This window comes from Heterocephalus glaber, unplaced genomic scaffold, assembly GCF_053883595.1.
Source record: "Heterocephalus glaber isolate CG9 unplaced genomic scaffold, H.glaber_assembly_v1.0 deba00001666, whole genome shotgun sequence".
NCBI classification, from domain to species: Eukaryota; Metazoa; Chordata; class Mammalia; order Rodentia; family Bathyergidae; genus Heterocephalus; species Heterocephalus glaber.
The window spans coordinates 8,185,363-8,257,451 of NW_028258406.1; the positions used below are offsets into that span (position 1 = coordinate 8,185,363).

At 33.6% G+C, this 72,089-nt stretch overlaps 1 long non-coding RNA gene across 1 annotated transcript; it reads right to left on the reverse strand.

The window, feature by feature from the left end:
- Positions 1-10,538: 10,538 nt before the first annotated feature.
- LOC147822248 (uncharacterized) lies at positions 10,539-50,542 on the reverse strand. Its single transcript, XR_015445923.1, has 6 exons — positions 50,400-50,542; positions 30,848-31,037; positions 29,761-29,984; positions 24,310-24,628; positions 21,400-21,529; positions 10,539-13,880 (listed from the first exon to the last, which is right to left on the reverse strand). It is a non-coding gene; the product is annotated as an uncharacterized LOC147822248 (long non-coding RNA).
- Between the last annotated feature and the right edge of the window lie 21,547 nt (positions 50,543-72,089).

The following is a 72,089-nucleotide window of genomic DNA, read 5'->3' on the forward strand; positions in this document are numbered from 1 at the left end:
ATAACCTAATGCTGAACATAAAGCTCCAAGAAAAAGAAGAGGATGACAAAGCTAAAGCTCGTACAAGAGAGGAAATTATAGAGATCAGAGCAGAAATCAATGCAGTGGAAACTAAGAGAATGATACAAAAATAAGTGAATTGAAGAGTTAGTTTTTTGAAAATAAATAAAATTGATAAACCCTTAGCCAACCTTATCAAACAAAGAAAAAAAAGGTTCAAATTCATGCAATTAGGAAAGAAAAAGGTGAAGTAGCAATAGAGCCAGCAGAAATCCAGAGGATCATCAATACCTACTTCAAGAACCTGTACTTTATTAATCCTTCCTACCCAGGAACAGGGGATGTCTGCCCATTTTCTGATGTCGTCTTCAATCTCTCTTTTCAGAATGCCATAGTTTTCAGAGAAGAGGTCTTTGATTTCTTTCATTAGGTTGATTCCTAGGTATTTCAATTTTTTGGATGCTATTGTGAAAGGAATTATTTGCCTTATTTCTCTCTCAGTGAGTCTGCCATTCGTGTAGAGGAAAGCTATTGATTTTTGTGTGTTGACCTTGTAACCAGCTACTTGACTGAATTTGGTTATTAAGTCTAGAAGACTTTTGGTGGAGTTCTTGGGGTCTTCTATATAGAGTATCATGTCATCTGCAAATAATGACAATTTGACTTCTTCATTACCTATCTTTATTCTTTTTATTTCTTTCTCTTGTCTAATTCCCGTGGCTAATGTTTCCAGATCTGTGTTGAATGAGAGTGCTGATAGTGGACATCCTTGTCTTGTTAATGATTTTAGTGTGAAGGATTTCAGTTTTTGACTATTTAGTATGATATTGGCTGTTGGTTTTTCATAGATGGGTTCTATCAGTTTGAGGTAGAGACCATCTATTCCATTTTTTTGTAGGGTTTTTATCATAAATGCATGTTGGATTTTGTCAAATGCTTTATCTGCATCTATGGAGATAATCATATAATCATATGGTTTTTGTCCTTGGCGCTATAGATATATTGTATTACATTGATTGATTTTCATATATTGAACCATCCCTGCATCCCTGGGATGAATCCCACTTGATCAGGGTGTATGATCTTCTTGATGATCTTCTGCATTCTGTTTGCCATTATTTTATTAAGGATTTTTGCATTGATATTCATTAGTGAGATTGGCCTATAGTTCACTTTTTCAGTCCAAATGTCCAACAACTGGAGACTGGATAAAGAAAATGTAGGGTTTTTTTTTTAATAAAATGGAGTACTACTCAGCCATAAAAAATGAAAGTTAGAGACATTTATAGCTAAGTGGATGCACATTGAGGCAATACTCTTAAGTGAAATAAATAGGACACACATGAATAAATACCGAATAGTTTCTCTGGTGTGAGAAACTGAAAGTGTAAATAAAGACTAAATGTATAATAGGTAATGTGAAATAGGAAGAAAAGGGGCAAAGGGGAAGGAAGTGGGAGGGCTAGGGGAAAGGATAAAAGGGAATGGGATTAATATGAGAAAATGTAAAAATAGGAACAAAATCTTTGTAAATAGGGAGGAATGGAGGGGTTGAAGGGAGGGCTGGGCAAGGGTGACAAATAAGAACCAAGACAGACTATGTAAAGGTGCAAATTTCCAATGATGAATGTCATTATATTGTATACCTAAAATGTACCAATGATTAGAATGAATAATTGATAATGTAAAATAGGAAGAAAAGGTCTAAAGAGGTAGGGGTAGTGGGAGGGGCAGGGGAAAGGAAAAATGATGAGAAATGGAAAAAAATGGAAATAAAGTCTTTGTAAATAGGGAAGGGTGCAGGGGGTGAAGGGAGGGCTAGGAATGGGGAAAAAATAAGAACCAAGATGCATTATGTAAAGGTACAATTCCTAATGAGAATTGTAATTGTGTTGTATACCTACAATGTACCAATAAAAGAAGTTAACAACAACAAAAAAAGAGCCTGTACTTTAATAAAATGGGAAACACAGAAGAATTGGACAGATTCCTTGATACAAATGAATTACCAAAGTTGAATGAAGAAGATATTAAAAGTCTAAACACCCCAATTACAATCAGTGAAATTGAAAATGTAATTAAAACTTTACCAACAAATAAAAGTCCAGGTCCTGATGGCTTCACTGCAGAATTCTACAAGACATTTAGAGACGATCTACTCCCACTATTCTCTAAACTCTTCAGTGAAATTGAAAGGGAAGCAATACTTCTGAATTTGTTCCTGGAACCAATGTTACTTTGATTCCAAAACCAGGGAACGACCCAACCAAAAAGAGAACTGCAGGTCAATCTCCCTAATGAACATAGAGGCAAAAATCCTCAGTAAAATACTGGCTAACTGAATACAGAGGGCCATCAAAAAGATCATACACCGTGACCAAGTTGGATTTATCCCAGGGATGCAAGGATGGTTCAACATTCGTAAATCAATAAATGCAATACACTACATTAACAGAATCAAGGACAAAAACCATGGGATCATCTCAGTAGATGCAGAAAAAGCATCCAACAAAATCCCACACCCATTCATGATAAAAACCCTACAAAAAATTGGAATAGATGGTCTATATATCAAGCTAATAAAGGTGATGAAAAACCAACAGCCATCATCATACTAAATGGCCAAAAACTGAAAACCTTCATGCTAAAATCACCACTCCTGTTCAATATAGTTCTGGAAACATTAGCCACAACTATCAGACAAGAAAAAAAAAAGAAATCAAGATAGGAAAGGAAAACGTTAAACTGTCATTATTTTCTGATGTTACCATACTCTACATAGAAGACTCAAAAAATTGTCAAAAGACTTTTTTAGACTTAATTGACAGATTCAGTAAAGTAGCTGGATACAAGGTCAACACTCAAAAAAAAAAAAAACAATAGCCTTCTTATACACAAATATCAGACTCACTGAGAGATAAATTAGGAAAACAATTCCTTTCACAATAGCATCCAAAAAAATGAAATGTCTAGGAATCAATCTAACAAAGGAAGCAAAAGATCTCTACACTGAAAAGTACAACATTCTGAAACAAGAGATTGAAGAGGATATAAGAAAATGGAAACGCATCCCTTGCTCTTGGGTAGGTAGAACCAATATAGTGAAAATGGGCTTACTTCCAAAACTGCTATATATATTGATTGCAATGCCAATTGAAATTCCAACAATATATTTCACAGAACTAGAGAAAACAATCCAAAAATTCATTTGGAACCAGAAGACACCCATAATAGCAAAAGCAATTCTAGGCAACAGAGACATGGCTGGGGGTATCACAATCCCCAACTTGAAACTATGCTTCAAAGCTACTGTGATAAAAAAAAAAAAAATAGCATGCTACTGGCAAAAAAACAGACCTGAGGAACAGTGGAATAGAAGATGCAGAAACAACTCCAGACATAGTCAGCCACCTCATCTTTGACAAAGGAGCCAAACACCCTCACTGGAGGAAAGATAGCCTATTTTATAAATTGTGTTGGAAAAACTGGATTTCAACCTACCAAAGATTAAAACTAGACCCATACCTATCACCATGCACTAAACTAAGATTGAAGTGGATTAAAGATCTAAATATTAAGATAGAAACACTAAACTTGCTGGAAGATAAGTTAGGTAGAACTCTTGAAGACATTGACATAGGAAAAGACTTTATGAAGATAACTTCAGTAGCACAGGGACTAGCACAATGAATCCACAACTGGGATCTCATCTTATTAAAAAGCTTCTGGACTGCAAAAGAAACCACCAACAGAGCTAACAGACAACCTAAACTGTGGGAAAAAAAATTTATCAGCTGTACCTCAGACAAAGGACTACTATCTAGAATATATAAAAATTGAAAAAAATAAGACCTTCCAAATTTAAAGACCCAATCCAAAAATGGGCATTTGAAATGAACAGACATTTCTCAGACAAAGAAGTAAAAGTAGCAAATAAATATATGAAAAAATGTTCAACATCACTGGTCATTGGAGAGATGCAGATGAAAACAACACTGAGATTCCACCTCACCCCAGAAAGAATGGCTGCTATTATTAAATCAACCAATAACAAATTCTGGCTGGGGTGTGGGGAGAAAGGAATGCTTCTCCATTGTTGGTGGGAGTACAGACTGGAGCAATCACTGTGGAAATCTGTATGAAGATACCTCAAACAAGTAGGATTGGAAGTCCCATTTGACACAGCTATTCTTCTGCTGGGTATCTTCCCAAAATATTAAAAGAATCATACCACAGTGATATATGCACACCCATGTTTATAGTGGCACAGTTTGTAATAGCTAATGCTTGGAAACAGCCCAATTCTCCATCAACTGGAAACTGGATAAAGAAGATCTGTTATTTTTTTTTTTTTTAAATGCAGTAACACTCAGCCATAAAGAATGAGAAACTAGAGACATTTATAGCTAAATGCTTGCGTATTGAGGCCATACTCTGAAGTGAAATAAATAGGACACACATGTGTAAATACCAAATAGTTTCTCTAGTGTGAGAAACTGAAAGTATAAATAAGGATTGAAATGATTAAAATCAATAATTGATAATTTGAAATAGGAAGAAAAGGTCCAAAGGAGTAGGGGAAGTGAGAAGGGAAGGGGAAAGGAAAGAAGGGAAAGGAAAAAATTATGAGAAAAGGAAAAAATGGAAACAAAGCCTTTGTAAATAGGGAGGGGTGGAGGGGGTGGAGGGAGGACAGGAAATGCGGCAAAAATAAGAACCAAGATATATCATGTAAAGATACAAGTACCCAATGATAAATGTAAATGTAATGTATATCTAAAGTGTACCAATAAAAGAATTTAAGGAAATAAAAAAGAAGTAAATTATATATAAACAAATCCACCATAAACCAGAACTTTTATGCAATGATTTTCCCCTTAGTGGAGTGATTTTACTCTATGGGAGGGGAGTATTTTCAAAGAGATAGGGAACCAAACAGATAGGTAACTGAAGGAATATATAATTGAGGCAAGGCTGGAGGACAAAGGAGGATCACTCAAGCTTTGGGAAATTGGAGAAGAGTGCAGGAGAGAAAGGATGAAGTCTAAAACAAAAGAATATTGAAGTGAACTAGAAAGAGACAATTTTCATTCACATGAAAATATCATACAATAAAGAGAGACAGTTGAGGAAAGAAAGAAGATGAATAGAATAAAATAAATTTAAAGGTAAAAACCTAAATAATGGTTAAAAAAGAAAACAATGAGAATGAGAAAAATAAAGAAAAAAGTTCCTCTGGTATCCACAGTTCTGTGGTAGTGACAAAGTAATGCAGTGTTCCCAAACTGTGCTGTGTAACTTGGCAAGTCTACAGTAGGATTAGTGCTTAGTTCAAGATTGATCTTGGCCTCTGGATGTGATCTCTGGGGCCAATCTTCAGCCAGCAACTTTCTGAATGTCCTTTGATGGTCTACCCACATTTGCTGATCTTGATTGTTTCTACATTGCTCTCCCAGGTGCTATGGCACCCTCAGGCCCAGATACCACAAGGATGCTCCCAGTCCTATGTAAAGTGAGCTCCTCCCAGTCTTTGCACAGCCTCCTCCTTTCCACCCCCACTGTCATGTCTCTATCTTGTCATGCTGCTCCTCACAGGGTGGGGAGGTGGTGCTGTCACCAAAGCAAATATATTCCAAGGCTTCTCAGTTCCCCTTCAATCTCCTCTCCAGTGGTTGAGTGCTGACCTCTCAAGGCTGTTGAAATCCTGCATGTCTTTCTCAAGTTAATGGTCACCATGGACTTCTTTTACCACCTCTGCTGCACTGCAGTCCCTACCTTTGTTGTTGTCAGGATTTTCAATTAGCTGCTAAGGTGCATGAGAGATAAAAAAAATAAATAAAAAGTGGGTGGCCTATCCATCAGGAAGGAAGCAGTTCTCTGGTCTCTTGGCCCCGTGTGTACTGGCAAAATTTGCTGCCAGATTGCAAAGACTCTGTGTAGAGGAAGCCAAAAGAGGTAAGAGATCTTACATCCCAAATCTATTATGTGTGGCTTGACTTAGCTGCACTTTATTAGTCCATCAGTTTATTGGAGACTTCACAGTATAGTGAGTCTTGCTCAGCAGAGAGGGCAGTGCACTGGCTGTCCTGTGGGCTCATACACTCTTTTATGAAATCCTGTGTCTGTGTTTTGTTTGATATAAAAGTCTCTTATTTCAGATTGATTTTGAGGTGAGGATATATATTCTTCCTTTTCTTCCAGTTACTTGTGTTTTTAGTTGATTTTCTTGGAATAGCTCCAATATGATTCCTCCTCTATTCAGCCATGTTGAATCACTTTCACTTTATTTGATTTTCTGGCAGTAAAATTTCCACTCTGTATAATTAAATTCCCAATCTTTAGCAAATATTAAGAAAGTAAGGCTACATTAAAGTATAAAAATCATCCATACTCCAAATTTAAAGGCATACATGACCTTCATTCTCCATTTTTTTCTTTCTACAAATTCCTGTATATTTCCTGGTGATTAGAGAAGAGATGCTGATATTTTGGTCAGAAGAAGGATACAGACATCTGAGTCAGTCTTCTGGTGCTTTCACCAGAATATGAGTTGGTATATGGACCCTAATTTTACATTCATGTGGGAAATGTAGATAGTAAATATAAACTATATCAGGTCTTCTGTATATACATGCCTAAAGATTGTCTCTCTTAGCAACTCCTCAATACAATAATAAGGAAAAAATGCAACAGATTTGCACTATAGGTGAATTTTAGATAAGAAATGTTTTACCAGTGAGAATAGTTCATTTTTCTTGCCAGAAGCTTTAACAATACCTATCATTTACTGTATCCCTGCCACTTAAGATAGGTGAATGGCAGACAGAACAAAAATCAAGTAACCATTATCATTACCATCATTCTCATTCATCAGCTGCATATCAGTGCTTTGTATATATGTTGAATACAAAATTTCTCCTATTAAGAGTGGATTGATGGATAATTTCATCTACCTCACAGCTTTGTTACTGGATGACCTTGTAGAAGAGATTATAATTTACCATAAACTCTGTCATTAGCATAATCAGTAGAATTTCATCATACTACCTCTTATTTGTCTTATATGTTCCAACTGAGAGCTGTGAAATGAAAACAAAAGTCTCCTGTGCTTTGTCTCCTGTAGCAGGCATATGCTTTATCTCAGTAAACCATCAGTCACACTATGATTGACAAACCAATGGTGATAAGGTAGAAAGATGCTTGCCCTGAATGTCTTATGTGTTTTGAAGAAAAGTGAGCAGACCCCCATACAAATTAGCATGGGCTTCTGTTGTTGTTCTTGTCTTTGTTGTTGTTGTTGTGTGTGCTGGAATATTTTGAATTTTTTCACAATGCAATTGGATAGAATGATTTTCATGATGAATGTCTATAAAGTATTGCTAAACCTGGAGATTTTATAATATTTTTTTCCACCAGAAGAATTGCCAAAAGACTCTAAATACATCTTTTCTTATTTTCCCATGATCTATATTGGAATATATCTATGTTGTGCATTTATGGTGTTTCCTAAATACCTGCTGTGCACTATGATACCAGTGTTTTTAACCAAAGTCAAATTTATTTCAATATCAAAATCTTTGACCCATTTTGAATTTAGTTTAGTGCATAGTGAGAGATAGGGGTCTAGTTTTAGTCTGTGACATGTGGAAAGTCAGTTTTTATAACACCATTTATTAAAGAGGTCATCTTTCTTCAATTGAAGGTTTTTGGCTCCTTTGTTAAAGATAAAGTGGCTGAAAGTGTTGGAAGTTGTTTCTACATCTTCTATTCTGTTTCATTAATCCTCAGATCTGGGTTTTTTTTTTTTTTTCCAGTTCCATGCTGTTTTTATCACAGTACCTCTGTAGTATAATTTCAAGTCAAGGATTGTGATGCGTCCTGTCTTGCCTTTGGTGTCCAGAATTTTTTTTCTTTTTTTTGCTATTCTAGGTCTCTTCTATTTCCAAATGAATGTTAGGAATGTTTTCCATAGTTCTGTGATGTATTATACTGCCATTTTGATTGGGATTGCATTAAACCTGTATAATAATTTGGGGAATATGGTCACTTTTACTATGTTAGTTCTTCCTACACATGAAGAAGGGACATCTTTCAATTTAATGAGTACCATAATCTCCTTTTTCAGAGTACTGTAATTTTTAATGTTAAGATCTTTTACTTCTTTTGTTAGATTGAATCCTAAGAATTTCATTTTTTGATGCTATTAATTAAGAAAGGTATGGTTTCCATAATTCTCTCTCAGTAAGTTTGTTACTTGTGTACAGGAATGCTATTGATTTTTGAGTATTGACTTTGTATCCAGCTACACTACTGAATTTGGCTATTAAATTTAGAAGTCTTTTAGTGGAGTTTTGGGAGTCTTCTATGTAGAGTATTATATCATTTGAAAATAAAGATAGTTTAAATTTTCTCCTTTTCTATCTTTATTCCTTTTATTTCTTTTTCTCATCTAATTGTTCCAGCTAATGTTTCCAGAACTTTATTGAATAGGAGTGGTGATAGTGCACATCCTTGATGTATTCCTGATTTTAGAATGAAAGCTTTCAGTTTTAGATCATTTAGTATAATGTTGACTATTGGATTGTCATAAATGACTTTTATTAAACTGAGATAAAAGACAAAAGCATTTGTCAAATGCTTGTTGTGCATCTATTGAGATGATCATGTGATTTTTGTCCTTAGACCTGTTAATATGGTATATTACATTTGTTGATTTGCATGTGTTGAACCATCTCTACATCTCTAGAATAAATCCTACTTTGTTATGGTGCATAATCTTCTTGATGATTTGCTGCATTCTACTGGCCAGTATATTATTGGGAATTTTTGCATCTATTGGAAGAGAAAATAGGTAGAACTCTTGAGGATATAGGTGTAGACAAAGACCTTATGAACAAAAATCCAATCACAAGGGAACTAATACAAAGAATCAACAGCTGGGATCACAATCTTATTACAAAGCTTTTGCACAACAAAAGAATTCATGAACAGAGTAAAGAGACAACCAATAAAGTAGGAAAACCATTTGCCTTCTGTTCTTCTGACAAAAGACTGATATCAAGAATATAAAAAGAACTGAAAAAAATCAAATGTTCCAAATTTAAAGAACCAATCCAAAATGAGCATCTGAGATGAATACACACTTGTCAGATGAAGAAGTATAAAAGACAAATATATGAAAAAATGTTCAACATCACTGGTCATTATAGAGATGCAAATTAAAACAAAGCTGGGAATATATCTTACTCCAAAAAGATTGGGCATTATCAAGAAATCAACCAGTAACAAACGTTAGTGGGGCTGTAGAGAAAAAGAAACTATTCTCTACTATTGGTGGGAGTGTGAATTGATACAATCACTGTGGAAATCTGTGTGGAGTTTCCTCTAAAAGTAGGACTAGAGGTTCCATTTGCCCCAACTATTCCCCTTCTTGGTACATTCCCAAAAGAATTAAAAGCATCATCAAACCACAATGATATTTGCACGTCCATGTTCATAGGAGCACAGCTTGTAATAGTTAAATCTTGGAAACAACCCAAATGCCCATCAACTGATAAATGGATAAATATATGTTTTTTTTTTACAGTGGAGTATTCTTCACTATAAAGAAACATAAACTTGAGACATTTTTAGCTAAATTGATGCACCTTGAGACCATAGTCTTAAGTGAAATAAATCAGACAGACATGTGTAAATATCATATTGTTGCACTGATGTGAGAAACTGAAAATGTAAATAAGGACCAAATGGAAAAATATTCATTGGGTAATAGGAAGATAATATTCAAATTGGGAGGAGCACTAGAGAAGGAGGAGGGAAAGAAAGGAAGGGGAAAAAAGAAAAAAGGAGAAAAACTGGAAACAAAGTTTTGTAAATAAGAAGGGGTTGAAGGAAGGAGAATGGGAAAATATGAATGAAGAAATATCATGTACAGGGTCAAATTCCATGTGATGAATGTGTTCATTATCTTTATCTCAATTGCACTGATAAATTTAAGGATAAAAAAATAGTCTAGCTTCAGTAAGCATTCAACTTTACTTCCTATGAATGATATTACTTTAACCTCCACAATAGTTTTCAGGAATACAAAAGAAAAAAGTTCTATGATGCTTACTTTAAATTTTAACACAAGATAGTAAAATTTTAAGCTAAATTCTGTGTGGGCAAATTATATCCAGGTGGAGATAAAATGATACATTAAGCAAGATTTTCCTTCTGTTATTTTATCCCTTTGCCTATTATATTCTGTTTTCTTGCACATAGTGAATGTTCAATGTGCATGCAAATGTAGGTTATTTAAGAGTAATATTAGTAAAGAAGCAAAAGCCTTGGACAGGCCATAATCCTTACTCTCTGTCATGTGCATAAGAGGATAACAAAGCCAGGGACCTTGCTCAAGAGATTGAAATTCCCTGAAAACTAATGAACCATAAGCCCTCTATATTTCTAATGGACTATAAAACCTCTATATTTCTAATATTTATTCAAAATAATGAATTTCATATCTTGATACTTTAGGGAGGAATATTTGTGCTTAAAACAATGTGAACATCAACATTAATCATGTTTTATGATGTATCATCTTTTTATCTAGACTTAAAGATGCATAAGGATAGGAGACACTCATATTTGCTGATAGCTATATGGGTTAGTCATCAGTTCAATTGAATCTGTAATTTCTTCAAATGTGTGGAATACTTCCAAGTAAATACAGTATGAAATGCTTCAGCATCAATTGAATGGAAAACAGAAGTCTTGTGTAATATTTATATAACATTTAAAATCAAAGCTACATTGAGAAGCTCTTCCCTTTAAAGTTGAGTACAACTGAAAAGATGCCCACTAATGTAATACAGTACTGTATTTCTTATCAATAAATGTATACTTTGAGAAATGGATTTTTACAGCTTTGTTTTCCTGTGAACACCATATAATATACTTACATGAACCTAGAAGGTGAAGGTCAATCACTGGATATGGCCTGGTGATGCAATCAAGAGACATTTGATTTATCAATTTGTTTATTCTCTCTTTTTATTTACTTGTTGTTAGCATATATTTGCTGTACATAATGATTATATTTATTATGAAGAGTTTGTATTGTACATAACACATCCTAACTCTTTATGCATCCCCTTCCCCTCTCATTCCTGCTCAATCTAACAGGAGATAAATGAGGTCTCTGTTAGCATAACACAACACAGTCTATTACAATAAATATTATTATAAGTAGGAATACACTCTAAAATAATGATTAAATTATTTCCATAGTAAATAAAACAGTAACACAATCATTTTATTATTACCTAGTGATATATTAGTTGTAGTGCCATATTTTAATATAGTGCAGTAGATTTATTTACAGAAGTATCACCACGAACTTGTGACTCATGCATTGCACTGTGATGTTTTAAGTGCTCTGACATTATTAGGCTATAGGAATTTTTCTGGTCCATTGTAATCTTAAGGAATCATCTTCATATGTGTTGTCCATTATTGATCAAAACATTATTATACCACACATGATTATATTAAAATCAACTGACAAAAATCATATAAATAATAAACATATTAGAACAACAGTGCTGTGTTCCTGAGGTCAATTTGATTCATATATTTTGAATGTTATTTTGTTACCCAGCTCTGTATGAGTTTTACTCTGGGTCTACCCCTTGGCTTTCAAAGAGTGAAGGGTAATAACCCACTAATTAAAAAATGTAACATGTCATCCTCCTTCAATGTGACATCAGAACTCTTGCATTCTTTATGCTGGTATAACCTACTTCATGTGTATGAGGCTAAAGTCTGCTGTGCACAGAAGCATTAGGCAGGTCACCTTGAACTATCGGTGCAACGTATAAGAAAGATATAACTGAATGTTTGGTGAGCTGTTTGGGATCACATAATGACTACTGTCACAATGTATACAAACCAAAAGCAAACAGTCTTCAGCATGTTTTGAAAGGTACAATTATGTATTTTTATGGTTTTAGGCTGTCAAACTAATATAGTTAAAATGAAAAGTACTGGATTGAAAGCTGTTTGAATTTTTTTCTCTGTCATTTTATATTTACTATTCTTTACAGTATTTAAGTCAGACATATTGGCTGAGGGCTCATTCTATGAAGACATACATATTGAAGCATATTATATATTTTCAATAATCAAAGTTCTAGAAGTAATACAATGTTATATCATGTAAAGAGTTGTGAAGACAATGGGATAAAGCCTAAGTTCACTAGAATTTCTATACTCAACAAAAGTATCATTGGACTGAAAAAAATCAAGGCATTCCAGATGGAACATAAACTTGTAACGTATTGTCTTGTTAATCTAATTAGATTTAAATACACTCTATTACCCTTGTTAAGAGAAAGGAAAAAATAAAAAATAAAAAAGTAATTCACAAATTTATAACTTAGGAAAACAGTGAAAAAAAAAAAAAGTCCAGCATAGCAGATGGCTAGCAACTAATCAGATTAGACAAAGATACCTGGAATTTCAAAAACCAGTTTGTCATCAAAATGAAGAATTCAGTAGAAAATAATATATATGAGATAAACAATGGGATGGAAAAATTACTGTAATAGAAATAGAATGTAAAATTTTCACTGCTAGCCTCGCAAATGCAAAGTCTCAAATTCAATCCCTGGTACCAAAAAAAAAAAAAAAAAACCCCAAAACAACAAAAAAATTAAGGAGCTTTTAATGTAGCTCAGTAAACCACTTTCCTAGTCTATGTGGGGTCTTAGGTTCAATCCCTTGACCTTCAAAAAAATCAGGAAAAAAAACTGTATAAAAGCACATATCACCATGTATTAATATTGCAATATTCCTTACTTCCTAGGGATCCTAATACTAGATATTTTAATACTTTTGCTGATTAAACATTCACAAATTAAAAGCATCCTTGGATTATAATAAATCTGAGAGACTTAACTTCTTATCTGTCTGATACATATTTTCAGATTTTTTTTTCTGTGTGGTTGCAGTGTTTTCCCTGTAGTCTCTCAGCATTCTAATAAACTTCTTTCAAAAGTTTGAAGATCCTGAGTTGATATCTAGAAATACATTTTGAGTTTTAAGAAGCTTGTATGTATCAAACACATTTTTCTTTATACTGATTGAATATAAACATTTGAAATCCTGTAATGTATAGCACTAAATTCATCAGCTATCCTTGATTTTAGATGCAGTTCACTTAAATTTTTTTTTAAGTGGAATCTCCCTTGCCTTTTCTTTCTTGATTTATACATTTATGTATTCAGTTACTGGAGTTTAGGTTGAACTGTTGGTGATTGCACATTTCCCAAAGTTAATGAAATATATTAATCTACAAATCTAACCAGTTAAATGAATTCTAGGTCATATAAAGTCAGAGATCTATATTGGTAAATGGTATAATCAAACTGTTGAAAACCTAATACAGAGCATTTTGAAATCATTAAGAGAAAAGTGACACATCACACAAAAGAATTCTCAGTAAGTTCATCATCCAATTGTCACTGGAAACTAGGATGTTAGCAAAGAGTAGGATGTTATATTTCAATAACTAAAAGCAAAGCCTATCAAACTAACATTCTATATGAGCCAAAAACATCCTTTAAAAATGAGAGAAGTGGACATAAGCAAGTACAATGGCTGACATTAGACCTCAACTTCTTGAGAAAGAACAGATTTTAATAACTATCAATGGATAAGGATATCCTAAGGAGGCTAGAGGAGTCCAGCTGTTAGAATCTAGCACACAGGTGGAGCAAAAGTACAAAAGAAGATACATTGAAGAGGCTAAAAATTGTGTTACCTTATCTTTGTCAACTCTCTTCTACATCACAGTTCAGGGCCAATGGATGTCCTGTAGCATAAGCCTTGTGATTACTCTAACGGGGAAAAGTGAAATTAAAAATAAGTGTTCAGCTAACCCTACCAGGGAGAGCTGCCTTTAGAACCCTTCTCTACCTTTTCTCATGCAGAACACTGAGGAGATCTCCACCAGTGTATAACTTAGGGACAGTGAGATCCAGAAAATGTAGGCAGGTTCAAAGATATCAATAGTTTAAAATTAATCAAAAACTTCACCAACAGACTTATCAATGACTGACCAATAAACCCTACCGTACTTGTCACCTGCAGAGCCCCACACTGACCAACCAGTGTCTGCAGCATTCCATCACCTCCTCATAGCTTGCACCCCACTTTACCCTAGACAGTGTGTTCTCCTTCATAGAGATGACATGAATTTCTCCTACTGTCTTTACTTTGCTGAAGTATAAGACAGTAGACAATCCTGATAATTTAAGAGTATTGGTTACTCTAGTGGAAAATAAAATCGATGCTCTAAGAACCTAAACTGGTTTCATTTGAACAAAAGAAAACAATGCCAACAATTGCTGCACAAAAGTGAAGAAGAATAGCAGAGAGACAACATTTAGGAAATGTCTGAGAGTATCAAAGCATCGTTAGCCACAGTAACTGGTGAGGATCTTTCTCTTCCAAAGACAATCAGTAAGAAAGTGAGGATGGAACTACTTCTTGAAATATCAGGAGAACAATGTAAAACTTTAAGGAACACAAAATGTTGAGTAAATGCAAAATCACCAAAGAAACAAAGCTCTATTGGAAGATCTTTGAAAAAGAGACCTATGAATGATATGGTGAAGAATTCAAAATAATCATCTTAAAGGAACTCAGTGAGTTACAGGAGAACAAAAATAGATAACTTAAAATGTCAGGAAACAATACAAGAACAAAACCTAGAGTTCAAAAATTACAAAAATTGCTAAAAGGAGCAAAGCATCATAGCTTAGCTTATGTTGAGCATGCTCAATGTATGCTCTTTAGCCCCAAACATGTTTTATTTACAAAGCACTGAACATCTTAATGCAGTTTATGAACACTTATTTCCGAATATAGTGGCAACATAGAACATTATAGAATATCCATTGTTCACTTTTGTGACAGAGTGAATGACTGTGAACTGCTGCTGCCCAGGATCAGAAGAGAATGGAGCTGCATATTGCTAATATGAGAAAAGGTCAAAATTTAAATTCAAAGTGTATTTTCAACCGAACGCATATTACTTCTGTTTGTCAATTCAAGCAGTCATAAGTTAGGAACCACCTGTACGTCACTCCATGACCCTTTGCTATTCCATTCTATCACACCTAATGACATCTACATATATTCCTAAATGTATTCCATAAGTTAATGGAATTCACCATAGTTGTTTGAAAATGTGTGGTGAATGCTAGATGTTCCCTAACAAAACTAATTTTCCCTTTGTAAGTAAACATCAATTTTAATCAAATAGCAATGTAAACAGATTTAAAAAAAAAAATGCTTCCTCGTCTACTTTACTGATTAGTATGACCATAGGGAAAAAATCTTGCAAATACATTAAAATGGCAGTAATTATGAGGGAATCTTGGAATAGTTCTTTAGAGAGGGATCAGATAGTTTCTAGTTATATACTTTTGTTTTACTCAGTTCTCGTTTTCCTCTTTTGACTCTAGAAGAATAATGAAGCAAACAAGAGTAGAAGCAAAGGCTAAGGATGTATACCTAACTAATAAAGATGTACCTCTAACTATATAACAAATACTAATTCATGTTATCCACACATGCACAAAATACTCAAACTCAGTATTAAATCCTCAGTGTAAGAGTACTCTAAAGAATTATCCTTAGAATATATATATATATATATATGTACGTGATAAGGCACCATCATAACCAATGGCACCATCATAACCAATGTCCCAGAAAGAAACCAAGATTTTAGTGAGAAATAATAATACCTAATCATATTTTATTGATGTACAATCATTTATGAATTTGAACCCAACAAATTAAAATGTCAAATGGCTACCTACAGTGTTTATCTGGTTAACCACCTCAATTTAAAAATGACATTTAATCAAGCAAAAATGTGAAAGAAAACTAGCATTTGAATATATTCCTTTCCAGTGCTTATTATCTTGCATGATAAAGTACTGGGGAAACTTCATAAGTGAATTACTTCACTCATGGTTTGCCAATACCTAGCTGATAAAAAAAAAATCCCTTTGGAACTCATCCAATGATCTCATCCATCCAAACCAAACTTACCATCTTCTCCTGCAAACTAACATGTCTTCTATTTCCTTAATTTCTGTATTTTGATTTTCAAATTCCCAGTCTATAACATCGTGAGCTATCATTTTACTTTGTTACCTAAATCAAGTTTGTTCTTTTTGTTTATGTGCCACACATATCCCTGAATGTCCATTTCTATTGAGACCTTATTGGTCCTTAGTTTCAATTACTGTACTATAGTAATTTAATATCACTGCTTTTATTCACATTATGCAACTCAGGATTTGCAATGTCTTTTATATAAAATTATAATTTATTTGGCATAAAGAGCCTAAAAATTTCTATCATAAATTTGTCAAATGTGCTATTTGTTGTAATCAGGTAAGAATATCACTGAAACTTTCATGTGAATTTTATATTCCAAAATATGCACTGTAGGTTATAGTTTCATAAATCTTATTTTAGGTCTCTTTCTGATGATAATCTCAGATTTTTGTTTTCTTAATTTCTTCCTTTTTAGTCATTTCAACATTAATTTTTTAAACCAGTGCTTCCTTACTGCTTCTAATCAATTACTTAATTATGCAGATGATGACATGTTAGTGACTGGATACCACTTTAATAGAGTTTAAACTGCAGATTTATATACTTCTCATTTAAAGGCTGTAGTCTTTTGATGTCTATTTACTTGTTATATTTTTTTAGTGGCTTGTTTGTTTGGCTTATATATGCTACTTATTTAAAAGAGAATGCCTGGCATTACATGACGATCATTTATGGAACTTAACAATAAGAATAAAATGATATATTCATAGCAATAATTTGGGCATATTAAGTAGTAGTAATTTTCTTGAGGACCTTTAATGATATTTAATGAAATCTTCATGGCATTGTTTGAAAATAGGTGACATAGCTTTATATTTACAAAAGAAGAAATTAAAATTGAGAAATTATTATTTCCTATAGAACACCTCCTCAGCAAATGGTAGTGCAGAATTACAGCATACACTCAAATATATTTCACCTGAAAGTCCATTTTATTCTTACAATAAAGCTTCAAGTTCTTATCAAGGTAAAGAAAACTTTTTTTTTGAAAATAAAAGAAATCATTTGAAAGTCATGTTGAAGAAATATTTTCTCAGAACACTATGGTAGCAGAATATCTAAATCTCTACATAAGAGAAACATGAGATAAACTATGTTTAATATAATATATAGATTAAAAGAAAGTATCAGGCTCTTTGCACCAAGATTTTCAAGGAACTCAAGTTTTGGTTTTTTTTTTCTTCTTTTTATTCTCCTTCTCAAAGCAGTAGCAAAAAAGAAATAAGGAGATATTATGGACATGGAAGCCACTTATTTGAAGAATGGTAGTTTCTAATTTTCTTCAAAAGTAATAGCCCAACAAAACACTTGAATTTTTCAAGGACAGTTTAGAAATATGGCGAAAATATTATCTGTGAGGAATTAATTTATGTTTTAGCTAATTGATGCAGGTGTATTACACTTACAGAGTCATTCACAAATTAACCAGATAACTTTTACATATCTTTGGAAAAATAAAAGGAATAATCAATCTTTCCATCACTGGCAACCTTGTTTGTCTAAAGACAAGGTACATGATCTTATACATACATGGAAGCTAAAGAAGTTGAACTCATAAACACCAAGTACAGAACCGGTTACCAGGGGTATAGGATGTGAAATATATAGATTTTAGTCAAAAGGTACACATTTTCTAAAATAAGATGAATAAGTTCTGGGTAACTAACATCCAAAAAGATAAAAATAATTAAAAATAACGTATTATATCCTTGAAATTTGCTAGGATAGCAGATCCTACTTGTTCACATGACACACAAAAACAGATAATATTGAGGTACTTACTGCATTAATTAGCTTCATTATGGTACAATGGACCCTTGAGTTATGACTGGCCTGATGTGAATAACTAGGTTTACAGCTGGGATTTTAGTTATAACTTACAACCAAAGTCTTGAGTTACAACCCAAATGCTGCAGCTTCTGCTTGCAGATCATCTCAGATTTAACCCTTAAAGAGCTCTGGAAGGAACATTACATCCTTTTCTGTGTGGAGTTAATTGAGAATTCTTGGGCCAGCATCCCTCTGAGGACACTGAGATCTGCCTGGAAGAAAGTGTGGCCTAAAATTATACAGAAGAGAGACTTTGAAGGCTGTATAGAGGAGTCTGGTCAACTTGAGTTATATCCAGTCTTCGCAAATAAATTCAGTTTGTAAGTCAAGGGCCCATTATATTATTTTCACAATTTTTTGCACATCAAAATAACATTGCATACTTTAAATATGTATTGTTTTATTCATTATTATACCTAATAAATGCAGGGAAAAGAAATATATCATATATAAAAAAACAAACAAAAGAGAATATGAAAGGAAATTTACTAATTCCATTACTAAAGTAGTTAATGGTTCTATGGCAACTTGAATGGATTAAGAAACACTTAGCTGACTAAGGAGCACAGTTCTGGTTATGTCTGTAAGGCAACCATTTAGCCTTCTTCTATCTTTCATTATTCAGGTGGCCAATGTAACCTTTTTTATGTTTATTTACCCCAACTTAACAATAGTTCAACATATAATTTTTGTCATTTTTATGATGGTGTGAAAGCAATATTTACTCAATACACTTTCTACTTCTTTGAATTTTGACCTTTTCCCTGATTTAGGGTTTAAATTCACAAGTTGATTCTTTCCAGTCATAAAAATCAGCATTGTTAATGAGCACTTCATAAAAAAACACTTTCTGTGGAATAAAAAGGGAAGCAATTCTCCTTGAGAAGTTAAATATATAATTCAAACATCAAAAGTAAACAGGAAAAGGACAAAAAATGAGCTGACCAAAGTATGTACATATTAAAGATATTTACTACTCTTGATTTAGTTTTGGTACACCTAAAAATTTTTACAGTTATTTTATCCTATACCTAATTGGTTTTCTCAGTACTGCAACTAAGTTAATTTTAATGTCTTGTAGACAAATCATAGTTTGGAGTGTCCAGTATATTATAGAAAACTAGCATGTACAATAAAAAAACAACATAAAAATTGGAAGGTTCCTGATAAGTTATCTAGTCACCTTCCATTATTACATTATCAGAGAAAAGTTAAATAGTTTTCCAAAGTCACAGAAAAATTTCATATCATAAAGTAGCATTTTGCTTTTATTTTTTCCTTTTTATACTGTTGACAGGGTTTGGGGTTCTGTGGGGTCCTTCTAGAGATTCTCAGCTTCTTGATTTCTTGAGTAAATAACTGGACAAGAGATGAATAAAAGTAGTGAGGTTTTGCATTTATTAAAGATACTAGAAGGAGGAAAAGAAGTGTGCTCCTCAGAGGGAGTTTGGGATGATTAAATTAGGAAAAGAAGTATGCTCTGCAGAGTGCAGAACAGGCCACTAAGAAAGAGAGTACACAATGGTCATGAGGTTAATGGTAATCATCTTTTGTATTCTACATGCTGATGTCAGATCTAGTCTGTCTTATCAAAAACCTGCTTGACCTCATGACAGAATAATTGAAGACAGAATTTTCTGATTTGTCCCAGATGTAGGGCATGGGCATGTGTGTCCTGTTCCCTGTGGTTAACAGACCTTACCCACTTGTCCAGGCACTTTTCCATTCCATAATCTACTGCCTCATTTTCCCCCTGAGAGGTATAAATCTTCATAATTATTCATGAGTTGCTGAGGGTGTGGCAGTCACTACTTCTAGCTGAAACAGGTTTTAGGTCTTAGCAATTGGGAATTATATTCTCCAAGTACCTTGAGTTGTTGTGAAGTCTGGATCACCATCTGAAACCTTAAATGGATTAACTCCACTATTAGATTGAGGATGCAAAGCTCAAATATTCTAAATATCACAAATGACTGGTTTTAATCATTCCTCAGGAGTTGGAAATAAAGGTAGGGTATTGAGGACTATAAGCCTCCACTTCTTAGTCCTACCTCTGTGAAAATTTGAGTGCTGTCTAAAAAGATGCATTAGCACAGATTTGACAATTAGAGATGTCCACCCTTCCTGTGGAGGAGAAAGCAGAGGAAAGAGGGATATTAGATCCTGAGAGCCATAGCCTTAGCCAGATTACTCACATTATGAATCTAACTAAAAATCAGAGTCCCAGTAGAGTGCCCATTTAAAGTTTGGTGGATTAGGGGTCAATAATGACTATATTTATCTGAACTTGAAACAATACTAGAGTCTTTCTTTTTGAAGAGGACTCAAACCTTTTGGAAATTCATAGGAATAGCTTACTTCTTTTGGGTGGTGTTTTTCCCCAGGCAGTAAAGGTGGAGCTGGCTTTATCCTAGAAAAGTGAATGCAACTATTTATCTCTGACATTCTTACTGCAGTGAATGTGACAAATATTCCTGAAAAGGGGCCCTTCCATCTTGGTTTTAATTGGTACATAAGAGTCTCTTCTTTCCTTTACTGAACACTTTGCTTCCAGGGCAGACTCTAGATGGTTCTCCTTAACCAGAAACTGGTATGATTTGTTCCCATATAGTTGGATACCCTGTGGTTTCTTCAAGGTGTTATAAGGCTGCCCTTCTTGCCTCTCTAACAGTCTTTTGATTTTCCAAGGAGACTTTAGATGAGTCTCTCTTGGAGTCCCTTGCAACAAATGACAGTGTTCTGTTTAGGATGATAGAATGTTTCCAGAAATTTTAGAATGTCCTGATTGTGCTTTATAGATGACAATTTACCAGTTAGAAACCCCTTTTCTTCCCAGATTGCTATATGGGCATGTAGCACCAGCAAAGCATATTTGGAATCTGTTTAACTGCCTTTTGCCTTTCAATGAGACAGGATTGAGAGCAGAGAACTTCATTGATGTAAGCCTTCCTCTTTCAATCATAAGTATCCTTTTGTCTCAAGACTAGCCCTTACACAATGGGGACTCAGGACTTCATGTGTTTATAGCTTCTTCTATTAGCATAGCTGAAGCTATGCTACCTTTGGCCTCCCAAGGCTTCTATTATACCATGCAGCAGGATCCATCCATTGACAAATTAGATAGGCCAGGTACAGTTACAACAGGAAAAATCTGCTTTACCCTTTACCAGAATTGGAGAATTGCCCCCAATTTTACTAGTATATCTCTTTTTAGTAATGGAGTAGGTCACCATAGGCTAATTAAAAATTCATGGTTGAACATTTGGCCTTTCAATTGGCATGTCAGAGCAGGTATAAAGTTGCTTGAGTAGGGTATCACTTGACCCCAATTATAACTATAGATGTAGAGGAGACTTTTTCAGAGAAGAAAGTTATAGTTAATTTTCTTACCTAAATGGCGTGGGTCACCTTCTATTCCTCACTGGAGATGGAGATTTCCATGGCATTACAGATGTCCCATGCCCTTACAGTCTTCTTCATCACAGAGGGAGGTGAGGATTTTGGCTAGTCCAGTCCCTCTCTGTAAGCAGAGACAGTCAGTCTTCCAGTGCCATTATTCAGGTATGTTGGCCACCTGACAAACAGCAGGCACCAGAGAGTGGCTTGGTACAGTTGCATGCCCATGGTCCTATTTCCATCCATTTAAAGCAGAGACTCCTTCCCTGATTTGCATTGGGTTTTCCTTTGGATGACAGGTGTGCCTAAAGTGTTGCCAAATGTGATAGCCATAATTTTCCCAGCCTTTTTCTCAGACTTTCACCTTTCACACTCATCTAGATCCTATTTGTTGAAAACTATCAGGTCCAGAAATTGGGTCATAGAGGTCTGGAGTATAGCAAGTAGCCAAGACAAATTGGACATCTCACCAGGACAGGTCAAAATCATGGATCAATGTTTGAAACCCATCTGCAAAACACCCAAGATTTTTTTGAAAATCAGCCTAGCTGCTCTTTGGATTGATGAATATCTTTCACTGAAAAATGCAACTGGACCAGCGTAGCCCCTTCTAGTCCGATGGCCTTTCTTAGAGGCATGATGAGTTGTGAGTTAGAAGAGTAAGCAACTCCACTCTGTGAATGTCCTGCAGGGCTTGGGTCTCTTTGGGGGGTTACCCTCTGGTGGAGTTTGTGAGTATTTACCAACTTCAGGGTTATAAGCCAGAGGTCAAGCAGACCACCCAGGGTGGTTGTTTTCATTGAACAAGAGGGAGAGACCTATATCCCCCAAGAACAGGTGGGCATCTGAGGACAGGATCATCAACAATGTGATTTCCTCTTCCTTGGAGGCCTCTTTAAGTACCATAGATCTGGGATCTTTCCAGATATAGAGTCATAAAAGCCTGAACATAAGGGATTTCTCACAACATTCTTTGCCTTTTCAAAAAAGATCTACCAGTAACTGCAAAATAATATTGTAATTTAGACTACCATTCTGTAGTTATCTCTTATCATATTCTAATTCATATAGTACCCAAACAATATTGTGAGGGGCCTATGGAGAGAGAGAGAGAGAGAGAGAGAGAGAGGACACCGAGTTTGGGTTTCTTCAGATGGCATCCCACGCAGAAGGTAACATACCTGTTGACTCCTCAGCAGTGTCAAGCATTAACAGATGTCTCAGACAAAGCAAGTGACACCAGTGCTTTCCTTAGATTTCTCCATAGCCTGCAACCCACCATGACTCTGATATATGGGGAAGAGATTTAACTCCCAAGCCTTCTAGGTATCTGAAACATGAATTTGTGCTCTCTAAAATCAAAGAATGAATTCTAGGAACAATGGAGGCTAACAGTAGGAAAAATGTATTGAGAGAAAAAAAGCTTCTAAGAAAGATAGAAGGACCAGAAAGTGGGTTGCCCACTCACCCAACTTCTCAAAGGTATTTTATTGGACAAAACCAAGAGGTGAGGTGGGTTCAAGGTGGGACAAAACTATGTTCAACCAGTAAGATTACAAGTACAGTCACTTAGGTAATATTAATCCAATGAGAAATCACAAGGTGGACAAAACTATGAACAACCAATAAGGTTATAGCAAGTATAGTCACTTAGGTAATACTGATTATAGTGATCCAATGGGGAAACAAGTCATGTAGCTAGTGTTTAGGGAATGAGCAAGGATTTTTGATGGTAAGGGGTGGGTCAGGGATCTTTCTTGGAAGATCTTGGTCCCCCACCCAGGTGATTGATACCTATTTAGAATATCAACATTGCTATTCATGCTATTCTATGTGGGTGTGGTAGTTTCTCTTCTTTTATAATGTTGAGTTTCAGTGAATGTGTGTTGATTGTCCTCCGTGTTGGTTCCTCTACTGTCCTCCACTTTGGCTCCTTGTGCACTGGCCCTGTCTAACTGCTTACAAGATATCTAATTAACTTACCTATCTACAATAATTCCATGGTCAATTTTTAAAGATATAGCCTAATGGCGAGGGTTCTGGGATCTGAAAATTGTTTTTCATGGCTGTTATAGAGTCTATGGAGAGAGACAGAAGACATTGTCTAGGGTCCTCATATGGCATCCTATTCAGAAGGATGCAGAAATATTGAGTCCTCAGAAGCATCCTTTATGAGGTTCAAACATTACCACATGTCTCTGGCAAAGCAAAACCAGTGCCTTCTTGTGCTTTTTCTTTATTTTTTTCTTCTTAAAAATCTCCATACCTTGTGGCCCATTGTGAGTTATTAGAGAGAAGGGTGGAGCCTCTCAGGGTCTCCATGTAGCCACTTGCAAAATAGTATTCCTAACAATTACCTGATAATAAAACTTTGGCAAATACTTTAAGCCAGTAGAGGTAGAAACTTATTTTTTAATATTTTAGAAAAAAAAGGAAAAAAATGTTGAAAAGGTCCAAGATCAAGTTTAGCTTTACTTTTATGTACTCACAGCTGCTTGGGTTGACCTTTACTGGTTATTTGCTTTGTTTTACTCTGTCCCTTAGGCATATGTTTCTAAATTACCTAAATTTCATTTAGAAGAAACATGGATGAAATCTGATCTGATTAACAAGAGAAGAGGGGAGGAGATCCATATGTTCTCTGAAAGCAGAAGTTTTACATCTTATCCAAAACAGTGAGATTTAAACATGGTGGAACCATGTGGACAGGGATGACTCCCTGAAAAAGTGATACCCAGAGATAAATGAACATCTAGGGGAAAAGTGCAAATTAGATATTAAGCACAAAATGGAGCAGGCTGGGAAGGTGACTTTACTCAAGTAGGAGACCAAGTTAACCATAGCTGTATATTTTTTTAGGTGCACTGCAACTGGATGAATAACAGGCTTTCTGGCAATACTAACCTGCACAATCAGGGAAGAAGCTGTAGTGTTCCACAGATGACCTTCAGGGCATGTGTTCCCAGGGCAAATCTCCACACACACCTTGGGTCTGGGTGCAAGTATCCCCAGAGTGGCAGGGTGAAGTGCAGGGTGAGAGAATTCTAGGTGGAAGGCTATTCCAGAGCTGTGCAAGAGAGTAGCCAGCCAGATGCTGGGACTGCTGAGGGAGGCCCCAGCTTCCACTAATTTTTCTTACCACCTGGCTTGCTTCTCCAAAGTTATGTTACCAAGATCTGGGGCACTGTGCAGTCCATCCAGAAAATCCCAGGTTTTTGTTATCCTAAAACGAATTGGAAAAGAAATATACAAAAGGCAGTGAGGTTTTACATTTTTTAAAGGCATGAAATGTGGGAAATAAACTATGTTCTGCAGAGTGAATTTGGGAGAATTAAAATAGGAAAAGAAGTATATTCTGCAGAGAGCAAAGCAAGCCATTGAGCAAAAGAGACCATAGTGGCCATAAGGTTAATGGTGACCATGTTTCGTATTCTCCATTCTGATGACAGATCTAAATAGTCCTATCAAAAACCTGTTTGACCTTATGCCAGAAGAACCGAAGATAGCATTTACTATAAACATGTCAATATTGTTAAAAAATGTCAAAAAAGTTTTAGACTTATTCAATGGGAATTAAATGAAAATTACATGTTTTGTGGTTTTTACTGTTGTCGTTAAATAGGAAAAACAAACTTAAGGTTGAGGAGTAAAAATGTGAGATACTGATAATATGAACAAAATGTACAAAATTAGTAAAGTATGAAATAGTTTAGTATGCTTCAAGCAAAGCAATAGTTTCAAAATGAGTATAACATGCCATGTTGGCTTGTATTTGAAGATATGTATATTTGCCTGGAGCTAGGAAATTGAGGAAATAAAGTAAGAGTTGGAAATTAGAACTAAATTATGACTATGATATCATAGGCTAAATTAAATAATTTATATTTTCCCCAAAACCTTAGGAAAATAGTAGTAACTCTAATCACCAATCTGTTATTATTTATTTTAATAAATATTAAATTTATTTCATTCTGGGTTTTTTTCTTTTTTATCTTTCTTTTCTTTATTTTGTTATTTTTTTGGTACCAGGGATTGAACTCAGGACCTTGGACTTACAAGGCATGTGACAAAACTGCTGAGCTAAATCCCCAGCTCTCTTTTTTAGCCTTCTAAGATCCATTTAATTGTGACACAATATAAAGGAAATAAAAACATAAAACAATGTCTGCCTTGATTCATTTGTTTTGAGTTTATTAATTTGAAGTTTTTAGAGGCAGAAATAAGACAAAATTAAATATTGAGCAGAATACTTGTTACCCATTCTTGCTAATATTTACCAGAGATTCTTCAGGTTGCCTCTACTCTTCTTTTTGTTAACTGTTCCCTTCATAACAAATGTTTGGGAAAGTTTCTGTAGTCATTTATTCTTAACAACAACTAAAATTATAATATGAAAAATAACAAATAACACTGTTTAGTCATATAGGAATTGCAAGGCACAATCCTAAATCCTTATTTAAATCATATTTGTTCAATTCTATATATAAAAATAAAACTCCAAGAAGAAACTCACAGAGGATTGATTTCCTTGTATTCTTCCTACTATGCTAGCTGAAATGAAAGTACAGTTCACTTTTTCTCAAGATTAATACATTTGCGTATAATTGGACATCTGTAGAGCTGTATTGCTACATTTACACACTAGCAGATTTTTTCACCACCTTTTTTGTTTTTGTGATGTAACTGGCTAGGAATGTAATGTTCTATGGGAGCCAAGTAAAAGCATCAATGTCAAGGCATTGAGTGTAATGAAAAGAGGGCAGAAAGGATGAATTTTAATATCTTCAAAGGGCAATATTAACATTTTCTAAGCTTTTCTTCCTTGATCAACAATGTTCTAAAAAGCAAAACTTTCTGCCTACTTACTTTTAATTCTCACTTAAATTATATTTTGTAGCAGTATAATAATTCAATATTTAATATTTTAAATTGCTTCTTAAGCATTCCTTGAAATAGTGCAAATATTCACATCTTTTAACTTTATATAGTGTCAAATTTTTTAAAGAGAAATGCTCAATTCTTCTTCTTATTCTCCTCCTCCTCCTCCTCCTTCTTCTCCTTTTTGGTAATGGGGATCGAACTCAGAAGCTTGGGTGGCACCACTGAGCTAAATCCCTGACCAAATTGCCCCCCCCATTAACTTTATTGGTACATTTTAGGTATAAAATACAGTTACATTCATCATTGGGATCTTGTACCATTACATGAGTCTCTTGATTCTTATATTTTTTTCCCTTCCCTTGCCCTCCCTTCACCACCTCCACCATTCCCTATTTGCAAAGACCTTGTTTCCATTTTTTTCCTCTTCTCATATTTTTTCCTTTCCCTTTTTTCCCTTCCCCTACCCCTCACAATTCCCCTGCTCTTTTAGACCTTTTCTTCCTGTTACACAATATCAGTTACACATTTTTTAAAATTACAATATTAAGATCTAGGAGACATTACCACAGATTTTACAGAATTTAAAAGGATATAGAAAGCATATTACAAAAATCTTTTGAAATAAATTTGACAACTTCTAAGAAGTAACTTGGAAGACAAATTAATGAAACTAACTCTGGAAGAAATATAAAATTTGAATAGCACCTATTAAAGAAAGTATATTCCTAGCTTGAAAACCTACCTATATGACAACAGCAGGCTCATGAACATTTTAACTGATAAATTACATCAAACAATTAAAGCAGAAAAAAGAAGGAACACTTCTCCCCTCATCTTAGGAAAGCAACATTGTGCTAATCCTAAAACTGGGTAAAGATAATAGAAGAAAAAGTATGAACATAGATAGAAATTTGTTTAACAAAACAAACTAATACAAGTCAGATCTGTCAGGATGTAGAAAGTGGTTTTGTTATAGGGATGGCAGTGTTGGTTCAGCATTGGAAGATCCACCCCCAAAAGTCATCATTTAAACAGAGGAAAGGAAAAAGCCATATGATCCTGTCAGTAGTTGGAGAAAAAGTATTGGACTAAATTCTACAGCTGTTCATGGTAAAAGCTATCAGGAGACTAGAAGTAGAACAGAACCTTCTCAACAGATTAAAGACATGTACTCCATACTTCCAGTGAAAATGCCTTCTATGAATGGAGAAGATACAATGCTTTCTCCTTAAGGTAGGGACCAAGGGCAGATATGCTTACTCTTTATTTGTCCATTAAACTTTGAAACCTAGAACCCACCAAAATAGTCTGGCAATAAAATGACACAACTAGGATAGGATTGGCATGGCAGAAGCAAAATCTATATGTAGATGAAATGATCATCTACAGAGAAAATACTAAGAAATCTCTAGGATCCCCTAGAACTTGTACTTGAATTTAGCAGGATTAGAAAACACAAGGTATATATAAAAATTTAGATTTGTGTATACTTGCTATAAATGAAGAATTGAATATTGAAATTTAAAAGTTATGTAGGAGTACAAAGGACCTAGAAATTAAAAACAAACAAACAAACAAAAAAACCCAAATAAACAAAAACAGTGTTAGAAGGCATTTAGTACCTAATTTTAAGACTTTTTCTAAAGCTACAGTAATCAAGGAAGTGTTGGTTTAAGGAAAGACATATAGATCATTTGAATAAAACAGAGAATCTAGAAATAGAACCACACATATAAGATCCACTAAGTTTTGAAAGATTATTTTACATTAGCATTTTATAGAATATAAACTCAATTCAAGAGCTGAGGAAGAGATAGTATTTTCAGCAAACGGCACTAGAACACCTGGTATCCATATATAAAAAATTAACCTCAACCCTTTTTTTCCATACATGAAAATAACTTGAAGGGATCTATGAACCTAAATAAAAAAGCCTAAAAGTATAAAACTTTAAGAAGGAATTATAAGGGAAAATATTTATGAATTCATGGTAGGCAAGAACTTCCTAGGATACAGAAAATATGATGTATAAAAGAAACAAATTGATAAATGAGATTCCATCAAAATTTAGAACTTTAAATGACATCATTAAAATGAAAAGTAGTCCTTAAACAGACCATATTTCCAATGCATATAACCCATCACCAGAATATATAAAGAATTCTTAGAGCTCAAAAACAGACAACCCAGTTAAAATGTAGACATAAGAAGATGATAAATAGCCAGGATAGCCCAAGGAATGGTGTGCAACTCTAGAATCAGAAAAATACTAATCAGTACATTAATAAGATTGAATTATACACTCATTAGAGAGATGAAGTTAAAAGTTTTAAAAGCTTTGTCATGACTTTTTCTTTTTGTTGGATTCTCCCCCTTTGCATTTAATTTGTCATGCTCAATGGATTCATTCTGCTGGGTATCCTGAGATTGTCATCCTCATTGTCTTTTCCTAGGATATTGTCTAAATTTTGGGGGAGTGCTAGTTTGGTATTCATGAAGTTCCTGAGGTGCTCTTTATCATGAAAGTATTTTATTTCTCCATCAATTTTGAAAGATAGTTTTGCAGGGTACATCAATCTGGGTTGGAGGCTGTTTTCCTTTAGGGCTTGAAATACATCACTCCAAGCTCTTCTTGCCTTGAGGGTTTGCATTGAGAAGTCTGCTGTGATTCTGATGGGCTTTCCTTTGTATGTGATTTGTTTCTTTTCTCTCACTGCTTGTAGAATTTTGTTCTTCTGTTGGATTTCTGGAATCCTAACTATTATATGCCTATGTGTAGATTTTTTTTTTTATTAAGGCTAGCTGGAGTCCTATATGCCTCACTTATCTGTATGTCAAGTTCTTTTCCTCTGCTTGGGAAGTTTTCTGCCATCACTTCTGTGAACAGTTTTTTATGTCATCTGCACTCTCTCCTCTTTCTTTATTGACTCTAATCAGTCTTATGCTATTCTTCTTTGCATCATCTAGCAGCTGCTGGATTGATTTCTTGTATTCCCTTACAATTTTAAAGCAATTTTTCTTTTCCTCCTCACTAATTGCACTCTTATCTTCTATATGTGAAATTCTATCCTCACATTGGTTCATTCTGCTGCACAGACTTTCAATGGAGTTTTTAATCTCTTGGAAAACTGTTTGTATCTGTTTTGTGGATTCCATTTGTTTCCTATGTTGGGATTCCATCATGTTCCTCAGAGCCTCTATTTTTTTTATCTGTGTCCTCTCTAGATTTATTAATCATGTCTTGCACCATGAGCAAAATCTTTGCTGTTATCTGAGTAATTATTTCTGATTTCATTTTTCCCAGATCCTCTTTTGTTGCCAGTTCAGAGAGTCCAGGTGGTTGAATATCAGATTGTTCCATCTCGTTTCCCTTTGGGGTTGCTGTAGGTGATCTGGAAGTCTGTTTTTGAGGCTTGTTTATGTGTCTTCCCTTTTCCCCGGGCGGGGGGTGCCTTTGGCACCCACGCAGCTCACCTTCTCTGCCCTAGGAGCTTGAGATCACAGCAGGGGAGCTTCCTTCCGGGTTCTGGGACTGGCTCAGCTTCTCTGTCCTAGGACCTTGGGGTGGCAGTGGGAGAGCTTCCTTCTAGGTGCTGCGACCAATGGCTGAGCTTCTCTCCCAAGGAGCCTGGAATGGAAGCAGGGAGTTTCCTTTCAAGTTCTCAAATTGTTCTTCTTGACAGGAAAGCAGTTGAGGCCTGTAAATGGAGGTTAAAATATCTGAATTTGAAACCAATTAAACATATATTTCTGTGCGTCCCAATGCCCTTTTTCCCCCTAGATTTAGCTGTCTTCTGTTTTCTCTTCCTAGGTGGTTTTATCCTTATTATTTTTCTGCTTATATCTAATCTATACTTTTCATAATCCAGACCTAGCTATCCAAATGCCTACTTTGACTTGCTTCTTGGACCTCTCAGAAATATTTTTTAGAGGAAGAATTTATTCTCTCCTCCTTATGCTTCCTTCTATGAGCATAAATTCAAATAGTGGAAAGCTCATGTTCTCCTTATATCACCCTGTTCTGCAGAAAATAAAAGAGGCAAATTTTCTGATTGGTCAAATAAGAAGGGAAAGATGAGCAATGTATCAGTCAGATCCAGTTTTCTTTTTATCTGAATGAAATAATTGTCAAGGAGCATGTTTTTCACTCTGTCACTATGTTCTACTACTCCTTACTATGTTCTCTTTCTTTGTCCCAAAATGGAATAAAGGATAAAATTTGAACTCAAGCATAGAAATAGTATAGTATAAGAGTGTTAGATTCCAATTTACTTTAAGACCCAAGAAATCATAAGAGAGAAAAACAAATCTTGCATAAGAAGTAAACACCTTTTTAAATCCTACAAATATTATTAATCAACATGGTTTAACAGACCTTACAAAATAATTCATTCTTCTGCAAAAGGTTACTGCAGTAGGATTCAAATAGAATATGATGTGAATTGATTAAATGAAGATAAATTAGTGCAAATTAAAAGTTTAGCCTTCTCTATAATATTAAACTTTTCTCAACCTGATAAATTTATTTCCCACTTCTATAAACCATACAGTCAAAAGTTACCTCTAACAATAATGATCGGAGTTCTGTTCCAAAGGCTTTAAAGAAGCAAAAATACCAAAGTATTTCAAGGGCATAATAATCCCCACAGGAGATGTAAATTAGTTGCTTGTGGTCATCATGAACATTCTCCTGAATAGATCTGTCCTCCTAGTTGTCCAATATTTCCCCATCTGCTTTGTCAGCTATATTCCTAAAGGCACAAACACTGAAATCAGAAAATTAAAAACTTGGGTCTTAAAGAGAAAATTTAGGGAATAAAATAATAATCAATGGTATAAAGATCTCAATTCAGTAAAGTATAGCCCCCCAAAAAACCCCAAGAGTTAATCACCCAAAGTGTAGTACCAGTTATATATCAGAGTTACCAAATAAAATGTTTTCAAAGCATTTCTATAAAGCATCAGAGAGTGGAAAGTTTGAGGATATTATAATGTCTTATTTTAAGAAGTGGCCACCATCAACAAATCTAATAAAGGAAGCCCCTGACTTTCAAACATTTGAGTTGTGAGCTTTTAAAGATATGACGGACCTCTCATTATGAGTATTCATGGATGCCAACAAATTGTGGAAGTAACTGATGATCTTTAAGGTCCAACATCAAGTGTAGGCCAAATTCTATCTTGCCCTCCATTTCATATTGCTAATGAACTTTCAGCTCCACTATCTCCCACCTACTCTTCCTCCTCCAGTTATTAAGGCTCCTCTTGTCAGTTCACACCATTCAATTCAACTATATGTCAGTTGCTGTACTGTACCGTACTACCATATTAAGGTAACTGTAAAAGTGTGTGTTTGATTTTATTATGCTTTACACTGTATATTTTTGTTAAAGGTTTGTAAGCCTCACTTTGTTGAGCTTACAAACAAATCTGCCTCATGAACATTCTCCCAGAATGGAACTCAATCATAAGTAAGGGACTTATTGTAATAACAAATTCTGGTGGGGAAAAAGAAACCTTTTATATTGTTGATGGGAATGCAAACTAGTACCAGCACTATGGACATCAATATGGAGATTTCTCAAAATACTAAAAATAGAAATTCCATTTGACCCAGCTATTCCCCTTCTAAGTATCTTCCTGAAAGAGTTAAAGACATCATATTACAGTGATACATGTATACCCATGCTTATAGCATCACAATTCACAAAAGCTAAATTTTACTACCTATATGTCCATTAACAGATGTATGGATAAAGAAAATATGGTATTTACACCCAATGGAGTATTGCTGTGCCATAATGAAATATAAACTTGAACTCAGTTTAGGAAAACGGATGCACCTTGTGACAATAAGTTCAATGAAATAAATTAGACACATAAACTTAAATATTGAATCATTTCTCTTATATGACAAACCAAAATTATAAATAAATAGCAAAATAAAAGATAGATGAAAGGAAATAGAGAGATTCATTTTTCTCATATTAGAAGGATCAAGATATGGAGGAAGAAGAGGTAAAAGGGATAAAAAAAGAATTTAGTTGTGTGATTTACATGCATGAATTCCACAAAAGAAATGTAAACTATATACAATAATAAAAGTAAAGTACAAAACAAGCAAATATAATGCTTTTTATTCCCATTCCTTGCAATCCAGCATCATCATTTATACCTGCTCTTCAAAAACTGCTTCAAATATTTTTATGGTTTAAAAAAACTAAAGGTTCCTACTCCTTAAGTGTGTGCTATATATGGTGACATATACATGCTTCAATGAGTACACTTTGGAAAGGGCTACAAAGCATGATCTTATATTGAAAAAACCCATGGCTATCTGATCAAGGTAAACACTAATAGTAATTATTCATATCACTAGTAGGTATACTTGATATGTTATCAAAAAGCATTTACCACTGAATATTCCTCCTAATAACCTAGAAATATAGTCAAATCATGAGAAAAATATAAGACAACTCTCAATGAGTGGCATTGTAGAAAACACTTGACTCTTCGAAACTGTCAAATCATCAAGAAAAAAAGAAAAAAATGTTATAAACAAGAAGCACCTAAGAAAATGAGATCACTAATTTTAATTTAGAGGCACGAGTGAGATCTTGAAACATAAGAAAGACATTAATAAAAAATTAAGATTATCTGAATAAAATACAGATTTAAGAGCATAAAAATTGATATAATAGGATGGTTTATATGACACTGGGTTTATTACTGGAGCTGTAGTGTTCTGTTCTAATTCTATTAGGAGTCAGGTTCTGATTCAATGTAATATTCTGTTAGTAATACAAAAACAAAAAAGAAAGTTTTGTGCCAAATTCTGGTACAGTATCTTAATCTCTTTACACATAGAGTTTATCCCACCAACAAAGCACTCAGTCCAAATCAATAAGTAAATAACTCTTAGAAAATAGAGTTAGAAATGGTGAAACAGAGTTGAAGTATAGAGAACAAAAATAAATCCTTTCGCAATGCTGATATTCATTTTATTTCAGTCATAGTTATACTTGTATATAACTAACTTAAAACTGTGCCATTTATGAACTATAGTTTTTAACCTATGTGAAAAATTGGCTTTAAATAGATCTTTTTAATCTTATTTTAGTCTCTTTTTAGTGCTTTTTAAGAAATACTTTGTAGTAGCTAAAATTTAAACTCTACTTTTCTGGGCTGGGGATTTAGCTCAGTGGTTTCGCTGCCTGCAGCACAAGCACAAGAACCTGAATTTGATCCCTGGCACTGAAAAACAAAATAAAATAAATAAAAAAATAAATTCTACTTTTCTTTTTTAGACATAAATTGCAGTCAAATGACATCGCAAAACACCTATATTTTTAAGAGAGAGAAGAGTGAAGACTTTTCTAGGTATCTTATGAAACTTCTTGAAAGAATAATGAAACTTCTGGAAAGCATCATGTGAAACGCATTTAGAATTCTCACATACCATTTAAAGCCAAATAGAGAGTTATTGCATTCATGTGATTGAGAATGGCCTACACTGATGGTTTATCCACAGGCTGCCAGCTTTGTGGAGTGATGAACGAGAAGATAGTACATACTTCTGTACACATACCAATGTGTGTTATGTAACACATGAAAATATAGGTTGATATGAATTTATGAACGTGTACATACACATGTGTGTATAGTCATTTACATGCTTAATCATATATGTATGCGTGTATAGGCACACATGTGTACTTATACAGGCATTAGGTGCTAGGTATTAAATAAATACTAAATGATGTAAAGTAGCACAGAACAATAAGTAGGAAAAACTAACTAAAACCTATGTATCAGATTAAATATAATGCAAAGACGTGCTACCATTTTAGTACGGGATAATTTTAAAACACTTTAAGAATTTGTTATTATTGGGTCCTATGCTCTTCCTCAGCAGCCATACTTGACCAGAATTTATTCTTAATATGTCAGCTAGGTATATGTTCAGTGTATATATGAAACAGACAAATCATGTTTCTAAGATTTTAAGAAATTTTGTCTACTTTGCTCTTCCCCACTTGTGCTGTCTTAATCACAAAACTAGGTATATTGGCTCCTGAATCTCTCCTTTTAAAATGTATATGCCTGAAAAGTAAATAGGTGTTTAATTAAGGTAATATCCTCTCTTTCTATTCATTTCTTATAAGTATTGGTTATTTAATGTTTCATACTGTGAAAGCCATAGAAAATTTAGTTTTAAGAAGAGAAACAGGAACGCTTGTAAGAAGTTCTGTCTCAACAGTTAATAGAATTAGGGATCAATCTCTGTGATGATACCATTCACAGAACTGGAACAGAGTTAGTAGGGAGCTTGTAGCAAAGATGACAATGATATTCAAATAGTATACAAAAGTGTTTTAAATAATGACTAACATAGTAATTTGGTATTTATCATTCTGCTCAAGGTCTCTGTGGAAGAATTCCTACATTCAATGTTTCATTCAAATCTTATTCTGTAATCACAACAGGATGTGTGTATGACAATATGTCTATGAAATGTTATTCATGAAGAATCACTGGGGCAGTTGTATCTCTAAGGCATCAGGGCAGTTCTGTCAATTGTGAGAACTTCTGACCCTGAGGAAACAGAGCAGAGCTGCTCACCTTGTGTAGTTCTGATTCTGGAAAATGGGGTGGACCGCATAGGAACCCTGGTTTGAAGTGTGCCTGTATCATACCTCAGTTTGGGTGTGCCTGTGCTGTGACCCTGGTTTGTTGTATGCTTGTGGTGTGACCACAGGATGAAGCAGGATTCTCAGGCAGTCTGAGGTCAGAGACCCAAATAGGATCTTATTTTTTCTCTTTCTTTTTCTTTTCTTTCTCTCTTTATTTTTTTCCAAAAGTACACAAGCAAGATCATAAAGGGATGGAGTAAATCTTAAATGATTATAGGTAACTAACTCAATGTCTATACACAAAAATATCATCTTTCAGTTAGATTTTATGAACTTGGGACCAATTTAAGATACAAGAATTTAAATGTTTTTTTTTCTTTTTCTCCAAAAGTAAACTAAAGAGTAAAAAGATGAATAGAAAGCTCTTCTCTCTTTCCCCTTTCTAACACTTATTGGTTAAAGTCTATAGTCTTAATTAACAAAAATGATACTCAGAATAGATTAAAATATTAAAGAAAACATTGCTGTGACTTACATAAGGAAAAAGAGAGGTAATTGATAACTCTTGGAAAAAATTCTGACTACTCTGTTATAGTTATAAACCTACAAATATGAAAAAGACAATATAATTCAGCATGGCCAATACATCTAAAGGTCCACTTTGATTTAATAAAATTGATCTATGTGTGTTATCTTGTCAGTTTTTCTTCTTATTAATCTGTTTTAATAATTAATTATCCTTTTATTTAAAATTATATCACTAGATTAAAATGCAAAGAGTCTATATTTTACATAGGCATTTTATATTTTCCATTGTTAGGTTTTTTGATTATTAAAAACTGAGTTTTAAGAGTTAAAGTTGTTTAAGTGCTAACTTATAAAATATTTTAGCAATTTATGAGTGGTTAAATAAAAAATTTTTACCTTAGTTGATGACACAAAGTACATATATGGTGTTGTCTTTTACAATGCATACATACATTGAGAACTTACATATATAAAATGATGAAAAATTTTATCATACCCTAAATTTGGTCCTGCCACTTAAAATTTGATGTATATCTATTGGTTTTGATTAAAGAAATATTTTTATTATTGTTTAAATGAGATACACTTGTATACTGGATAATAAGTCTCTTTGTAGTCAATACCACTGTTGCCTTAATTCATGAGAGGTGGAATGTTGCAGAATTTAAGAGACAGGAGAAACCATGGGTGAAAGAGGAGGATTTATTTCAGATTTTTAGGTGTACTCTGATTTTGAGGACAAATGTCCAAAGGCCAAGTCCCGAACAAAGGAAAAGCTCTTGTTTTTATACATTTGGTCTAAGGGAGTTGGCATGGAACTGGTGGGTAAGCAAACAACGTTACAAAGGAGAACAAAGGCAGGTACTCATACAGTGACAGCTTTATATCTTAGCTTTGAAAGAAAACATAATCTTGTGAGACCAGGATGTCTCAGGACTTCCTTTACAGCAAGGGTGTTGCTAATGTTATCTGTACTGGGCTTCCTTGTGGCAGCCATAAGAAAGGAAGGGGGTCTAGGGTTAATTCCTCAAAACTTATTTATTTCTTTTAAGTTCTGCTTTGTAAAGATATCTTTAATTCTTGTCATTATAGTTAGACCCTGTAGAACTTATTAAATCAAAATTTTGTCATGAGTAAAAACTAAGCAAAAATATGTAAAAAAAATTATCTATAGTTATGTTATGGCTTATATATGGATATCCCCACAAAACTTCATGTACTCAAAGAAGGTACCCCAGGAAGTCCCTGGATTATGGGTTTGTGGTACTAGATTAGTTCACTGATTGTTTTAGAAGTGGATAATGGATTTACTGATGATGAGAGATATACACTGGATGAGTATAGCACCAACCAATAGGCTCATAGCTTGGATAGAATAAAAAGAGAATTAAAAAATAAAGCTGTGCTGCTTTCTACCTGGCATGTTATGATCTGTTTCTCCTCTATCATGCTCCTCTGCTATGCAGCAAGCTGTTTATGGACTAAAACTATAAACTGTAAGATAAAATAAATATTTCCTTCTGTAATTTGTCAGTTCTCATATTTTGTTCCAATAATGAGAAGTAACTAAGATACATTTTAATACCACAAAAGTGCAGTCATTGCTGAGATGCTACTTGCCTATATGTTTCAGAAGACTTTGGAACTGGACTGTAGGAAGAGTGTGGAAAAGTTTAGAGGTCCTGGCCAAAGAAGGGACCCTAGAATGCTATTAGCTGAGGTTAATGGGAGGTTTCACTCAGAACACAGAAGACCAGAATGCTAATAGAAATCCATTTGATAAAGACAAGACTCAGGCTATTTCAGTTGAGTATAGGGACTAGATTGGGAGTTAGACTCCAAACCATCTTTGTTATGGTCTGCCAGAAAATGTGTCTGCAGTTTGCCTATGTACAGCGAAATTTCTGGAGACTGAGATTAAGGCAGTGGACTAAGTAATCTGGTAGGAGAAATTTCATAAGAGCCTAATGTTAAGGTGGTGGCATGGCTACTATTGGGCTTTAATGCAGCTGTACCTTGAGAATCAGGAGCAAATGGTCCACTAGACTCATTTAAAATCTTTTGAGTTTGGCCAGGAAGGAACTTCCAGTAAAGATGTGGTCAGCCAAGATGGAACAGATGAGAACTTGGTTGCTGAGAAGATAAACATTAAAAAGTCAAGAAACTTGGAACAGGATAATTGAAAAGGTAACCTGAGGACATCACAAGATTTAGTAGGACTTCATGCTTTGCAGCCTCAAAATTGTAAATTTGAAAGACTTTGCCTTGAGAAGAGTACCCCAGGGCAACATATTCCAGAATGGCAATTTCTTAGGAAATGTATTTCCCAAGATTGGGATATAGTGCTGAGCAATTCATGCACTTGACCCCTATACTCAAAAGAGAAAGCTTGGCTCCTGCTTAAGCTGGTGGCAGGCCTAGGCATCATCCCTATAATGATGGTTTGAAACACATGCAGAATGCAAGAGTTGTGGGGTCAGGAAGGCTTCCACCCAGATTTCAGAGGATTACCTGGGAGATAAGGCAGTGTGCCCCTGAAAAGGCAGTGTGGGAAGTTGTTGTGTGAACTCAAAAGTGCAGTGGAGACTCCAGAAGGATGGGGAAGACAGAAACATGGATCTTCTGAGAAAAGCTGCAAGGAGTGAGCAAAGTCATCCAAAGGGAGAGGCCATGAAGTCTACAGCCATCAGCAGTGTCAGGGGGGTGGGGTTGCTCAGGCCCTTTGGAGTTCACATCTTGTCTCAAATTTCCCCAGGTTGTAGGCATGGAATTATGAGATTTAATGTTTGTCCTGCTGAATTTTGGTGTTGCTTTATTCCTATTCTCTTTATCCTCCTGTTTCTACCTTTTTAAATAGCAATGTTTATCTTATGTCATTATATATTGGAAATATTTTCTTTTTATTTTTTTTTACAAGGCCTCATTTTGCCTAAAGGGATGCACATGAGCTTTTGGGAGGCCAGAGGCAGAACATTACTAGTGTCCCTCAAAGCCTCCTGCACTAATAGGTGGCCTTAAATAGGTGACTGGATCATAGATGTGTGATACTGGATTAGTCCAATGATTGGTTTAGCATAGTTATGGAAGTGAATGATGGATTTATTGAAGAACAATGACCCACCTTTATACAGCATTCCCCTGTTATTCAGACTACCAAAAGATGATGATTCTGTTACCAGTTTTTAGGATGCTGAACCTTGTAGAGATAGTTTCTAGGTTCTTTCTGTCTTGAGCAAAGAATTGGTCAAGACAAACATAAAAGGTAGCAAAATTGTACATTTATTAAAGGAATGGAAAAAAGTGTGCTCTGCAGAGTGAGTTTGGGCCAAGTAAAAGTAGGAAAAAAGTTTTCTCCGTGGCATGAATGTAGACCACTGTGCAAGAGAGAACACATTGTGATAGTCAACCTGACTCCATTTGTTTAAAGTCAAGTAACTCTGGGTGGTTGCCTTCTCCTTCCTCCTTGGGAGTCCCCTAAATTAATGAATGGCAGACTGCCACATCCTGTGTGAATCTGCAAATACATTATATTTACTGCCTTGTAAACAGGATGCCTGTGTAAGTCTGCAACTATGTTATCTATACTACCTTGTAAAGAGAAGACACGGCATCTGTGTGACATTTTGTTTTAATTAAACTGTGTGAAACTTCCCCAACCCCCATTAGTTTAGCAAAGTTCTACCCATGTGGAACTTCACTTGTGCTCCCTGTCCCCCTGAGCCTTCGCCAAATAGAAGAGCCCTTAAAAGGGCCCTGCAAACTGCCTTTCCTTTGTCCAGAGTCTTTTTGGTATAAGGCACTCTGGATCAGCCAGCTTATAATAAAAAACTCCATTTAATTCAGAGTGTGGTGCATCTCTGTAGTTCCAACTCACCTGGTCCTATTACAGAAGTACCCAAGAACCCAGTTTAAATTGTTACTTTGTATCTCACACTCCTCAGGCTGGTGTCAGGTCTAGGCAATAGGAAATACCTTCAAAAACCTGCTCAAGTTCTTTTGAGAATTGGAGATGGTGCTCTCTGCTTGCGTCCTCATGCAGAGTTTTGGGAACTGTTCTGTGCATCTGTCTTGGAATTTTGTAGGCAGATCGTGCCCAATTTCCAGCCAATGTGGCATTCCCTAATCTCCTGCCTCAGTTCTTCAAAGACAGAACCTGATATTTGTATGGCACTTTTAGATAAGTCAGGATGAGATTTTAGTTCTTGACTAGGCAGTATCAATGTCATTCCTCTGCCTGAAGCAGTTACATAATTTCAGACCATTGGACCTTCTACAATCCCTTAAAATTAAGGGACTGAAATCTGAAGGGTTGAGGTTACAATGGGATAGAAAAATAAAAGCTAGATAGAAAAGGGACAAGGGAATCAAGATTTTAAAAAATTTCTTTTAAGAAGAACTGCAACTGTAGGACACAAACCCCATTTCAGCCTTGGGGACCCCCAGACCCAAACTCCAACCTGAGGATGAACCAAGGCTGATGTTCATGTTTTGTCTCTTCTGCATGTATTTCAAATTTTACCATCTCGTGAAGCTCCCTGAAGCCCTCAAATCATGTGGCCACTGATCTTGAATTGCATAGCTTCTAGAACAATGAACTAGATCATTTTTCCTTTGTAAATTACTCAGTCTCAGAAATTCTGTAATAGCAATAGAAAATGGACTAAGACAAATCCAATATACATTTTTTGTTTGTGATTTAAGATTTCTATATAGTAATTTGTCTATATGTCCAATGAATCAAACCAAGCCTAGGACACTCATTGTTCAAGTCAAATTTACATTTTCAAAAAGACTTTATCTAATGTACTATGTGGTGTAACTATGCATCAACAGAAAAATACGTGCATTTCAGAACATCTACATGTGTGTATGTGTGTATACATTTCTGTGTATATTGTACAAAGTAGTAGCTAGATTTAAGAATTTGCTTGAAGCCATGAATTTGAATAAATGTTTATTAAGGATAAACTACTTCAACTGGTACTTGTTTGCATAAGATGTTCCTTAGGGGTTAGGTACTTAAAGACTCCTTTAGGGATATTGCTTTGCATAAGCTGTTTGCATTTAGATTCCCTTTAGGAAATGTTAATTGCTCTAGCTGTCATTAAAGTGAGGAGATTTAGATCCTGTTAAAGTAATACCCTGGAGTGTGACTGAGTAGAGCAACAGAGTTGAATCTGAATACATTTGAATCCTGCAGGTTTGCTCTAGGATGGACAAATCAGGAATTGAATAGTTTCACTCTAACACTAGATGGCAAGCTTCATGGAGACAGACATTTTATCCTAGTGTGTTTATGTTTTTAAATTTGAATCTTGAAAGCTTACTCTAGGATGGACAAATCAGGAAGTGAATAGTTTCATTCTACCACAAGATGGTAAGCTTCATGGAGACAGATATTTTGTTCCTGTATGTTTATGTTTTTTTCTACATAATGTAGGGAATATGTGCAGCCTATGGAAAACATTTAGTTATCTATTAGAAGATTGAATAAGTATATTGTTTTGTAATAGGAGCTATTTATCTGCTGGGCTGTTATACATTAATAAATAAAAATATCTTTAACACCGTGGTTTTATATTTTTTTAATTCATTAAGTTTATTGGTACATTTTAGGCATACAGTATGATGACATTCATCATTGGGAATTTGTACATTTACATGATATGTCTTGGTTCTTATATTTTTCCTCATCCCCCTTTCTTCCATTCAAGGTCTCCATCCAGCCTTATTTACAAAGACTTTGTTTCCATTTTTTCCTTCTTTCATATTTATTCCTTTCCCTTCTTTACTTCCCTCTTCCACTTCCCCTTCCACTTTGCAAGTTTTCTTCCTATATCACACTATCTGTTATACATTTTGATCCTCATTTACACTTTCAGTTTCTCAAATCAGAGAAACTATTCAGCGTTTACACATGTGTCCTATTTATTTCACTTAAGAGTATGGTCTCAATGTGCATTCATTTAGCTATAAACTTCTCTAGTTTCCCATTCTTTATGGCTGAGTAGTACTACACTTTTATTAAAAAAAACCACATCTTTTTATCCACTCACCAGTTGATGGGCAAAGTTTTAGCTATTACAAACTCTGCCACTATAAACATGGGTATTGCTGTGGACTGCATATATTGCTGTGGTATTGCTCTATTAATTCTTTGGTGAAGATGCCTAGCAGGGGAATAGTTGGGTCAAATGAGACCTCTAATCCTAATTTTGAGGTAACTCCATATTGATTTCCACAGTGGTTGTACCAGTCTACACTCCTACCAACAGTGGAGAAGGGTTCCTTTTTCCCAACAATGCCACTAACAATTATTGTTGGTTGATTTCTTGACAACAGCCATTCTTTCTGAAGTGAAGTGGAATCGCAGCATTGTTTTCACTTGCATCTCTTGAAAGACGAGTGATATTGAACATTTTTTCATGTGTTTATTTGTTGCTTTTACTTCTTTGTTGGAGAAATGTCTGTTCATTTCAGATGCCCATATTTGGACTGTGTCTTTAAATCTAGGTGATCTGATTTTTTTTAAGTTCTTTAAATATTCTAGATATTAGACCTTTGTCTGAGGAACAGCAGGTGAAAATTTTTTCCCGTATTATGGGTTGTCTCTTCATGCTGTTGCTGGTTTCTCTTACTGTGCCAAAGCTTTTTAATAAGATGAACTGCCAGTTGTTGATGTTTGTGCTAGTTCATGAGCAACTGAGGTTTTGTTCATGAAGTTTTTTCCTAAGCCAATGTCTTCAAGAGTTCTACCTAACCACTCTTTCCTCTAGTTTAGTGTTTCTGTTTTAAAATTGAGACCTTTGAGGGCGGGGGATTTAGTTCAGTGGTTCCTCTCCCTGACCCTCAAGCTTAAAGACCCAAGTTTGATCCTCAGAACCAAACAAAAATTCAGATCTGTGAGCCACTTCAATTTTAGTTTAGTGTTTAGTGAGATATAGATCTAGTTTTAATCTTGACAACTGGAAACCCAATCTTTCCAGCACCATTTATTAAAGAGGCTATCTTTCCTCCAGTGAGGATGTATGGTTCCTTTGTTGAAGATAAGGTGGTGGGGTGTATCTGGAGTTATTTCTGCATCTTCTAATCAGTTCCACTGGTCCTTGAGTCTGTTCCTTTGCAAGTACCATGCTGTTTTTATCACAGAATCTTTGTGATATAGTTTTAAATTGGGGATTGTGATACCCCCTACCTTGTCTTTGTTGCCTAGAATTGCTTTTGCTATTCTTGGTCTCTTTCTTTTCCAAATGAATTTTTGGTTTGCTCTCTCAAGTTTTGTGAAATATGCTGTTAGAATTTCTATTGGTACTGCATTGAATCTACATAGCAGTTTTGGAAGTATGGCCATTTGCATTGTATTGGTTCTTCCTACCCAGGAGCAAGGTATGTCTTTCCATTTTCTGATATTGTCTTAGATCTCTTTTTTCAGAGTGCTGCAGTTTTCAGTGTATAGGTATTTTGCTTCCTTTGTTAGGATTAATTCCTAGCTATTTCATTTTTTTGGATGCTATTGTGAAAGGAGTTGTTTCTCTACCTCTGCTCTCCCTGAGTCTGTTTTTCATATACAGGAAGGCTATTGATTTTTAACTGTTGACCTTGTATCCAGCTACTCTACTGAATTTGGTTATTAAGTCTAGAAGACTTTTGGTGGAGTTCCTGGGGTCTGCTATATAGAGTACCATGTTATCTGAAAATAGTGACAATTTATCTTCTTTGTTTTCTCTCTTTATTTCTTTAATTTCTTTCTCTTGTCTAATTGTTGTGGCTAATGTTTTCACAACCATATTGAACATGATCAGTGACAGTGGACATCCTTGTCTTGTTCCTGATTTTTGCATGGAGGATTTCAGTTTTTGACCATTTAGAATGATGTTGGCTTTACGTTTTTCATAAATGCCTTTTATCAGGTTGAGATAAGGACTATCTATTCCAGTATTCTTCAGGATATTTTTATCATGAATGTATTTTGGATTTTGTCGAATGCTTTTTCTGCATCTATTGAGATGAGCATATGGTTTTTGTCCTTGACTCTATTAATATATTGTATTATATTTATTGATTTGTCTATTATGCACCATCCCTGCATCCCTGGGATGAATCCCACTTGGTGAGGGTGTATGATTGTCTTGATTATCTCCTGCATTCTGTTTGCCAGTATCTTACTGAGGATTTCTGTGTCTGTGTTCATTAGAGAGATTGGCCTATAGTTCTGTTTTTTGGTTAGATTTTTCTCTGCATATGGGATTAAGGTGATGCTTGCTTCCAGGAATGAATTCATGAGTAATGTTTCCCTTTAAATTCCATTGAAGATTTTAAACAGTAGTGGCAATAGTTCTTCTCTAAATGATTTTTTAGAATTCAGCAGTGAAGCCAAGAGGACCTGGGCTTTTCTTTGTTGGTAAGTTTTTAATTATGTTTTCAATTTCAATGATTTATATTGCATTGTTTAGAATTTTTAGTTTTTTCACAGTCAACTTTGTTAATTCATGTGTATCTAGAAATCTGTTCATTTCTTCTATGTTTTCCATCTTCTTGGCATATAGGGTCTGAAAGTAGGTATTGATGATCCTCTGGATTTCTGTTGGGTCTGTTGTAATTTCACCCTATTCATTCCTAATTGCATGGATTTGTGCCTTTTCTTTCTCTTTTTCTGATAAGTTTGGCTAAGTGTTTGTCAATTTTTTTATTATTTTGAAAAATCAACCCTTTGCTTCATTGATTATTTTGCATCATTCTTTTTGTTTCCATGCATTGACTTCTGCTCTGATCTATATAATTTCCTCCCTTTGTATGAGCTTCAGATTTGCCTTGCTCATCTTTTTCTAAAAGCTTGAGGTTTAGCAGTTGGTTGTTTATTTGAGCTCATTCTGTTTTTCTAAAATTTACTAGTATGAATTTCCCTCATGAGATTGCCTTCATTGTGTCCCATAAATTCTCTTATGTTGTATTGGCATTGTCATTTAATTGTAGAAATGCTCTAATTTCTTCTTTAAATTCCTCTGTGACCCATTGGTTTTTCTGGAGAGTTTTATTCAATTTCTGTATGTTTATGAAGTTCTTATGGTTTCTTTTCCTATTGATCTCCAATTTCATTGCATGGTGAACTGATAATATACAGGGGATAACTTCAATTCCTTTGCATTTACTTAAACATTTTCTATGAGCAAGTACATGGTCTATTTTGGAGAATGATCAATGTACAGATGAAAAGAATATCTATTCTGGTTTTAGGGATGGAACACTGTAAACATTTGTTAAGTCCATTTGTTCAAGAGCTTGAGTTCTAGCATTTCATTTTTTATTTTTGTCTAGTTGATCCATGTATTTGTGACAGTGAGGAATTCAGGTCCTCCACTGTTGTTGTATTAGTACTTATTTGATTTTTCATGTCTGTTAGTGTTTGTTTTATATAGTTGGATGCACTAGTATTTGGTACATATATATAAATGATTGTCATCTCTTCCTCTTGGATTGTTCCCTTCCTAAGGATGTAGGGGCCTTCTTTGTCTTTCTTAATGTGTCTAGGTTTAAAATCCATTTTATCTGTTAATAGGATAGCTACTCTTGCTTTTTTCAGGTTCCTGTCACATGGAGTACTGTTTTCTACCCTTACCTTTCATTCTATTAGTTTCTTTTTTGAATTAAGTGTGTTTCTTGTATGCAGCATATTGTTTTGTCTTGCCTCTTGACCTATTTTGCCAGTTTATTCCTTTTGATTGGTGCATTGAGACCTTTAACATTGATGGTTATAACTAATATGTATCCTTGTCATGACCTTTTCCTGTTGTTGGACTATACCCCTTTCATTTAATTTTTTGTCTTGACTAATGGATTCATTCTGTGGGCTTTGTGGGATTGTGACCCTTATTGTCTTTTCCTAGGATATTGTTTAAAATTTTTGGTGTTCTGGTTTGGTATTCATGAAGTTCCTCAGGTGTTCTTTGTCGTGAAAGTATCTAATTTTTCCATAAATTTTGAAAGATAGTTTTGCAGGGTACATCAATATGGGTTGGAGGTTGTTTTCTTTTGCTGGTTGAAATATTTTACTCAAGACTTTTCTTGAGTAAAGTTCTATGTTGAGAATTTTGCTGATTCTGATGGGCTTGCCTTTGTATGTGATTTGTTTCTTTACTCTAACTGCTTGTAGTATTGTGTTCTTCTGTTGGGTTCCTGGAATCTTGACTATTATATGCCTAGGTGTAGTTTTTTTTTTTTTTTTTTTTTAATGGCTAGTTGGAGTCCTATATGCCTCACTTATCCATTTGTAAAATTCTTTCTCTCTTCTTGTGAAGCTTTCTGCCATTACTTCTGTGAATAGTTTTTTTTTTAATATCATTTGTACTGTCTTCTATTTATTCATTGATACTGATTAGTCTTATGTTATTCTTCTTCACATCATTTATCAGCTGCTGGATTGATTTCTCATGGTCCCTTGCTGTTTCAAAGAAATCTTCCTTTTTCTGGTCACTAATTGCAATACTGGCTTTTATGTCTGATATTCTTTCCTCACATTAGCTCATTCTGCTGCATAAACTTTTGATGGAGTTTTTAATCTCTTGGATATCTGTTTTAATCTGTTTTATGAATTCCATTTCTTTCCTATGCTGTGATTCCCTCATGTTCTTGAGCTCCTCTGTTTGTTTTTTTTTTAATGTGTGTCTGCTCTAGAGTTATTAATTCTGTCACTATGGACACAATCTCTGTTGTTATGTGAGAAATTATTTCTGATTTTACTTTTTCCAGACCCTCTTTTGTTGCCTCTTTAGGAAGAACAAGTGGTTGAGTTTCAGATTGTTCCATCTTATTGCCCCTTGGATTTGACTTCAGTGATTTGGAAGTCTGTTTTTTAGTTTTGTTTTCGTGTCTTCCCGTTCCTATTTTGTTGTTGTTGACATTTTTGGTTTAATTCCTGTGTTGCTGCTTATAAAATGCTTATTTATGAGTGTCTTTGTTGCTAGTATATAGAACCCTTAAGGAATACTTACTTGGATTGTCTTCCGGGTTTAGTTGGCTATTGCATCTGTAATGGCCCTTAGGTAATCTCATTCTTGTTATACCAGGAAGGACAATTGGCTAGATCATGTCACTGTTGCCAAAGTTATAAAGTCAGCATCAACAATAGCCTAGAAAATGACAAACTGTGGTAACTATTAATCTATCACTTTTTACTGCATGAAACAGACTTGTGGTTATATATCAAAATCTAGAGCCAACCAGAAATATATTTACAGTAAATAAGCCCTTCAATGTAGCAAATTTACCCTCTGGGAGATTTAGAAGGAGTTGAGGGGGTAGAGAAATAGAAGAAGAGAGAAAGGTTAGAGATAAGGTTAGAGGACACAGGAAGATCATATGGACTTTCCCAAACAGGTGAAGGCAGAAGTAAAACAGAGAAGGAATGAACAAAAACAAGAATGGAACAAAGTGATAGCAACAGAAAATACAAAAACTGTATTCTCACTCCTATAAAAATAAGAACTATTGAGAAAACACAGGACAAACAGAGGAACAAGAAAAGCAAGGAATGAAGAAGAAGGAGAAAAGAAGAAAAAAAAAATCCTACTCAAGGCATGTTTCTCTTGTCCCCAGTGAACAATGTGAGTAGCATACAGATCTGTATGGACTGATCTCAGTGAGCCAGCCATAGTCCACTGAAGTTCATGCTTGTTTATGGGTGTGAGGCTGGAATTGAATTCCTGGAGTCTCCTTAGCATTCGAACTCTGCACCATTCTAATGCAGGTTTGAGCTGCCTTTCCTCCACAGCAATTCTAGGTTCTGGTGGGAGGTCTTTACCCCCAAACTCACCAACTGCTGCAATCTGTGGTGCCTTTTTTGAGATGACTCTGTGCTCTTCCATTGGGCTTCAATTCTCAACAATCCTCGGAGAGGCCTTCCTTCTATTGTTCACCTCTGCACCAATTCCTGGGCTCACAATGTTGGCCTTCTGAATGCCAGCACTGTGCTTCTGTTTCACAGGCCTCTTTCTTGGACCTGCACATTTGCACTGCTCTTTTCTGCTTGGGCCTTTGGATGATGGGGCCTGTGGGCCTGAGCAGCTGGTGTCTGGGTGGGCTTCTGGTTGTACACTTGCTGATGGTACACTTACTGATGGTATCTGTCCAGGTCTCTGTAAGGGGCCTGGACACCTGTACATCTGTTGTTCAGGTGTGTTTTTTATTCTAAATATTCTTTATACCCAGAAGGGCTTGGCAGGTCTATTTCTGGTGCTTCCATTCATCTTGTCTTAGTTGTCTTAGTCATCAGCGTGCTCACTTCTCTTCTCTTTTCTTCTTTTCTCTTCTCTTCTTCTCTTTTTCTTTTTTCCAATATTTATTATTGTGCGAGTTATTTCTTATTTATCAACTTTGTTAGGCTGTGGTATCAGGTAATATTTTAAATTAATAACTCCTTTATCTAGGGGCTCTGTAGAGTTTTTAGATATGATAAGAATTTAAATAAAATTTCAAATAAAGCAGACTACCCTTCATTATGTGAATAGAGACCTCATCTAATTAACTATTCAACTTAAAAGACTAAGGTCCCTTGAGAAAACAAGGAACACTGCCTCCATATTGTTTTTGGACTCAAGATTACAATACCAACTTCTGTTGGAATCTATAGCCTGTTGTCTGTCCTGCAGATTTCAGACTTAGGAGACTCTGCAGTTATAGGAGATAATTCCTTAAAATAAATTCCATGCCCAAATTTCTCTTTCTCTCTCTCCCTCTCCCTCTCTCTTTCTCTCTGTCTCTCTTTGAGTGTGTGTGTGTGTGTGTGTCTTTCCCCATCTTTCCTTATTCCTCTTTATATCCCTCTTTGTCTTTTTTCTTTTCTAGTGTTTATTTTTTTGCTGAATATTCTTCATTATTTCTCTTAAGTAAATTTTTGGCAATTTGCTCCCCCCCCCCCCCGTGTTAGCAAGGCCAAGTATATTGAAATATTTCTTCTGGATTTTTATTTTGAAATATTAATATTCTAATATGTATAGTAGTTTAAGTTTTATAAAGTTTGAGGATGTAATAATGAGACAGGAAGTTAGGGGATGCCTTAGACTTGTTAGGATGCAAGGCATGGTAGGATTTCAGAATCTACACAGAACCATCTCTCTGAGCCCCATATATGGACTTCTCGTGGGTTCCTGAAATGTGTGTGATGAATGTGAAGACAGGATGCCATTGAAAGCTTACTAACATGCCTCCTCATATTAGTCTGCCCTGTGTCCCTGGGTGTAATTTTATTTTATGTTTATTTTATTTTGGTTTTTTTTCTCTTTAACTTGCCCTAAGCTTGCTCTAGAGCCAGTTTTTCTCTTACTCTTCACTTTTAACTTTTCCTATCTCAAATAAACATAAGACTTTGCCAATGTTTTTTGCTTGTTTCATTCAACTTCTCTGCAAGATGAACAAATTTGGAAACTACCTCTAGAAGCAGAATACTGCTCTCCCAAATCTGGTAACACTAGGACTTTTTCTTGCCTGTGACAAATTTCCCAGTGTCCTGTCTACAAAATTAGTGGATTAAAGCATAGTAACTGATGAAATTGTTTGGATCAGGACAGAGTAATGGAGTTTTCCATCAACCACTGGCTTTGGTAATATAACTAGGGCTGTCACTTATCTATTTAATCATTTATCATTTTAGCAGTACATTAGGACCAAAGTGCATTTAAAAAGTTAAAACTAAAAGTGAAGAAATATTTCATATAACATTGGTATCTGAAATAAATGAAATAATGACCCCTAATGTTATCCATGTTTTAATCCTTGTAATCCATGAATATGTAATCTAAAATGGACAAATAAAAGTGTTTTGAGATAAAATAGCTAACCTTAAAAAAAGTTGGTTATCTTGAAATTCTTACGTGCCAGATGTAAAAGCACTACCTTTCAAAGTGTTAAAGAGTCAAAAGAACAGATCAGTGTGAAATGATGAGAAATATTTAACTTGTGTACTCTGCTTTGAAAATGGAATGATCCATGAGCAAACAATACAAAGGCTAAGAAGGCAAATAAATAAATAAATAAATAGATAAATAGAACAAAACAAAAAATTCACCCCCACTGTCCTCTACAAAAAGAATGTAACCCTATCAAACTTTAATTTTAGTCCACTGAGATTTGTGACAGGCTTCTAGTCTAGAGAAGTGTAAAAATAAATTTATATTATGTTCTTAGTTGAGTCTGATAATTTTTTACAGAATCAATAAAAATAATACACTACTTATTAAATAGTGAGTAAAATAAAATGATCTGTTATATTTTTATTAGATACTATATGCTAGCTGTATTTTAGATATTCTTTGAGGGAGAACATACCTCTTGCATCCAATTTTGTTTCCATAACTTACTCAATTTAATGTGTATACCACAACTGAAGCTATGGGACCATTCACCCTCCATTCACCTGAACTTGGGCAATAGTCTATGGCCAACTCTCCCTCCATTATAGTAAGAGAGGTAGAACTATGACTAACAAGGACCCAGAAAATTCGTAAAGCTCCAGGCCAGGGCACCTACAATGACCTTTCCCCACTCAAAATTCATTAATGGTACATATATATGGGCTGCATATCATGCATGTAATTATAACAGAGTTAATTATGGGTAAGATCATGAGCAGTAGATACACTTGAGATGACTGTGCACCCTGTCACTCATTTTGTCAATCATATCTTGAAAGACAAAATGAGAGGTGCCATCAGTGGTTTTTACAATGTTTTCAAATTCAAAAGCATAACTTATCTTCATTTCTTTTCTCCCCATCCTCACACTACTTCTTTTCCTGTTCATGTTACTTTTTTGCTTCTGCTGGCACAAACCTGACTGATCTCGTGGCATTTTCCCCAGTTAACTTGAATAAACATAGCTTGTGTTTGTTATTTTTCTCTTGTTGCTGAGACAAAATACCTAGCACCCAAAGTTAAAGAGGGAAAGGTTTATTTGGCTTACAGTTTGTAGAGGTTTCAGTCCATAATCATCTGGCTCCAAGACAGGATGGCACATGGCAGAGAGGCATTGCATTGGAGAAACACTATGGTGTGCAAAAAGTGGCAAAAGCCGTAAGGGACCTTAACAGCATCTTTCTGGGCCTCTTATCCCATCCAGACTACCAGGATCAGGGCAGTGCCAAACCAGTCACTCACGTGTAGTGGTTTAATGATCATACCCCCTTAATCCAACTATCATATTCCAGATTCAGCCTCCTGTGAAACAGCATGAGGCTTTAGGGGGATGTCTAAACAGAAGCCGTTACATGGCTATTTTTTCTTTTACCTTCTTCTGAATAACTTGCAATTTTTACTCCTCATACACAAAATACATTGAATATACATTAATTCACATGCTCATCTGAAATCTCTATTGCCAAATTGATTTAAATAGCTATTATTTTCTTCATATATTTACTTAGTTACAAAATTTTGGACCACCTAGAATTTAACAAACAACAGTTTTATTTTGGCTCCCATTTCAATCCTTAGTCAATTGGCTTCAAGGTAGTATGGCATGGCAGTGGGGCATTGTATGGCAAAGGACATCTGCTCATAACATGGCAGATGAGAAGTAGAGTGAGAGTCAGGAGAAGAGCTGGGGCCATCCACCAAATAACCTGGCTCTTCTAACCAGACCTCACCTTCTCTGAGAAAATCTGGTATAAGCCCCATAAGCCTAAAGCCCTGCATATGAGTGCATAAGGCTCTTAGAGGACTTCTAGATAGAAACCATAAAAAGTGTCATATTAGGTATTTAATAATACAAAAAATCTGATGGGTAATTACAATTTTCTTAATAATAGTAATACCGTAGATTTTTTAACCCATAGAGAATATTGAAAAGAGTAAAGGAAATATGTGTTTTGTCTATAAATTTTCTAAAGTTTTGGGCTTTGAAATTTTTTCACTGAAATATATTTCTAATCATTGAATCAGATACTTTAGGAGTATTCCAGTCTCACCTATATGACATTACATTTTTTTTATATAATGTTTGATTATTGCATTAGTTAAATTTACCTTTACTGGGACAAAATACTTGATACCTAATACTTTAAAGAGGAGAGTTATATTTGGCCCATAATTTCATGGCTGCAGTCCATGGTTGTCTAACTCCAAAACAGAAACATTATGGTTGAAGGCCATGGTGGGGCAAAGCTGCTCAGTTCATGGTGACTGGAAAGCAAGCAGGGGAAAGTGAGAGATATACTCCCAAAAGTTGCCCCTAGTGAAAAAAACTCCAGCTGAGTCCCACCTCTAAAAATCACATTCAGCTATGAAGATCAATGGATTATATATACACTAATGAATATAGCAACTCTATGCTAGAATCAACTCTCTAGGTATTTCTTCATACAGTTAAAATAAAAATTAAGTATGACTATCACAATTGTATTTCAATGGACATCAGTACATGAAATATCAGAGCTATAGGGAAGAATGAAAATTGTTTGTCATGTCTGTTTACTCTTTTCTTCATAGTGGTACAACTCCTGATATTTACACAGGCACATTCTGGATAATCATTCCAAGTTTCTCTTGTACATTTCTCTGAACTTGTAATTACATTTTTTCCATTGATCTTTAAAGAGAGGTGGTGTGGACAACACCAACAAATATTTTTTAAAAAAGTAAGTTGGTATCTGGGCCTCGTTGCACAAGCCTGTAACCCTAGCTCTCAGGTGGCTGAGTCAGGAGAGTGGTGACTTCCAGGCCACCCTACTACATAGTGAATTTCTGTTCCAAAAAGTAATTTTAAAAAATTTAAAAAGCAGAATCTTTTGCAACGGTTTTTCCCATATGCTTGCTGGAAAATTCTTCAAACTTGAACAACTAGCTTGGAATATATGATGAACAGCATTTGTTAGAGAGAACACAATAACAGGATTAAAGGTATCTTTCTCTTCCCTGATCTAAAAGGTGTCCTATCAGCTCTGCTCTTGGTCAGTATGAAATTAATTTTATTACCATTTAGCAACATTTAACTTAGGCTTTCTTAATCTTGCAGTGAAAACAAGACTTCTATATGCAACATCTCTGAGGTCTTTATTGGATGTATGGAGAGAATCTACAAAGGTCTATGGGATTTTATACAGAATAGCATTTGTGTGCACTGCAGTGCAAAAAAGTCCCCCCAAGTTGTACATTGTAGAGATCCTATTGTCAAATCAAATTTTTTTAAAAACTGAATTAATATAATCACTTTTATCTTGTTATGTGGTGACATATTATGCATTAAATAAGATTTCCTATACTCTATGAACCCATCAATGCTGTAAAATTTTAGTGATCAGAATCTGTGATAAAAATGACTTTGAAACTCTCTATATTATGCTTTGCATTTCACTGTCACTACTGACCTATAACTCTTATTAAGATGCAGTTTTCTCTTCTTGTGCTGCCCTGGGACCTAGAATAGCCATTAGTGAATACCTCAGCACAGATAACGATCCCTTCTATTGATCTGCTGTTGGCAGGTTCACTTTCCTAACAGACATCATCAAGGTTCTATGCCATGTTCTTCACAAGGAAAAGGAACAATACCATGTGCACAACTGCTTTCACAGAATCTCTTTTTCTAGCATATGAAATAATTGTCAATGATATTTCAATGACTGCGTTTGTTTCTCTATTGGTATGAATATTAATGAAGTAAAGTAATATTAAAATGATGATGGAAATTTACATCTTCCTCACAGCTACATGAAAATAAAATCATCCAAACTGTTCACTAAAATATTTAAAACCTTCAAATACATATCCATTTCCTTCTTCTTGTTTGCAATTTATGCATACCAGTGATTTTAATTTCATGCAACCACTGAATATTGTGAAATGATATTTCAGTAATGTGACCTTTGGTGTTTTCTTTTTGTGCAAACATGCTTTTAACAGGGATTTAGCAGACAATAATCCAAAAGAATAAAAATTTATGAGAAAATGCACTAATATTATACTTCTTTTGAATATACATTATGTATTTAAACTGCATAGCTTAATTGCTATTTTATTAACCAACCTTTCTTCAGTTTTCAAATCACTATTTGGGAAAACATTACTGGTATCAATTTATACTCCATTGTTAGAAAGTTTTTTTTTCTAATATCTTCTGATACCATAAAATCTCTCTGTAGTCTTGTGAATAATAAATTATGGCCATTATTCCCTCAGGAAGCTTGGGAAGTGAATAATTCTACAAAACCAATGATTTGTGTTAATAAAATGCCTATTATATACCATGTTTACCACTTGTTACTGCTTATCTGAATTATCTTTCAAAGATATTAGATGTTACATAATTTATTTTCACCCCTGTAGATATAAAAAGGATCACAGTTTAAAGTAAAAGTGCCTAAGCTCCAGATTAAATTATGATATTGGGATTTAAATTCAGATCAAGTCTAGTTCCCTTTTCAAGCCACTCTAGCAAAAAACAAATGAGAGCATGGAAACTAAGCAGAATGGTTAGAAGGGGAAAAAATCTTGTTAAATAGCTTAGTGCTTGCGCTGAGTATGCAAGGTATGTGATGTTGCCTAAAATAGGTTATCATAGAGGAGTAATTAATATATATTAATGGTTAGCAAAATATGACCTTAGGGAAAAATTTATCCCATTGCCAATTTTTATAAATAAAATTTTTATTGGGAGATGTAACTACATTTGTTACTTCAAGTATTGTCTATGGCCACACTTTTACCACAAGGAAGGTAGAATTTAGTAGCTGTATCAGAGACCATATGGTCTAAAAAACATGCTGTTTGTCCAGTTACACAAAATACTTGGAAACATTTAATATAGATTGTTATTTTTCCATGTCATACAAGACTTCAAAGAAGCCATTTTAGTTTCTATAATAAGATGTGGAGCTGAAATGTATCTTTCTAAACTATCAATGATGAAAAAATATTGAATATTCATAAGTACAAATGAATTTTTTCCTAACTCTTTATAGAAAATAACACTGCCAAATTGTCAAATAAACAGCTAAAAGAAGATGAATTTAGAATATAGAAATATATAAAGAAATTTTCTTTTAATACACTTTTCAGAATTTTATGTTTGTTTATGGCATATTTTTTCCTGTCCAGATTGAAATTTCACTCTATGTGGGCACATTTATTGCTCTTACTTACTACTTTATTTTCAGCAATTGAAGTTCATTTTATATGCAGTAGATACTAATTTTTTACTTTTGATGAATATATCTAATTAAATGCTTCATGCTCCACTATATTCAGATGTAGGATAAATAAATAGATTGAAATATACAAAAAAGATTAGAAACTACAAATGTATTTACCTCTAAAAACCCTAAACTTTGAGGAAATTAAGAAAAGTGAATATCTTTACAAAAAAACAATTATATTCTTATAAAAGTTATAAAAGGTAAGGGCCACGGTATTGCATACTCTATACTGTGAGGCTTCATAGAACAAACACAAAAGCTTCATTTAATTAAACTTACATAAAAATATATACATAGAGATGTAAATTAATTTAGAAATTATAAGCTGTTTTACTACACCATAGGTTTAGATATATGGTGAGTAAAATTTTGATTGTAGAGAAAAATTAGGGAAATATGGACAGATAACTGCATCACTTTTCTACTTTGCTTTTACTATTAAAAATTAATATCTTAGATTACCTTTAAAAGTAATTGAATGGTTGGGGCTTCAACTCAGTGTTAGAGTCCCTCCCAAGGCTGATTTAGAAGCACAAAAATAATGATTGATTTAGGAATAATTCAAAGAAACTCATGTTGCTTCAGCTGCTGTGTGGATTTGTACTTAACTAAAATTCAACCAAATTGAGTCAGTTAATGTATATGAGATATAATCAGATCCAGGTTCTTCTGGAAAGGGTAAAAAACCAAGGAGGGGATTTTAAAGGGTGACTTTTTTCTTAAGAAAAGTAAAAAAAAAGAAGAAAATTTACAAAGAATGTTTATATTACTGATTTTTTAAACCAATATCACCAAGTCTTCCACAGTATAGAATAAGAGTATCAAAGGTTTCAAAGAAAATAGAACTATTTACATGAAGTTCTAATGTAAAAGATTTGTTTTAAGTGTAGAATTATCCCTATCCTTTTTATTTATTTACTTTTTTTGGTACCGGGGATTGAACTCGGGTCCTTGTGCTTGTGCAGCAGGTGGCAAAACCACTGAGCTAAATCCCCAGCCCTCCCAATTCTTATCAGCCAAATACTTTTTGTTCTTTTTTAACTAATGTTTTCATTTGCAATTTGAAAACAGTGTCAACTACGTGTAAATTAATTCATAACATAGGAAAGTTTAAGACATATTTTCTTAAAACATTCAGTATATGTAGCCTACAGTATGTAACCTACAGTGTTATTAAATTGCTTACATAACAAGGGAAGAACTTCATCCTCTAGGTAAAATGAGTATGAAAGTAAAATATGTCCATGAACTATCCAGAAAAAATTGTTGGTTATTTAAAAATGCTAAACAAATTGTATTAATTTTCCTTAACTTTTAAGGACGCTATAAATGATATATACTAAAAGTCACTCTTTTGGATAAAAAAAACAGCTAGTATTTGAGCTTCTTATAATTGTTCAGATTTTGTGCTTTGTAGGATAGTTTGGTGTCCATTATACACTTTTGTTAAAGCCTAAAATTAAGAATAAAATTAAAAAGAAAACCAAAAGCATGTAATTCTGACTTGGAATAATTGACCCCAGTTTGTTACTATTATATGATTCATAGCATCAATCAGAATTATTGGTATTTGATTTTGAGGAAAATTTCCTTATGTAATCCTTGATTTAGCATTAAGATATGCTTACATATATCCTTATAAGTATTTTTATGAACACACGCATGTTATATTTGGTACGAAGTATTCAGTGTACTCTGAAAATTCATATCTTTATAAGGAGGGTGTCATGGTATTAATAACTCTTTAGTATTTATCAAAGAGTACACAAAATCCTCAGCAATATTCCAAGAGCTTACAGTTTTCCTAAAACATGCCAGCTATGAAAATCTGGGCTACATTATCAGATATTAGTTTATTATACTTTCTAATTTTTGCTGCTTTCCTTAGACAAAAGAAAAGTACACATACTCTACTTTTTGATGAAAGAGGCAAAAATAGCAGAATTTTCATTTTAAGTAAGTTCCTTTGGATATTCTTAGTGAGTTTCTTGCAGTCTTTGAGACATCTCTATGTGTTTAATTACGTAGCTCCCTCTGCTTGCTACCTTAGGACAAAGGAGGAACGTACAAGAGTGAGTAAATACAGTCTTTGTGGAATTTAACTCAAATCAGAATCTAGACTATGCCAATGATTATATTGGATTTACATTACTTGACATTATTAAACCTCACATTTCTTACCCATTAAATAAAATGAACATATTAATGAAATAAAATGTATACAACTTTATACTTGTATTAAAGTAATAAATAATGGATAAAACATTGTGCTTTATCTTTAAGAATATCTGTCATATTTTTTGAAGGGGAAAATAATCATGAAATAAACTATTTTCTAATCAGCATTAAGTCTTTTTCCCCATAGAATTAACTCCAAGAAAGGTGGGATAGTACTTTCCACTTATTAGTACAGTTCTAGATTTAGGAGTTAACATACTCATAAGGGATAATGCAATGTTCTGGTTCATGTTTGACTCTGAGTACAGAGATAATAGTTTATTCACTTCTACATTTTGAAGGAGTTGCACAGTTTTGACTGCACTGTAATTTGTCAATATACATTTGCGTGCTGAGCAAAAATATTTGGAAAATAAATTCATGACTTCCAAGTTGGATTTTACTGAAATCAGAGACAAAAAGAATATTGTATTTACAAGCAGTAGCTCTGGACTAAGACTGCCAGAGGTGAAATCCAAATTCTTCTATTTACTAGAATACACAGTGCTGTATTCATCAATTTTGTCTGCTTCAATAAATGTTCCCCAAGTTTCAATGGCTTGTAAACACAAATCATGGTTGTGTAGGTTGGATATGATTGTGCCTCTGCTCTGTTCATCTGGGTTCCACTGCCCTGGAGTTGAGCACCTATGTGGTGTTGAAGTCCACTCCTCAATTGCTTTTCCTTTAGCTGAGTGAAGGAATTCAAGAAGATCAAGACAAGTGAAGGAATACTGCCTACAGCTTTTTCTGACATTGCCACACTTCTGCAGCATCTCCATGTACTGCTGGTTAAAAAAAAAATCATGTGGCCCAATCCAAAGTTCATGGGGGTAGAAATATATTCATCTTCCTATTGAGAGGAGCAGAAAAATTCTAGATCACTGGAAATAGATACGTGTTCATAGTATAAGGGAAAAATGAACAGACCGGTGGCCCAACACTTCCTTGGTTCATTTTTCTCCCTGTTATGTTAATAAATGTACAGATTTAATAGAATTGTTATGAAAATTCAGACATTATACATACATAGTACACTGACTAGAATGTATCAAGTATAATATTAATTTTCCATTGAGATTAGGCATTTCACTGACCTCAGTGATACCATCAGGACAACAAGATCATTTGTGTCTCATTGTGGGAAAGAATTAAGTCAAGAGGGAGAAGGATAAACCTAGGCATAGCTTCCTCTAATGGAGGACACATTGTCAGGAATGATTTAATTTTTTAAGCGCGCAGTGATTTTAGCTTAGAGAAAGCTTTAGTTGGGCCTCATTATAGGAACCGACAACAACTGATAATGCACTGAACTTTGTGTCATTTCAATATTCAAGATGAATGTGAACGGCTTAGGAAAAATGCAAAGTTCAGTGCAAAGATTGGCAAAAGTGCACACTTCTAAATAATGTCCAGGACAATTTCTTTGAAAAGAATCGAATATTCTCTTTCTTTTGAGTTTTTTATGTAAACTTACTTTTGGACATTTCACATTCACATTCCAATGTACACCTTCTGTTTTCAACCTCAGTATTCCTTGAATACCTCCTGCCTTGAATATTTGACATCAATAAGATATATTCATTGCCCATCTCTTGTATCTATCTTTTGTTTAATGTTTATCTCATTTATCTTTTTCAAATACTCAAAATTCTCACTGTAGAGCTAGAAATTATTCAAATCTGATAAATACTTCCCAAATATATTTTACTTCTTCCCTTTTTTGATTTCTTAGAATTTAATACTAATATCCTGTGTATTTTACATATTTTATATATTCCCTATTTCTTATATATCTTTTTTCTCTAAAATTTAATACTCATAATTGCAGGAGTGTTTGCCCTTTTCCTTCACCTCTAAGTCTCCGGTGCTTAAAGAGTTCCTAGCATGCAGTAGATTTTAAATTTGTATTTTTAAATATAATGGTTAAATAAAGGAACATTCTCCTGTTTTTGTTACTAAATTCCTAGATTTATTGTCTACTGTTGAAATATTGTCTGCCTTTTTGGTTTTTCAGATAATGCACTATTTAATTTCTTTTTTCTGATTACTTTTAATGCCTTACTCAGAGTTCTTCCTCTTTGGTACTATTTTAAGGTACAAGACTATAATCTAGATATTATTTCTTTAACTATTTTCTCACCCTTAGTAATTAGATTTATATTATTAGTTTTAAAGAAAACTAAATACTGATTATTTAAAACTTAAATTGCTATTCTATATCTCTCTTTGGATCTCCAAACTCATGTATTTCTCTGCCCACATAATGTGTGTTATGTGTTTGTATGTTTTCTAAATGTCTCAAATTTTGCATAAGCATGACAGAATTTTTTATTTCCTTCTTCCTAATACCTTTCCTCATCCAGCATTTCCCAAAAGTATATCACCATTCATCTAGTGGCAATATTCGGAACCTTTTGATTCCTCAGCGTTTAATTATTCTCTTTGAGCCACTGAATCCATCATCAGAAGTTCAAGTGTGGTGATTATAAGATTAAACATTGAACCCCACTTTTACACTGAAAGTCTTTCTAATGTATTTACTTCTTTCCTTCTTAGCTATCATCTCATGAATGCAAGTATGTCATTTTTAATCTTGACTCATTTTCACTCCCTAATCTTTTTGTCCTTTCTTCACTTAGAAGGTAAAAAAAAAATCAAAACAGATTATGCAATCTCCAGAAGGTCTCCATGTTTAGTTTTAAACTAAATGTGAAAAATAATCCAAATTATTTTAAAGGTTTGTAATTTCTGTGTAATCTGTTCTTGAAAAATGGTTCCATGTGATCTTGCCATGTGCTCCCCTACTGCACTTGCTTCTTGCTTCTAGTGTGCTAGTCTAGAAAAGATAAGCTCCCCCCACCCCGTATGTAAGTCAGTCTTTCTCTCTGCTCTATGAAGGTGAACTTGTTTTCCCATAAATGTATACTCATTTTCACTGCACTCTTTATGAGGCCTTTTATATAAATCTCAGGATAAATATATCTTTTCTGAGAATCAGTCCATGACTAAACTATTGTTCTTTCCAGGGAATAGTATGCTTACATTTTAGCACATCAAATTTTAATTCCTTTACTTCATTGCTTGTGGGTCATTATAGTGCCTGTTGTCAGTTCCATTTTGGCTAGAATGTGTTCTTTCTATTCAAAGAGGTATTCTTGCATTAACCCTGTATGTGCCATAAATCAAGAATTATTGTCTAATGAGACAGTAAAAATATTTTTATAATAATCACTTAATACTTGACATAAATATAATTTCATTATAACCTAATATGTATCCTCTGAGCAGATAATTTTTATTCCACTAGGTCTAACAGTCCTGGAGAGTAGCCTTTTTTAGCTATATTTTATGCAGTGGAACTAAGGATTACACAGATAGTTAATAGTATGCAAAAAAATAGTCCTGAAATGAAAATTGTCCAGATGTATATATTCAAAGACTTATATACTGATGTATAATTATAACCTTAAATTTCAAACTTCCATCTTACAGTAGCAAATATGATTGAAAGAAAGTTTGTCTTTCATTCCACCTCACATATTTATTCTTTCTTTTTCATGTTTAGAATAAAACAAATACCCATAGCTTGATTTTCATTAGTATATAAGCATTATTATAAACATTTAAAAATGCTAAATCATAACTTTGAAAAGCATTCCACGGCAAAATCTTACATGCTGTATATATCAAAGTTCTGCTATAACCTGATTATTCAGCATGTTGGATGAAACTGAAATGGTAGTTAATCAAATGTTCTGGTCGAATTAAAGTTTATTCATGTTGATGTAAATGGTTGAGTTTTCCACTGTTCTAAAGCTTTAAAATAAATGCAGCTATTTGGAGAAAAGCAAATTAATTTTTATATATTCCTTTCCTAAAGCATTAGTTAGATACATTTCTCCCACTTTTCAACATACAGAACTATGTGGCAAAAGGTCCACAGAGTCTAAATGCTTGATAAAAATATATTGCCTTTTCTCTTTAAGAAGTTTTATAATCAGAACCATATTTTAAAGTGAAAATCTATATTATAGTATAATACAGAAATTTCTATAACAGCAGAAACATCAGAAAATGGTTAAGATTTGGAGATTCTTGGTTCATTCTTGGACTCATTGAAGAATCATACTCTGAAATAAATTTGACAATTGTAAAATGATAACTTTGTTTATCATTGTATTTTGATTACATTCCTGGTAAGTTCTCATATACAGTGTATCAATGAGTTTTCAGAATATTGCAATAAGAAATATGATTTACTATATTTTGTGTAATAAGAAGTTTATTTCCCAATATCTTGCCTTATATTTTTTGGTGGAATTTAGATCCCATCCTCTGTCTAGTTATTCAAAATATAAGTAAGTAAATCAAAATATTATACTGGATACACTAAGAGTATTTTAAACAAAAATAATAACATCATTTTTATATTATTGGTTATTATAGGTTACTCCTTGGTATTATTAATATATTTTCTTATTTTACCAATATAAATCTAGGAAAGAAATTGGAAGATATTGGTAGTGGCTGTCATAAAAAGAAATACAATATAATATATTTCTCTCTCCTTTAATGTTTCATAAATAAAAGAATGTAAAGGCTGGTTAAATTGAGAGGTACTAATATCAATAGAAAACAGACTTCAACAACTGTTCATAGTGACTAATGAAGCATGAAAAATTAGATATAACTTATACTATATATCAGAGGAACTGAGGCAGAAACAAAATCATATTATCCTGTAGAATATCAACCATATTGACTAAGATGTTAGAAACAAGTATATAGAAGTAGATGTGTGAAAAAAAATTCACTGAAAAACTTGCCCCATACAAACAGAGTATAATTCATCCAATCATTTGTCATCCTCAAAAGTGTGAGTAAATAACAGAGAGGGTCTAAAAAAAATTTTTTTAAATAAAGAGTTGAGTAGGAAGCCTTGAGTAGTGAATATCCTAGAACAAAAATTTCCTCTAGGAGTCTCAGTGGCTCAACATTTGTCTTTTAACATTAATGTATTTGGAAAAGTCAAATGTGATAGCCTCTTAATCACCTTTCTAAGGATCTCATTTCTATATATAAATGAGCATGCAGTATTAACCATATATTTTAATATGTTCAGCCATAAGCACAGGGAAACTCAGATGAACAATTAATGAACAAAGAAAGAAGAAAATTGAAAATGCAACCTTATAGAAAGCAAAATACTCAAACAACAAACCAATTTAACAAACGAGAAAATCTCTGCTAGGGGGCCGATCAAAAACACAATAGAGGACTACATATAGAAAGAGATATTTATGGAATATGAATAGATTTTTGAAAGGATAAAATAAACAGAAAGAAAAAGTATCTAAAAATGAAGAGATAATACAAAGATGATAAAATTTGGAAAACAAAAACCCATGAAGCATTAATACATAATTAAAGAAATATGAGTGTATGATTAATAATGGTTAATGTGTATAAAATAATTTATTAACATAAAAATTAGAAATCGGATTGAAATCTTCACTCAACACATGCAGGAAGGAAAAAACCTACGCAAATTATATCATCTTGAAATTAAAGGAATTAAAATGTAAATAAAGTTCCCCCCCAAAAACAGAAAGACTTTATAACCATCCTTAAAATTGTAACTATAACAGCAACAAAATAATTAAAAATCAGACTGGCTATATTTTTCTACTGAAGTTTTCTGAATGTTAGAGGATGTCACTGTAACAAAATCTTTCCTAAAATGTTTCTTTGGATATGTTCTCATAAAATAGCAAATAAAACTGTAAGAAAGAAGACAAAAGAACTGGAAAATATAAATATAACCTGGAAAGTAAGATTAGAATCTGTTCAATAGCCAAAAGCTATCAGTAAAGATGACAGTAGTAGTTTAGGATTGTGTGGCTACAAGTTTTAGAAAAATAAGGTCAATTTCAGGTTCTTTGTTAGGTTTGGACAAATTCTATGACAAATAATAAAACATAAATTTTAAGAAAATAAATTAATCATGCTGCATTAATTGGCTTATAAGTAAAATATGTAACTGATAGTAATAACAATCAATTTCTTTTTTATTTCCAGCTTTTGAAATCATAACTTGCCGAAGAGATTCAGATTAAAGTTATGGATTTTAATCATTAATGCATTTAAAATTTTAATATTGGATGGTTTCATATAAAAGATTGTTTCCTAACTTAAAAAAGGGAAAGGCATACGATATAAATTAATAGTTTCCTATGTCAAAATGCTGAAATAACATAATTGCTGTTCTTTTTTGGTGAAAATTACTTTCTTCATTTCTCCACAGTCCCACAAACTATTTGGTCCTTGTAAAAGAAGTAAAATTGACTCTGACATTAATATTATGTTTAGATTTACATTTCTAATGAAACAGAAATCATTATTTTTATTCATAAATATATTGCAATGACCATAAACTTGTTGACTTAAACAGTAGCACTTTTATTAAAGTTGTGGAAGCCTAAAGTTTAAAATCAAGGTGTCCTCAGGATTAGGCCTCCTGTGATGGTAGGAGGAAAGAATGCTCCTGGTAAGGTTTTGTTTTCTCTATCCTTGCCTTATAGTTCCATGATTCTAATCACTGACTATTCTTTCTTCTGCAAAAAGCCTACTCTTTGTGCAGTTGAATCTCAAATATCCCTTTGCCCTTTTGTTTTTTGGTCCTTTAACAAATCTAAGATGATCTCCTCTTGAGATCTTTTACTTAGTTATACCTTACAAAAGCTTTTTCCAAGTAAAACCAGAGTCACAGGCTTGGGACAGAAGATATTTTAGATCCTTTGGTGACTACCAATTATGCTATGCTACAATTTACAAACAAACTATTTTTAATGTGTTTCAGGAAAAATGGGAGGCATAATATTAGTTGAAGAAAAAGAGATAACTCTTATAGGATTAATTTTTTAAAGTTTATATGCGTTAAATGGACACAGGTTGAGTTTTCATGGAAAAAATGGAAACACATGTTGTTATCAACATATGATAAAAACTTTAGAAAATGTATAGAGTACTAAAATTGCAAAAATAAATTTTGACTTACTCCAAGAAATTTCAATTGTAAATTAAGTGAAAACTTTTCAATTGATGTTGAATGTGTAAACATGTGTCTGTGTCAATGGAATGTTGTAAAAATTAGCTGTTTTAAATACAAACCTATATTTGATAATGGAAATTGAAATGTAACTTCTCTAAACTTTGTTTTTTGAAAATTTGGATAAATATTTCATGCTGAAATTCTGTAGAAGAGATAAAACAATTGTGCGTTATCTGTTGCAGATGTTTATATAGATATAAAAATAATACATGGTTATCTTTAGCTATTAACAATATTTATGTGGTCAAAACTTCAATATGATCTTTACATATCCAATAATTCTGATGTGAGCTACTGTACTATTTGGCAACATGTTTAAATCTTCACATAGATCAATTAAAATAAATACAAACATAGATCAAAGTAAACCAAAAAAATTTCACAAACAAAATGAGCATCTATTTACTTTTGTCAATAGGGTTTCATTAGAAAACAATCACATACAATCACTGATACAATATCTATGTCGGCATTACCAGTATAACAGTGGGAAAGAATAATAATAACACAAACCATACAACACACAAAGCCTAACATGTTTAGCATGTGACCTTTTGCAGAAACCCTTTTCCCAATTAGGTGGTTACTATTTATAACTATTAAGGTTTTGAGACGTGGGAACTGGGATTAAGGAGCTGAACTGTTATTTAAATTAAATTTAAATACCCACAGGTAACTCCTGGCAAGCTTACCAGAAAGTGCAGCTATAAACAGATAGTATTCCAGGTGTAATAACTAGTAAAATAATTTTATTTAAGAATCTTAAATAACAACATGACAGCATGTTTTCATAAACACAGGTTATAACTACATTCATTGCTCTATTCTCAAGATACCATACTAGAAAACTGAAAAGTGAATGGAAAGTTTTTGAATGTAATAATAGTATAAAAGATCTTTAAAAGGTCACAGAAATAATCTTTTTCTAGGCATGCTTCATGCATGAGATAGTTGATTGCTTTACTATAAAAATAATGTAATTTTAAAAAATAATGTAGTTATAAAGAGGTATTGAAGACACTTGAACTGTTGAAAGAAAAAGTTTTCCCTATCATCACAAGGAAAAATACATGCTTTAGTTTATTGAAAAGATGTGGTCAAAATTTAGCTTTCCTTTTCTTTTGACATGAAACCTATTGAAATAGTTTGAACATTTCTTAGTAATCATCTACAATTACAATTAAAACTATACAATTAAATTTGCTCATTCTTAGTGAAGTTTCTTTGGGAAACTCATTTGGCAAGGAATAACCTGACAATTTCTTATGCAGATGAAGTTTTATGGAATGACAGTAATATTCTCAACTACATTCTTATAAATAGTCAAATTGAAGTTTGAATTTTAGAAAATATTCTCTGATTTGCTACTTTAGGAAAGTGAACTAACTTTGCTCATTCAATGAATATTGATGGTGTGGATGACAAGCTTCAAGTAAATGTTATTGAGTGACAATAAAATATGATACTTAAAATTAAATATGATAATTTTAGCATACTAAAACTCTACAGATACCTTGGGACATGTTACTCTGAATATAAAAACCATTGTGAATATATTATATTCATCTTTGGAAGCACTTGCTGTGGTGAACAGCTGCATTCTACTATGAAATAGGATACAGTTAAATATTTTTCAATGTTAAACGATTCAAAATTGTCTTCTTATTGTTTGCTACAAACCAAAATAAGAAAATGACATGAAATTTTATTATAAAAAAGAAAAAGAGAAAAGAGCAGATATCTGGAACCAAATAAAAGGAATAATGGATTTGAAATATATGTTTATATTATCTTTAAATATGTCTATTATGAATTTCAAATATAAATGTATCTCTATGTTATAATTGTGTTAATTTACATAAACCAAATTATATATTTTATTAATGATATTATACTACACTTGATCTTAGCCAAAAGGTAGAGCAGTGATAATATGACATTATATATATCAAATAATAACATTTAGCCTAATAATTTAGCTTTATTCTTATTAGTAAGTTTTTATTAAAATTTCTATCCTTGTTCACTTGTTTATATCTACTATGTTGACTTTGTAGATATTTGAATATCGAACTTAAATAATAGACAGAACAAAGGTGATTTTAGTATGTTGAGAGAAAAATAAAAAACATTTGCTTAGTAATGCAAATATCCTCATGTTACAAAGATGATAAGCAAATGATAATTTTTACAGTTGCTAAGATAATGTATAAAGTGACATATTATCAATATAATTACATTACTGGAATAATTGAAAATAATATTGTTAAATTATAAGAGGTAATTTTTCTGTGGTATGTTAAATGTGATAAATCTTAATCAATCAAAACAGGAAATCAATTGAGAGACCCAAAAATTATTTCGAATTGTGAGGAGAAAAAGTATTATAGAAACCTTTAAAAAGTGTGAAATCAGTTCTTTCTTGAATGTTGACTTGAATTCACAAGATTATTATTCACTATAATAGTTTTCAGCAAGATTTGATTGTTTTAATATATCATACCATTGCTTTTATCAAAACTATTTAGAATATATTTAAGCTTTTGAATAACAGACCACCCTGAAGTAAAAAATTACCTTACTTTGTAATAAATCAGATAATATCTCCACTTACTGAGAAGAACGAAGAAAGTGGGAGAGCAAGAAGTGGATGCTAACCTTTTTCCCCTGAAGTAACCTCTTTCCTTCCTTTCTAATGATTATTACACAAGTATTTTGAAATACATAACAAAACAACCACTGAAATATCGGTTAGTAATCCTCCAATAATCTGACCCCACAAAACTAACCTCTTAATTGGAGACAAAATTAAAACTAAGTAACATTAAAATTTAGAAAGGAATTTAGGTAAAATAAAGCATAGTTGTGCTTACCTAGTAATTATCTCACTGGCCCAAGGCCATAATCAAGGAATGTTTACTGAATGAAATCATATTTCATGTTATATATCAACAGACACTTCTGGTCAACATGATGATCAACAATAAACAGCAAGTATTTTTCCCAAACTTGTTGACTATTTGCATATTTTCTTGAGAAATATCCATTCAGATATTAGCCCATTTTTAAAATTAACTTTATTGGTACAATTTAGATATATATAATAATCACATTCATCATAGGAAATTTATGCTTGTACTGTATATATCTTAATGATATATCTCAATTCTTATTTTTTTCTCATTCCCCTCCTTTCCCTTCAATCCTTCTTCCCTTCCTTATTTACAAAAGTTTTGTCTCTATTTTATCTACTAGGGATCGAACTTGAGACCTTGTGCTTGTGAGGCAGGTGGCAGAACCACTGAGCTAAATCCCCGGACCTTATCTTTCCTTTCTTGTTTTTTCCCCTTTTAGCCCATTTTAAACTGGACATGTTTTATTGCTGAACATTTGAGTTCTTTGTATATTCTGTATAATAATCCATTGTTTGATTAATAGTTTAAAAATATTTTTACCATTTTGAAGTTTATGTCTTAACTTTGTTGATTGTTGCCCTTTCTGTGCAAAGCCTTCTAAATTTGATAATATCTTAGTTGTCTATTTTAACTTCTGTTGCCAGTGCTTCTCTGATCCTATTGAAAACTACCTTTGCTCTCCAGTGTCTTGATGTTCTCCCCATATATTTTCGTATAGTAATTTCACAGCTGATTTTGACTCTTTTTTAGTCAAGAAACCATATATATTTTTAATACTCTATTTGTTTAGAATCATCAATTGTTTCCTTATGATTTAATTCAGGCTTTGTTAGATTGACAAAAATAACAAAGTAATGTCACTGTGTACCCATTATTGTACTTGACAAGGTGACATGGCATTAATCTGTTCAGTTACTAAAGAGATTGTTTTAATCACTTGATGAAGATAATTTCTGTGGCATTTGTTTCATATTCTTCCTATTGTAAAATATAGGTATTCAGTGGAAGACTAGATGTTTACTACATAAGTATTCCTCACTGTACTATCAATTTTTTAATTCATTGTCCTCATTATTATACCTTTGGTTTTATATTTTATAAAATAATTTAGAATTTGTTAATATAATTGTTCTGATGTTCAAATTATTTATTCATGATTTGGTCAATGAGAAAAGCTCTTTCAGGTTGATTCCTATATCCTCTTTACATGCCCTTTTAATCTTTGACCACCTTATTCTCAAGGACAGCAAGATATTTAAACTTTATTTAATGCTTTCCATGATGCAGCACTAGAATTATCCTTTTGTACAAGTAGTTTTGCCTTCTTTAGTAGAAAATTATATTTAGAAAATAAATCTGCCTTCTTGTTATTTCAATAGTAATATTATAGAACTAATTACAATATTTTCCATGGATATGCCTAGGGGACCTGCTTAGGAATAAACATACCCACAAATATAAATACATAATTAAGTATATGTTTCTCTATTTACCTATTCATTTACCTATTGAACTACCTATTCAAAATCATGTTTTCACCTTGATATTCCCCAGTTCAACACCAATGGAACCATCCTGGTTTCATTCCCATTTTATATTTGTTAATTCAGTTTCTTCCTTACTCACAGGAAGTTGTCTTTCATTAGCTTTAATACATTTATACATTTTATTTATCTCTCATAGCTAATTAATATTCACTCTCTGCTTTTATCTCTCCCTTGCACAAATGTCATCCATTCCCTGCTTGAGCCAACTTCCATTCTGGGCAGTTCAGCACACCATGTATGTTTCTCCTTTTTCTATTAGAAAATTAGATTTTATTTTTTTAAATATCAAAATGTCATCTTTTTGCCTGATTATTATCATAGACATTACATGACCCAAATTTATTTTATTTTCTAATTTATTTAACAATAACTTTCATGGAGATATTTTGTTGAATGAATAACATGCATAACTAATACAATACTGATGACATCATTGTACAAATGCCACATGGTAGTGGCAGTATATAAGGATAGCATCCCCAGAGCAGAAACATTTTATAACAAATTGTCATGGTAAGATAGTTTTTCCTCATTGAAATAGTACTGAAACATTGTGTTTTAATTTCAAAAATATAATTATATATTTTTCCTTAGTGTAGTTGTTTAAATTGTTAAGTATTAGCATATATTTCTTATATATTAGCATTACTATAGATCAGTGATGAGAAACTTTTTAGAAATGATTATCCAAATTGCAACCCCAAACCCACTTATTCATCATAAAATGCAAAGAATGCAGTTAAATCTCAATACTGAAGTTTTAGTTTAGAATAAACAACTCAAACATTAACATTGTTTGTCTTAAAAGAAAAGCAAATAACGTGTGTCATAGGTTCACAGCACTGCTCTAGATAGAGTTGAAACAGAGACTTTAATTGACCTCATGAATATTGATGACTACATGATAATTTTAATATGCATATATTACATAAAAGCATATTTCTTTAGACACAAAAATATCCTGATTCATAATCATAGTTATCTTACTGTTTATATGTTTCAAAAAAGTTATGAGAGTAAGTTGTGTTCAACTCTCCATCTGTCAAATGATGAATAGATTATTTACCCCATGGGATAGGATAAAGACTAAATATGTTACTGGTATAAAATTGTCTGGCCTATAGTATTCACTGTGCTACCTATTATTATTGCAGTATAAAATATTCTTTTTTCATAGATAATTTTAACAATGGATGTTATCAGAGAATCTACTATATAGTAATTTATTAAATTTTACTTTTCACTGGAAATCTCTTGTATCTCTAACAATATTTGTAAACCAAATTGGCCAATCCCAACTAATTTACTTATATATACTGGGACAAGCCAATGTTATCTAGTTTGATTTTTCTGCTCTAAGCCACCTTACTCTCTTTAATGAATCTCCCTCAAGCCAATTTGAATAAGGAAATTTTAAGTGGCAAATATTTTAGTAAGTTTAGTAAAAGAAGCACATAACTGTGGCTATCTGGGGAGAACAGCTTGCATTTGCCAGTGAACTAGCCAGAAGGCACATTTAACAATGTTTTTCAGTCCTCTTGCATTTGACAAGCAAAGAACACCCACTGTTACATGTTTTTCCAAAGGAAGTGTTGTCCACTTTTATTCACTCTTTCCTATAGCTCTCTAAACACCTGAGCAATAACTATTTTCTCCTCATCCTGCTCAGCATGAGCTAGGTATCAATATCTATTTCTTTGCTCTCTCCTGTTTTAGAGGACAGATGTCCTTCATTTGAGTAGACTGGTACTGATTCCTAGTATTAAAGGCTATTCCACTATCTGTTGCCTTCAAAGATATTTCAAAGTAACCTTTCATCCCTCTTCCTTGTGAACTATCATTACTGAAACTTGCATTTTTAATGCTACAGGCCTGCTGACCACCACATCTGAAACCACAAGGACTCTATCCAAAATTCCACCCTACTGTGTTTTTCCTTACTGCCTCATCAATCTGAGATCCAGTGCAGAAAGTCACGGAGTTTTGATGTTTCATTTTGAATGGGAGCTTTGTTGTTTTGGCACTAGAAAAGAAAAAACTAAGGAGAATTGTTGGTTTACAAAGTTGAGTGATTCTAAAATGCTTCCTTTTAAAAAAAAATAGTAAAAAATAACAGGCTGAGGAAATGTTGTGAGCTAGTAATCAGGGAGTTGCTCCTTGTTGTGAGTATATAGTAACTTTTGATCTACTATATTTGGTTAGCTTTAGAAATGTGGATGTGTTGGGCTTAGCCTAGATTATCCCAGGTCTTTATAAGAACACTAGAATAATGAATTAATTGACTATAGTATATTTTGACTGAATATAAGCATAAGGCATCGTTATTACAATTAAAATATGTATATACTTATAGAGACTTTTCAAACCTCATGATAAAGAAGATTGACTCTCCTAGACAAGTAGATATACATCTTACTCATTATATTAAAAAAAAACAAATCAGATATCTATTCCACCATAGTGTTGCAAATATAGGAACTAATTTTGGATACTGGGCGGATTTTCAAAATTTGGTACTTAGCAAATGTAAGCAATAGTATAGAAAGCCACCCTAAAAAATCTTGAGCACTTTCTGTCACAAAGGATGTCAGACAATTATCCAAAGGACAGATCAATAAGCCATGAAAATTTCTACACATAGGAGATTTCTTTACCATACCAATCCTTGAAATATCCTTTGCAGTAAATACAAAGTAATACTCGGTTTAACCTAGTCTTTTATGGTCATGAGAAACAGCAGATCAGATCATAGCTGAGCTAACTAAACAACCAGCAAGGATTGAGTACGAATAATACATGTTTTGTGCATTCAGTCAAATAATTTTATTAAGAATATAGCATACTCAGAATGAGTACTAGTAATGGGTTGTTTTGTGTTCATTCAATCAAAAATTTTACTAGCAATCTGCAGTGTTCAGATGCTATGCTATGATAGTTGTGGGGTGCAACTGTAAACATTAAGAAGAAAGAAAAAAGAAAAGAAGAAAGAAAAAAAGAAAGAGAAAGAAAATAGCCTACATTAAAATTATATGACATTATGATATCAAGAAAGATATAAAAACTCTTAAAATCAGCCTTTTCATGTATAAAATAGAAGGTATAAGAATATCCTATCTGGGCCAGGGATTTAGCTCAGTGGTTCTGCCACCTGCCTTGCAAGCACAAGGACCCGAATTTGATCCCCGGTACCAAAAAAACAACAAAAAAAGAATATCCTATCTGGATTTTGCAAACAAAATAGGTTATTTTATTGTCCATAATCAATAATCAATAAATGTTCCTTAGCATCCTTTTATCAACACCATCATCCTCTCCACCACCATTATCATCATAAGGACATAAAGGCATAAATTTCAGAATCACTTAAATTGCATAATAACATTATAAACCACTCTCATCGGTAATCTGGAACAATATTTGCTTGGCCCAGTGGCTGTCAGAGTTCAATTAAAATCGGCTTTACAACAGATGCTTAAAAGAGTCCTAGATCCAGAAGCAAAAGAAAAATAACTACCATTGTGAAAGCATGTGGAATTTAAAAACCCACTGGTAAAGCAGACACACAGACAGAAATAGAAAAGAATCAAATTTTCTCAATATAATTTTCTCAGCTACCAAATCACTAACATGAGAGATGTAGAATGTAACAAATGATAATCAAAATAAAAA